Raw genomic sequence first — 72,089 nt, 5'->3', positions numbered from 1 at the left:
CAGGATTTCACATGACATCTTCGTATGATAAACCCTCACTTAACACAAATCTCAACTGACAGAACCTATCGTCAGAACCTAGAACCTATCATGACAGAACCTCACATGACAGATCTTCACATGACAGAACCTCACATGGTAGAACCTCAAGTAGTAGAACCTCACGTGACAGAACATCACCTGACAAAGTTTAACACGGCAAACATCACATGACACAATCTCACATGGCAGAACCTCATATCGCAAAACTTCGCATGATAATCTCACGTGACAGAACCTCGCATGACAGAACCCCACATGGCGGAACCTCTCATGACAATCTCACGTGACAAAACTCTACATGACAGAACTCACATGACAGAATTACCACTACCTCACATGACAAAATCTCACTTGATAGAAACTCACTTGATATAGCCTTGCATGGTAAAATCCCCAAACCTCACATGACAGAATTTCATATTAAAACCTCAGATGACAGAACTCAGAACTCATATGACAAAACTTCACAGGACGGAACCTCATATGCCAGAACCCAGGACCTCGTATGACAGAGCCTAGTGCAGTAGAACATCACGTGATAATTCAGTATTAGCGTGACGACTATAGTGTTCTGCCCCTTTCCTTTCCCCTTCCCACTTCACTTCCCGTTTCCTTTTCACACTCCCTTCTCTTCCCTCCCACTTTTTCTTCTTTCTTTTCTTGTACCTTCCTTCTTCCCCTCCATTTCCCATCTCTCGCTTTCTCCCTCCATCCTTTCCTACCGCCTGTTCCCCTTTCTGACTTTATTTCCCCCATTTAATCCCACATTTCCAACTACTTTCTGTCCTTGCCCTCACTCTCACTTTTTTCTTTTCCACTCCTTCCTCTCTTCTACCGTTCCCTTCCCTCGCTCCTTCCCTCTTCCTTTCACTCCACTTCTCTCTTCTATTCTCTTTTCCACCTCATCCTTTCCCCTTTTTCCCCTTTTTTTCATTTCCCCTTTCCCTTCGTGCCCCCAGTGGGTTTCAGGGTATGTGGGAGACGCCTGGCGTGACGTGGGAATATAGCCACTGGGATACGAGTTAGTGGTTATGCCAGTTTATGTCTCAGGGGCACCATGCCGGGGGAACAGATTTTTGCCGGGCCAGATTACTGGGGATATGTGAGGGAAAGGGGTAAGGGAGGAGAGAGAGAGGGAGAGAGAGAGAGAGAGAGATTGATTTAATACGTTAATGCTAGTAGTTTCATTTCTAAATTCATTAATCTTCTACCTATGTTATCATCTTATTGCGTCACAGATAGTATAAAAGATACAAATTGTATGTGCTACACAGTAATGTGCAACCTCCTCTTTCTCAGCTCTTTGAATCCGGTGATTATTTTTAGCTTATTATTGCTGCCTCCAGACGCTTTTATTCAGCCTACGGGAAGCCTCATTTAGTTAAGCCTCGTCTAAGCCAAATAAATCGGCTACAAAAAGGCAGGCATAATGTAAGAAAACACGTTGTCTGAATGGAATGGTTGGCAGCATCCTTTCTATTCACATCCTTCAAGGTTTTAAATAAGTTTGTTCTGTCACTATCCCTAAATCTTCGATTGTACTTAGTTCTTATTCATCTCCCCCTGCTCCCTTCCTCTGTCTAGATGCTTCCCACGTTTTTTTTTTTTCCTCCAAACGCGCCTTAGTTTCATCTTGTGTATTATAATCTCATGAGCAGATTCCGTATAATCTCATGAGCAGATTCCGTAGCACTGTTAACTCCCGGCTAACGTGTCAACAGCACGATCAAGCACCATTCTCTTTACAAGCATGTAATCATGGCAGCTTCTTTCAAAGACCACTAAAGTCTTTCACGTTATATATCTATAAATATGTCTGTCTATCCATAAATCGATAAAAAAAATAAATACATAAATAGACAAGTAAATGAAGAAATTAATAAAAAATAGAGAGATATTAGATGGGAAATATACATAGATATATAGATAGATAAACAGATGGACAGATAGATAGACTGATCTCTCTCTCTCTCTCTCTCTACATATATATATATACATATAGATAGATAGATAGATAGATAAATATATATGTATGTATATAGATAGATAGATAGATAGGTAGAAAGACAGATAGATAGATAGCTACATACATACATACATACGTACGTACATACATGCATACATACATACATAGATGAGGTCTGTTCAGAAAGTCTCCTACCTTAGGCTCTGAAAAAGTAAATAGCTGATCTTTAGAGCTAGGACACTAACCCCACCCTCGAAGTAGGCCCCTTCTGACTTGACACACACAGCCCCCCGTTCTCTCTATTGCCTCAAACATTTTTCAAATTGGTTTTCGGTATCTCCTTCAGGTGCTTCGTCGCATTCGTCGTAATTTCTTCCCTCGTCTCAAATCGGGAACCCTTCAGCGGAGTTTTGAGCATTGGGAATAACCAAACGTGGCACGGAAACATGTCTGCTGAGTAGGGAGCCTGTCGGGCCTGTGCGATGTTGTGCTTGGCCCAAAATTTCTAAGTCAGTTTAGAAGAATGATCAGGGGAGTTGTCATCGTGCAGCCTCCAACTTCCGCTTTCCAAAGGTCTGGTCTCTTCTGCCAAACTGCGTCACGAAGACGACGGATAACGTCGATGTACAGTACGAGTTTAATACTTGTTGAGGATTTGACCTATCGGTGCATATTCCTGATGCATGACACTAGTAGTCAAAAAAAATAAATGAATAAATAAAAATAAAAAGAAAAAGAGAAAATGTTAACATGCGAGTGCATTTCATCTTGTGGCGATCATGCTTTTTTTTTTTTTTTTAGCTTTGGCGACCCTGCATGCTTCCACACGGACAAATGTACTCTACTAAGGATTTCAGGGGCAGTGTCCAACTGTTTTTTTAAAATAACGTCTCAACAAAGCGTCGGACAAGGATTTAACTTTGGCAGTGCATGTTTGAGACCCCGACCTAATTTGTAAAATTATGCTTTTGTACCAAATGTGTATGATTAAGGCATTTATAAGAGTAAATGTAGGGTAAACTTAGCTAAAATCTTTGTAGCTTAGGCCTTTGAGTTGTGGCAAGTTATTCATCCACTCTCCTAGGATACACGGCCATTGTTTCACCCAGGTTTCCCTGTTTGGGAGAATAATAAAAAATTTAGAAGCAGGGGACCCAGACAGTATGCACCTATTAGCCTCGCAGCTACGGTATGAGCCCGTAGGCAAGGGACAGTAAGTTAAGTAACAGCTTTTGCAAAACACAGTGTGTAATAACTTCAGGCAGTAAGCAGAATAGTACGTTAGATTATGTCAGGTTAATTCAGACATAGTTTAGGTTAGGATAAATTAGGTTGGGTTAGGTTAAGTTTGGCTATGTTAAAAATTTGGTTGTGTTATTCAGGTATTAGGTTATGACAGGTTAGGTTAAATTAGATTAATTAGGTTATGTGTCCACATTGTTACTCGTACTCTTTCCTCTTGTGGTGGTGGTAGGTGAGTGGCCGAGGCAGTCTGAGGAATTCTTTGTTTAGACTTTTTTTTTGTCGAGCGGGCCCGCTCGTGCGTGCGTGCGTGCGTGTGTGCGTGTGTGTGTGTGTGTGTGTGTGTGTGTGTGTGTGTGTGTGTGTGTGTGTGTGTGTGTGTGTGTGTGTGTGTGTGCTTTGCGTCCTTTGTGGCTGTGGTTACTGGTAATGGAACATCAGGGTCTTTGTGTTGTGCTGTGGAAGGGGGCTTTCTGATAGGTCAGTGGTCAGTGCACGGGAGGGGAAGGGAAAGCGGATGGGGAGCAAAGATGAGGGTAATGGAAAATGCGAGAGAGGGTAGGGGATGAAAGTGAAGAGGAGTGAATGTATCGGGGTGAAATGTGACGGGAGGAGAAGATGAGGTTAGAGTTAAGGGAGAAAAGGAATGATAGTAGGGGAGGAGATGTGAAGGTAGGGGAGGCGAGGCTGGGATAACAGTGGAAAGGATGAGGGTATGAGAGGAGGGTTAAGGGTAGGGAAGTTGTGTGAATTTCGAGGACGAGGGGTGAGGGTAGGGGAAGAGAGGTGAAGGAAGGGGATCAAATGGGTGTCAAGGTAGGAGAGGAGAGGTGAGGGTAAGATATGAGTGGATAAGAATAGGGGGAAAGGAACGGTGGGGATAGGAGAAGAGAGCCTGTGGATAATATGTGAGGAAGGGAAAGAGAACCTCTGAATGGGAGAGGGTAGATGAGAAAGGTATAGAATGCTAAGGGATGATTAATTATATAAAGTAGCTTTCATTTTGTGTGTGTGTGTGTGTGTGTGTGTGTGTGTGTGTGTGTGTGTGTGTGTGTGTGTGTGTGTGTGTGTGTGAGAGAGAGAGAGAGAGAGAGAGAGAGAGAGAACTAAGAAAAGGAAAATGAGAATGAGAGGACTCTGGAAAAGGTAATGGGAGAGAATAAGGGAAGAGAAGAGTCAGTTGGTAGTGCTGACTGAGGGGAGGCGAAAAGGGTAGATAATGCTGAGGGAGAGAGAGGAGAGATAGTAGAGAATGCCTGGAGAAGGAAAGGGGAGAAGACAGGGGAGGAATCTGATACTAGGTTGAGAAATTGAGGAAAATGGGAGGAGGAAACGTTGGTGGAAGGTGGAGAGAATGAGGAGAGGGAAGAAAGATGATGGAGGGAAGGAAAGGAGGGAAAAGTTCGTTGGGATGAAGAAGAGAGAGAGAGAAAGGAAGCTGATGGAGAGAACGAGAACAAGAGGGAAACCATATGGGAAAGGCGAAGAGAGAAAGGGAAGATGATGGAGAGAACGAGAGGAGAAAATAGATGCAAAAAATACGAAGATGAAAGGTGTTGAAGAGAATGGTACGAGGAAAATTGATGGAATGAACGAGGAGAGAATGAGGAAATGATTCAGAAAGAAATGAGAGTAAAAAACTGATTGACACAGAAAAGAAGGAGTAGAAAACAAACGAGGAAGAAGGAAAATAAAATCAGAGAAAGCGGACTGAAAGAAAAGTATGAAGGGAAAACGGAGAGTACAGAACTGTAAAGGAAAGAGAGCCACAAGCGCAAATTAATGAACAGAACAGGGTGATGAGGGGGAAGTGACAGAGAGAAGAGGAAGGAGAAGTGGTGGATAAAAAGAGGAGGAACAGTATATGGAAAGATGAGAGAAGGGAAAGCATGAGAGAAGACAAAATCATGTAGAAAAAGGGAGAAAACTGACGGAGGAATGGGGGGAAGTGGATGGAAAGAAGGAGAAAATAATAGAATCAAGGGAAAAATTAGTCAGTAATAGAAACTGATGAATGTGAATGTGATTTCGGGAAGGTTACAATGACACTAAGGATACACACACACACACACACACACACACACACACACGTGCGACATCGGCGCTCCGTACCGAACCAACACGGCCAGTGGCATTACCTAAATTAGTATCTTTGTATGAGTCAAGCTTTGTACCAGGTTAGACCAAATGATTTTTCATTATTAAAAGGAAAAAATAATAAGTTTAAACAAGACTTGTTCAAACAGGAAAAAGAACCAAGATGAAAGAATGCGCTGAGTCATCTCTGAGGTTTATTTAGACTACAGCAACACAGGGATTGTAAGTACATAATCTGTACTTTTAGTATTGCAAAATGGATACATACTTTAGTAAAGCAAATTTGGAAAAGAAAAGGGATAAAGGTAAAAAGCAAAATGATGATTTCTACCAAGAACTGGTTGAAGTAGAGACTCACAATAGACTGGTTGAACGTGTAAACAAACTAGAAATGGCTTTCAAAAATGAAATTGATGAAATAAAGAAGCAGATGCACTTGCAAAAGGAAGAAATAGAAAAACTAGGAAGGGAGGCCAACAAGAAAGACACAACCATCAGTGAACTAACAATGGAACTGAGTACACTTAGGAAGAAAATGAGTGAAATGGCAAGTACAGTAGTCGATCACGAGAGTGTTATGGAAGAGTTCAAAAAAGACACAGAGACAATAAGGCAAGTAAGCAGTCTTATAGACCAGAGCAGTGATATTGAGGAGATGATAACACAGGTGAATGAAACAGTGCAAAGCTACAAAAATGATGTGGAAACCACGTATGCTGAAATGGTGAAAGTAAAGAAAGACTTAGAAACAAGGGTGGAAGAAAAAAGCATTAAAAAGGAAGTGAAAAGAATAATCCAAAACAATCCAAAGTTAGTCAGAGATTCAGTAGATACCAACAAATCAATAGTAATCACTGGTATAGAAGAGGAAGAAATAAAAAACAAGATCACAAGAGACAAAAAGGAGATGGCAAATGTAATGAGCTTACTGAAAGAAGTATCAGAGGAAATCTGTAGTAAAGACATAGAGGAACACAAAAAGTTAGGGAAATATGAGAAAAGCAAGACAAGACCTCTAAAGGTGACTTTCCAGAGTGTAAACACTGTGGAAGAGATACTAAAAAATGCAAAGAATCTTATGGAAAAAGAGGAGTTCAAAAATGTATGGATAAAAAGATGCCTAACACAAGAGGAACTGGAATTACTGAAAGAGAAAAGGGAGGAAGCAAAAACAAAAAATGAGGGAAGATCAGAAGAGGAGAAGAGGAAATTTTTTTTACAAAGTAATAGGATTGCAGGTACGAAAGTGGTACACAAACAGGATGGAATAAAAAGGAGGAAGGTAGTAGAACCGTGTCATGACAAGTATATAAACAAGATGATAAAGTTGATGTACTCAAATGTGGATGGAATGGTATCTAAATTACTGGAGATGAATGATTATGTCAGAGAAAATGAACCACAAACAATATTCCTAACTGAAACAAAATTAACACCAAGGATATCCAATGACATACTAAACTTAGAGGAATACAATATATGGAGAAGAGACAGAAATTTAAACAAAGGAGGAGGAATTATAATATTAACTAAGAAAAATCTAAAAGTCAATGAAATAAAACTAGATATACCATCACAAGTAGAACTGATTGCAGTAGAGATCGACACATCTGAAGGTAAAGTAAATGTAGCCAATTTGTACATGCCACCCAGATCAAACACATGGGAAAGAGATGAATATGAGGACCTGGCAGAGAGTACAATTCAGAGTTCAAGATCATTACCACATAAAATGGAAGAGAAATCGGAAAGAATTATACTAACTGAGGATTTTAATACAAATATAAATTGGAATACTCTAGATATAATTAGCTAAGAAAGCTGTTGGGACCAAAAGCTCCTGGATCTCGTGCAAGAGTTTTTCCTAACGCAACATGTGAGGGAAACCACCAGAAAAAGAGGACTTGATGTACCTTCAGTGCTAGATCTAATACTTACTAGGCAAGAAAATGATATTGACAGTTTAATATATCACCCTCCACTCGGCAAAAGCGATCATGCAGTACTAAATTATAACTTCAGGATAGCATTTGACATAGTAAACAGCAATGACAGTTACAAAAAGAGCCTAAACTATAAAAAGGGAAATTATCAAGACATAAAGAAGTATTTCTTAGAAGTTGATTGGGAAAATGAGCTTAGAGGACAAGATTTAAATGCTGTATATAAAAAATTCTGTGAATTTTATGAAATGGGAGTCCAGAAGTACATCCCACAGCACAAAGAAGCAGATAAGAAAATTCAGAAATGGTTCAATACAGAATGTAGAAAATCAAAAGAAAGAAGAGATTTGATGTGGAATAGATACAGAAGACACAATAGTGAAAGGGCGTATAATAATTACAAACAGGCAAGAAACGACAATACAAGAATAAGGAGGGAAGCCCAAAAACAGTTTGAGGAGGATATAATAAATAAAAGTAGTGATCAACCAAAGCTGTTTTACAGCTATATCAGAAGCAAAACCAAAGTAAAAGATATAATACAATCAATTACGGACGAGGGAATCACTTATACACAAGAGAAAGATATTTGTGAAGCACTAAATAAGAATTTCCAATTAGTTTTTACAGAAGAAAAAAATTTTGAGAGGGACTATGTGGAACATGCATGTCCACACATACTACCAGATATACAAATAGCAGAAAAGTAATACTGGAGGAGTTAAGTCGATTAGACAGAAAGCAAGTGGTCCTGATGAAATTTCATGTTGGGTACTACGAGAATGTGCAAAGGAGTTAAGTAAACCATTATTTTTAATTTTCAAGAAATCCTTGAGTCAAGGGAAACTACCTGATATTTGGAAAAAAGCAAATATTGTCCCCTTATTCAAGAAAGGAAATAGACAAAATCCACTCAACTACCGACCAGTATCACTGACCAGTGTTGTAAGCAAGGTATTAGAAAAACTTATAAGAAAAGCTTGAGTAAACCATCTAGAACACAGTATGATAACAGAAAGACAGTTTGGTTTCAGAAAAGGAAAATCATGTGTTACTAATCTGTTGAGCTACTATGACAGAGTAACAAACACAATACAGGAAAGGGAAGGATGGGTGGACAGTATCTATTTAGATTTCAAGAAAGCTTTTGACACAGTACCACACCAAAGACTTTTATGGAAACTGTACCATCAAGGAGGAATTCGAGGCAAACTGGTTTGTTAGATGCAAGACTTTCTCATAAAAAGAGAAATGAGGACAGTACTAAGAGGAAACTACTCATCATGGAAAGAAGTGACTAGTGGAGTACCACAGGGTTCAGTGCTGGCACCAATCATGTTTTTAGTGTATATAAATGATATAAACAGTAACACTGGAAATGAGAGCTATCTGAATATGTTTGCAGATGATGCAAAAATACAAAGGAGAATTACTAGCACAGACTCTTGTAAAGAGCTACAAGAAGAATTAAATAAACTTCATGAATGGAGTAGTACATGGCAAATGGAATTCAGTGTGGACAAGTGTCATGTAATCAAGTTTGGTAAAAGTGGAAAAAGACCTGATTGGGATTATATGTTAGGAAATAAAACCCTACACACATCAGAAAGAGAGAAAGACCTAGGTGTGATTATCAATAACAGACTATCTCCGGCTGACCACATCAGCGAGAAGGTACGGAACATGTATACACTGCTTGCAAATATGAGAATAGCATTCACATACATAAACGAAGACGTACTAAGAAGGATAATAACATCATTCATTAGTGTGGAGGATTAGTGCCCCTCCCTGTAAAACAATTAACTCTAAGCCGTTGGCCACCTCGTTTGGGATACATGGCGTCTGGCAATGAATGAATGAATGAATGAATTAGACCAACCCTGGAATATGCATCAGTAGTCTGGAGTCCTCATCTCAAAAAGCACATAGACAAGATTGAAAAAGTTCAAAGGGCAGCTACAAGATGGATACCAAGCTTAAGGGACCTAAGCTACGAAGAAAGACTAAATAAACTGAATCTACCAACACTACAGGAGAGAAGGAAAAGAGGTGACATGATAATGCTATATAAGTGCATATCAGGGAAGGAGAAAATAGACATAAATAATTACTTAACATATGGAGAAGCATCAGCAAGAGGACACTGCAAAAAACTGCATAAGAAGAGAGGTGATAAAGACGTAAGGAAATTGTTTCCGAAACAGAGCAATTGATCAATGGAATGCACTACCGAATGAAATAGTGTGTGCCAAAACAATTCACAAATTTAAGGATATGTACGATAAATATGGTTTAAGACACGGGACAGTACGAGCTTGACTCATTCCTGTAAAGATACAATTAGGTAAGAACAATTAGGTAAGAAAACATACGAGAGAGAGAGAGAGAGAGAGAGAGAGAGAGAGAGAGAGAGAGAGAGAGAATGTAGAAAAAATTAGAATGAAAGGAAATACGAGAAGGTTCGCTGGGGAAGGGCGAAATAAGGAAGATGGGGAAGAAAGTAGATTAATTAGCATTATGACAACAGTGCAAAACAACTCCTCCAGTACAATAGTTCTCTCAGAAGCTGTGTAAAAACGTCCGGCGGCAGCAACAGTATAATGAAAGAAAAATGTTATCGTTCGGAAGCCGCTTATGAAGGATGCTATTAACTACTTCACTGTAAGAGGCTTCCAGAAAGTACAAGTATGTGGGAAAGAAAGAATGATTTTTTTTTTTTCGTTGGCTGAAGAGGCTTTCTAATTTCTCTTTCTTAGTTAAATTTTCCCTATTTTGCCTTAACATTTTTTTCTATAGCTTTTGCATCTCCTAAATTTTCTACATGGTTGACATAAATATCATATTAATTTTTACCAACGTACCTTATAGTCAAATGAACTGGGTGGGAAGAGGCGTTACCGGCTATTCTCAGACAATCTTTAATTACGACGGGGTCTTTTTACTATGTTCTTGCTGCCACTAGACGAGGGTATCTGGTTTAGGAGAGACTTTGAATTGTAAAGGTTAAGTATGGTCATCATTACAATCTTCTATGGCTTTTGGAACACCTCCATCCCTACATCTTCATACACTATATCAAATGTATTTTACACGCGCATATTGTACTCTTTACATTTTGGAGTCGCCCATCTACTCCACACATTCTCTCATTTACGCTGTCATTAAGTGTCTTACAATTAATGTCCCTTACTTCACTGACAAGATAAGTTCCCTCATGACTGCTACACATTCACTGTTCCCGGTTCTCCCTGTACAAAGAAACTCTAATACCTGATTTTCAGTCTTTCGGCTACAGCTAGACTAATTCATTAAGCATAAAAGTGAACGGATTCTACAGTATACTGCCTCCATCACTTTCTCCAGTACTACAGCATGTTTTATATTTTTGTTATTGCTAAATAAAATTGAGCATAGAAGATGCTCCTCGTTGTGAAAAGGTGAATTTGCTGATGCTGCTCCTTTCTCCCGATTCCTCTAATTTCTGAAGTTTTGCCCTCTGCACTTCAAAAGGCTTGAGTCAGTATGTGTTCCCCTGGTCAAGAAGTCACCCCAGGGCAGAGTCAGTGTCTCAGCGGGAAGGTCCTCCACATCTTTGCTTCATCTGCGACATCATTCACTGGCACCACTTTTCCAAAAGCCAATCAGGTTCTGTCTGTGGGTTTGGCTGCAGAAGGAACACCCATCAGGGTGGTTGAGAAATCTGCCCTGATTTGTGAAATGATATAAAAGGAGGTTTATCCTTATAATGACCATCTCTGATTCCACATTGTAGAGTGGGACATCACATAAATTATGCTTGTCTTCTATGATATAATCTTATGATAAGACGGCCTTGTTTTTACTAGGCTCGAACCAAAATTATGCACACATATTCGAGCTAGTTAAAAGTACAAAAATCCACCTATTGAGTTTAGAAATTCTAGAGCACAGGTGACAATAGCATTTATCAATATACTTCCCTCTGTGTATAACCACACACCCTACACGATTAAAAAAAAAAAAAAATTGATGTGAAATTTTCAATAAACTTAATTCATATATGTGAATGGGACTTGTTGCAATAACTGATAATGATATAACGTCAAGCAATCCAGTACCACATAGCAATTGAAAGCGATGTATTACAGTAGGTACGAGGGGCATAACAGTTTCACACAAACACTCGTCTGTGCATACAGTATTGTATAGTTTTGAATCTGGCAAATGTTTATGCAAGTGATGGCGAAAGGGCTCATAACACACACACACACACACACACACACACACACACACACACACACACACACACACACACACACACACACACTTCATGTGGCTACATGTGGCTGTTTGGGCCAGTGATCGCAAACACTTGGTTCTTGTTCAATGAAACAGTGTTTTGTTGAGTCTACAGAACAATGTACCGTTTAAGTAAAGCTTTTACTGTGTACACTAACCTTATGGCATTGGCTTATAAAAACGTTTCAATCCAACAAAGGAACCTGATAAGTATGCAAGATAAACGTGTGGAGGTGCAGTTTACTATGCACCAGGTTATCCCCAGGAGCTGTCTACAGACCATATCACATGCTTATAGGTCATTCATAGATTAATTCCTTCAGTACAAATTGACGCTTTTTTTTCTTACCTTATTTCAGTCACCTCCAGACAAGCTAATAAAACTAACAAAGAACAACTGCGACAGAATAAAATATTAATAACATTACTCATTCTGTCTGCTAGGATGATGTGGCTTTCCGCCCTGCGATTTAGTACCTTCAAAAAATTTGACTCGTAGTGAAGAGATGAACAAGATTGACGATTTATAAATAAATTCATAAAATGCAGACTAAGGAATAATAAATTAATTCACACCGTTAACAACATGACAGAGAGAGAGAGAGAGAGAGAGAGAGAGAGAGAGAGAGAGAATATACTATGTAAGAAGGAAGGAAAGAAGGATAAGACAGTGGAAAGTAAGAACAGTAGGAACGGAGGAAGTGAAGGAAGGGTGGAAAGAAGTCAGAAGTAGTAAAGCTTGAGAATGACATAGAAAGAGTTACAATAGCAGAGAAGACAGGTAAGAAGAGAAAATGCACAAGAGGATAGACTGCAGATAGGTGAGAAAGTAGGAAGACTGACAGGGAGGACAGGGGAAAAGTAGGAAATATTATCTCTGGGTCGGGAGAGGGAGGAAGATGAGTGACGTTAGTACACTCAAAAGTTTTCGAGTCTATGCTTAACAGAAAAATTTTACTGCATCGTTCCTCTCAACTTTCTTTCTGATCGTCAGTATGGGTTCTGTCACGGAAGCTCCACTGTCGATCTTCTCACCTACCTCTCAAACTTCTGGTCATCCTCCTTTCGGGACTTTCGTGAAATCTTTGCCATTGCACTTGACATCTCAAAGGCTTTCGATCGAGTCTGGCATAAATCTTTAATTTCCAAACTACCCTCTTACGGTTTCAATCCTTCTATCTGTGCCTTCATCTATAGCTTCCTTTCTGGTCGTTCTGTAGATGCTGTTGTAGACGGCAATTGTTCTTCTAGGTCTATCAACAGTGATGTTCCTGAGGGCTCTGTCCTATCACCAACTCTCTTCATTTTACTCCTCAATTACCTTCTAAGCTGTACATATAACCCTATCCAGTCATACGCTGATGATTCTACCCATCACCTTTCCATTCGGTTCCAGCAACGTCCATCTCAGCAGTTACTTCAACAAACAGGGAATGAGACTTTGGCACACCTAATGTTTGACTTGGCTCTTATCTCTGACTGGGGTAAAAGTAATCTTGTTTTTAATGCATCAAAGACGCAGTTCTTACACTTATCAACCCATCAAGATCTTCCACATGAGTACTAATGCTTAATAATATCCAGCTTCATCCTGCATCATCCTTTTTATCTTGGAAAGATCATATTACATCTCTCACAAAATCTGCATCCAAGACATCAGGTGTGCTAAGCCGGCTCTGTACCTGCATTACCCCTGTACTGCTGTTGACTTTATACACGGGTTTTATTCGCCCCTGTTTAGAGTACAACTCTCATTTGTTGGGAAGCTCCACACATACAGCTCTTCTCAATAGGGTGGAGTCAAAGGCTTTTCGTCTCATTAACTCTCCTCCTCTTACTGGCTTCTTTCAACCTCTGTCTCTTTGCTGCGCTGCTGCATCTTTATCTCTTTTCTATCGCTTTTTCAACGGTCACTGCTCCTCTAAAGTGTCTGCTTGCATCCTTCCACCTGTGCGACGGGCGCGTAGCACCCGTCTAGCAACTAACTCTCATTCGTTTTGTGTCCAGTTTTCTAATGTTAGAGTTAACCATTACTCCCAGTCCTTCATTTATGCAACAGATCAGCTCTGGAACTGTCTCCGTCTGTCTGTATTTCCTACATCCTATGATCTTCAGTCTTTCAAACGCAGTGTGTCCAGGCATCTCGTAATGAACGGATCTTGAATTTGGCTGTCTGTTGTATTGTTTTTGCTTTTTTCTTCGAAGGAACGGTTTACGGGCTCCTGGTCTTTGGTTCCTTACTCCTTGCATAAAAAAAGTGGAATAAGAACAAGTTGATAGCAGAATACATATTTGGAGATTTGCCAGTAAAATATAGAAGTAAACAGAACATAATTTTGTTGTGCTTGCATGTGACATAAATACCTTAGTTATATGATCCAACTTTTCATAAAATTTTTGGACCTTTCTTGGCTGATCTACATTATCTTGAGAGTGGAACTGACATTGATACCAGTCGAACAAATGAAAAGTTAATGGCAGTGCTGGAAGTCACAATGGGAGATAATTTGTTATTCCATGCCATAGCTGGATTTCAAACTAACTTCAATTCAGGCTCAATATGCAGGTATTGCTCCAATGATTACTCAGCTTTCCAAAAAACCTAAACCATCTCTGACCTAACGAAAAGAAGTTATCATGTTTATACAAATTAGAAAAAATATATTGATGGTGATCCAGCAGATACATCCTTGTACGGCAATAAACATAAGTGTGCCTTTTCAGAGCTTAGTTACTTTAGGGTAACTGATGCTTTCCCATCTGATTATAATGCATGACTGCTTAGAAGGAGTACTGCCTGTCACTGTTTGTTGTTTGTCGTGTACTGAAAGTATTTCATTCACAGAAATTGACCACCAGAAATGGTCTCAATACATCTCCCTCTCTCTGAAGTCAAAACACCCACTTCTGACTAGCCTTACCTGTTTCAAGACACTTTCTTTAATGGATGTAAAATTGTGGGGGGTGCTGCTCAAAAATTATACCTTTTCTTCATTCTTCCTCAGATCGTAGATCTGGATTAAGTGAGTGACACATCAGCATGCAGTGTTTACTTAGGCTTGAGGACATACTGTACATGTACTTTGTTCTCATTCTATTTGTAGAAAACGATTCATTGTCATTTTTGAGTGGTGCTCTACAGTCCTACATCCACAAGTTTCAGGAAGCATTTGGTGAAGAATATTTGATTTTCACGCACCATTATATGATGTACATCCCATCACTGATGGAAAAATTTGGACCATCAAAAAATCTGTGGTGCATGAGTTTTCAGGCCAAACATCAGTATTATAAGCAGTTAATGGCAATTACAAAGTATTATATTACTGTCACTCTTACAATATCTTATAGACACCAAATGAAAGTTGCTTATGAGTTGGCATCAGCCAAGTTTCTCCCTGCAGGCAGTGAACCATAGTCACCGATTAATAACGTAAAGTTTGATGCCTTACCTCAGACATTGAAACTGACTCTTCAGGAGAAAATTGGCAAAGCAATAACTGGCGATGTGGTCATAGCCACCGTAAAATCTTTGAAAGTTGATGGCTTGCTTTGTAAGATCAATTCAAGTGCATGCTATATTTCAGATTTCATGAATAAATTCTCTGCTCTTGCACAAGTAAAGTATGCGGTGTTTGTGAAAGAATACTGGTATCTCTGCCTGAAAGTATACTTTTCTGTCAGATTTGTTGAAAATGCTCATGCATTTGAGGTAGAGTGCCAGCCATCATGGATTGTTGCATTTCTCCAAGAGCTTGTTGACAGTCACACTCACAAAATATATAGGTAAACAACAAAGACTTAGGCATATATGGTGTTTATGTCATTGAATATCACAAGGACAGTTAAAATCATTGCATGATCAAGTTAGAAATACAGCACTGGAAAGTAGAGCGATTGGGCCATTTTTTAAAATGGTTATGTAGTTTTGCAGCAAAGTAGTCTGTTATTTAGGATGCATTAACTCATGCTTTTAATGCTTATTGTTACCTTATTAATATGTAATATGTAGCTATTTATTGATTTTTGTCGATTATTCCATCTATTTAAACCATACATTCTCATTGTTCCACACCCCTGTAGAAACTAAGGTAGATGGCCATAGTTTATTAAAGCTGACGGAGAGAATATTGGAATATCTTGTCCACATAGTTGGGGACAGGATTGTGTTCCTCGAAGAAGTAGAAAAACGTAGTCAACCAGAACGAGAAGCTACCCCCCATGTCTCCAGCTTTATTACCATCTACGCCAGACAACAGCATTATCTTGCCACCATCCCAGACGCCACCTGAGGAACCTGTCAACAGGGTTACTTATGCCACATGAACAAACTGTGAATGAAGAGACAACTGATATTGCAACAGAGGAGCCAGGACCTAGCAACAGTGACCCACGCGTGTCCACCACCATTATCTGGAGTGATCTGCATGACTATAAGTTAGCTACATTTTATAATATCTTTATAGAATTATGCCTAAAAAAAACGTGATATTAAGAGGATTCCTGATATACTTTATTAATAACTCCATGAGGTTACATTAAAAAAAAAAAAAAAAAAACTGGATGTGTAACCATACTGTTAACAAGTAAGAGTATTAGTTGTGTGGTTCTGAGAGTTCCTGTTGATTCTCGCTTCTCGCATTTGAAGTTATGGGTCAGCGTTGCCAGATAGCCTGATCATGTGAGTGGAGGTATTTCGTTAAGTTATGCGTTAATTTTTATGCGTTTCCTTTATATAATGTTTTATTTGAATGATTATGTAATATTCACACTTAATTTCTGTTTGTATGTTAAAACATTTAGTGTGTTATGAAATGTAAGAAAACTCTGGCATTTTTGGATGTCTCTGATTTGGTGACCGTAAATGCTAGAGTAAACTAGAAGTTTTGAGTGTAATGCAAGGTTATATAAGGATGGAGGAGAGAAGAGAGCAGTGTCAGGCAATTTCAGTTGTACTTGTGTCCTTGTGAAGTTAAGTAGCTCTGGAGTTGTGAAGTTGACAGTGTAATTATTTGCTAAAAAAAAAAAGACAACGAACGTGAGAAGCTCGTGTTTACATAAAACGCCCTAGCTGATCTCCTGTTGTACACCTAAAGGCTGTCTCTAGGAAGAACAACTCACTGGGCAACCTCCTTCCTGTACTGAACTACTGCTGTTGGAGCTTGTGACGGTGTGGGACGAGGACGTAACAATATTTATGCATGATTTCAAACTATCAGGTTTTCCCGCATGTGTAAGGATCCTCTTACAAACCCTTAAGAGCCCTCTAGACTTTTTGCCTGAGAGTGCAAAGAGGAAAGAAGTCTTAGAGGTCATCACCAATGACGGTTGACATCATGCATCTATTTTTAGCAATCGTGTGATGTAACCACAGCTTTTTTTTTTCTTTGCATCCATGAAACATTAAATACATATGGATCGTTCTAAAATTTCAGCTCTGAAAACCCTGTGATGACGGCCAACCAAAATGCCGAGTTAAAGATTGCATGTTTTCATGACAGGATACACGATCAACGTGGTAATTTTTATCCATTCATGAATTTTCTTAATGAGTTCTCATGCAGTCTTTTATTCTGCGCAGCAATACTTTCCCATCTCTGTCTCCCTTAGCAACAAAGTTAAACTGAAGGAAAGTAGGCAGGGAAGGAGGGGGCAAGAGAAGTGAGATAATTAGGAAAGCAGGGAAGGAGGCAGGAAGAGAGAGAAGTGAGGTAAGTAGGAAAGCAGGAAGGTTAGCAAGAAGGAAGAGAAATTACAATTCGAAAAATAGGGAGGGAGGCAGGAAGGGGGAGAAGTGAAATAAGCAAGAAAGCAGAAAGGGAGCAAGGGGTGGAAGCAAGGTACAGTAAGTATGAAAGTAGGAAGAATAGTAAAAGGAAAGTGGGTGGGAAGGGAAGGGTAGAAAGAGGAATTAGGTAAGTTAGAAAACTGGAAACAGGGAAGTTAAACTACTGAAAAAGAAAGGAGGGAGATGAGACAGTAAGTACTAAGTAGGCAGGTAAATAAGGTGGTAGATGGAAGGCAAATAAAAAGGCAGGGAAGGAGGGAGGAAGGAAGAGTGGGAAGAGAGACGCTCTAGGGTGGTGGGTAAGAGTAGATGCAGGCTAGTACTGTAGTTAGGCAGGTAGGAAGATAAGTAGATAGGTGCACATGTAGGCAGGTAGGACGGTAATAAAATAGGCAGATCACCGGAATAAGGCAAGTAAGAATGTAGGACATTAGGTTACACCGTTGCGAGAAGGGGAAGGAAAATAAGCAGGTAGATAAATAGGTAAGCAGGCATATAGGTATATAGTGTAGATAGGTACCTATAGCCACATAGGCTAGTGAGCAAAGCAGAGAGACAGATAGGTAGCCTGATGTGAGGGGGTCAGGCAGTACGTGGAAAGAGAAGTTTAGCTCACCACGTTTATCTTCCTCAATCATCCTCACTTGCCTTCCATTGAATTCCCCCCCCCCTCCTCTCTCTCTCTCTCTCTCTCTCTCTCTCTCTCTCTTAGAGCAGGAATGATGATTTTATTAGGGTAAGCTGTGACGTTATTGGCTTATGAAGAGAGAGAGAGAGAGAGAGAGAGAGAGAGCACTACATGGATACACGGAGCACACAGGCTTTACGAACCATTAAAAGACAGTCTACCATTAACCTGGAAGAATAACTTATTTCTTATTTTCAATAGTTTGCAAAGATAATAACAAGAGAGAAGGCTCTCCCTCGCCCTCCATACTCTCTTTCAAACAATCCTTCCTTCTTCTATTTCTCCATCTTAATTAGATCTTGATTCTGGCCACCACCAAGTAGTGGTCAGAAAGTCCACTCCCCCAACCTCTATAAGCTCTTGCATCCATTACACATTTTCGCAACCTTTCATCCACACACACATAATCAATCATTGCCTTCCTTTCATTCAGTTCACCACCCACTCCTCATCACTCGCCATGTATACCCGTGGATCATTTTGTACCTGAAGGGGGTATTGGCTATCACCAACCCCCTCCCAGCACAAATGTCCATTAACGCAATGCCATTCTCATCTGTCTCAGTAGGCACACCCCACTCACCAACTATTCCATCCACCTTCACATTCCCTACTTTACCATTCATATCACCGATCAAAAACACTCTCTCATTTCTTCCAAACTTTTCCATGCACACTTCCACATTTGTCCAGAACTCTTCTCTCACTCTGCTTGCACGATCTTGCATTGGCGCATACACACACACAATCGCCCACATTTGTATTCCAACTTTCAATCTTACCCACACAATCCTTGACCCAACTGATCCATACTCTCTTATGCTCTTCTTTCATCTTTTACTCACAACTATACATACTCCTTCTTTTGCCCTCTCATTCTCACCTACTCCTGCACATATACCCCATCCATACTCCCATTCTCTCACACTCTCAGGTCTCCATTTAGTTTCAGTTATTCCGCGTACATCAACTTTCGCACCCTCTATCACCTGAACAATCTGTCTCTCTTTCACTTCATCATTCGCTCCCCTTACATTGCAAGTTCCAATTACCATGTCCTTTGCCCGGTCCTTGGTCGTCATCTTTTGGTCAGTCCTTGTCCGAGGCTTATTGTTTGTCTTTTTAGTTAGTTGTTTTCTGGGGAGGGGCACTAACCCTCCCCCAACCCTTTTAGTCTCCTTTTACGACAAGCAGGGATACTGGGGGAGTATTCTTGAAAAAAAACCCTACCCCCATATCACTTGTATTAAATAGGAGGTTCCCAGGTATATTATGTCTTTCCTCTATAGGCTATATGGCTGTTGTAATTCTACCAGTTGTGTTCTTTCTGCCATATATCCTGTGCAGTCTAATAAAAAATGTATCAAGTCTTCTGTCTCTGCATTACACATTGGACAATTTGCCTCAGTTCCCCTGAATCTATTTCTGTGTGCTAAATTTAGTGTATTAGATCTACATTCAAACAGAATTATGGAGGCTGGTGTATTATCATATATTTCTTCTACCCCACCTATTTCTTCCATTTTTTTATATACTTCTAAGTGGGAGAAGTGGAATTCCCCCGAGCTAAGCCCTGTATTGGACCATATAGCCCCGCTAGGGTTACAGGAGGGAGCTACCCCTCCCGGCACGGCAGCCCGGGCGAGGCTCGAACTTGCAATCCCCCGATTACAAGTCCAGCGCGCTACCACTGTGCTACCGCGCCCCCCTTATATACTTCTAAGCTTGATTTTTTTTTTTTTTTTCCAGGTCTTTTTTCCACTTTTTTGTGTCTTCATCATATATTTTCCTGATTAGTTCATCTTTTGTTATATTTTTTAAGCCTTCTGTATTTAGGTCAAGGTCTTTTAGTGCATTCTCACATTCACTCATCCACTTGCTCTTGCGTTCCCTCAGTTCTTCTATAATTTCAATTAATAGTGCATTATTTCTTCCCTTCAAAATTCCTTGGAGATATTGAAGCTTTGCCCTTTTTATTTTTGTTTCCATTAGTGAGGCTCCTACTTTGCCCCTCAGGCAGCCTACTGCAGTGCTCATATTATCTCCCAGCATTGTTCTATACACCCCATTTTCTATTTTCTGTAGTTTGCCTCTTTCTTCCTTATTAAAATCAATTACTCCTGCAGCATATAGATCTCCCGGGAGTGCTAGGCTCTTCCAGTATCACCAATTAAAATTTTACTGCAGCTCCTAGCCATAACACAGTAAGTTCAGTTCGCTAATCTTTGTGCTTACATAATGATGTTTTCTTTATGTCCTTTAAAGCAGTCTTTAGAATCCACTAGTGTTACTCCCAAATACTTAATTGAATTTACAACTTCTATACCCTGTGTTTCTGTTGGTTTCTCCTTCATATTGAATATAATGAATTTACTTTTTGCTTTATTTATTTCTAGTCCACAGGTTTTACTGATATGTATTAACCTTCCAATGTTAGCTTTGGCCTCAGTTATTGACTGAGAATTGTAGGCCATCATCAGCAAAAAACAAGGTGTTGATTTCAACTCTGTTCTCTCTCTAGCCAAGGCCTACACTTTCAAGGTGGTTTAATATCACGAAGGTTATTACAGGTAATTTGAAAAATGTTGTTCATCCTGTGCATCCTTGCCTGATTCCTATCTATCTATCTATCTATCTATAGCCCGACGCCCTAATCCCGCAAAGGGTGGCCGCAGACAAAACGCCTCCAAGTCACTCTGTCCCCCACCAATTGACTACCCTCCCCCCAACTCACTCCTCCCTCCCTCATGCCTGATTCCACTAGTGATTTTTTCTCATTTTTTATGACTTTGCTTAAATTTATCATTGTTTTGTCTCCTCGGTATATTTTGCTGATGCAGTCTATTATATTCTCATGGACCTTTAGTGTCTCTACAATTTTCTCTTTTAATGGAGTCGTATGCTTTCGAGAAATCCACTGCTGCAATGATTAAAGGTATTTTATTTACCCAGCTGGTGTTTATACAATATTTTAAGATTAGCAGATTGTCCTCCACCCTTCTCCCTGTTGTGAAGCCAGCCTGCATTTCACTATCTAGCCTAATGATTTTGAGCTACTGTTCCACTTTCTTCTTTATTAAATTCATGAAAATTTTATTTATGTTTCAACATCAGTAGTAAACACAAAATGTCGTATTCGTCTTCGTTCCCAGGGCTTTGCCTTGTTCGGTGCTTCCATGTAAATCGGCCCTGCCTGTCTCCGGATTCCGGCAACGGGCAAAATTCTCTGTATACCTAAACTGAATAGGAAATGTTGGACCCTTGTATATTAACAGCTATGATCGCTTCCCCAGATGGTAAGTATTTCACATTGTCACTCGTTTACTTGATTTTAAAAGATGCAGTGAAAGTTATCGTACATCTCCTGAATCGCGTTTCAATATATTTATATTTTTTCCATTAATACCGATCAATTGATGCCACATTAAAACATTAAACCACCATCACTTTGATAACTCGCACAACTCATGAGCTAGTATACTTGCCTAATAAATTGTCAGATTTGTGAAGGTGCTTCTACTGCCTCAAAGAAAGCGTATTACCAAGTTTTCTGAAGTGACGTAATTAAGAATTCGAATAACAATAATCTTTAAAGGGTTAATATACAATGCTTTTTTTTGTTTTAGGAGGTTATAGTACAGTATTTTGTTTTGATGTTTATGTCTGTGAGAGTTGCCAACTTAGTGTTTTTCATGCTAGATATAGAAACATTTCCCCTCTGCTTAGCGAAAATTTTCTACGTCTAGTAACAAGAAATCCACTTGTATCCTTAAGACTTCTGCATAGTTTTAATAAAGCTCAAGGGATTGAAACACTTTTTCAATAGATTTCTTGCCTTTTTTATGTAATGATACTCTAGCGTTTTCTGAGTGAGTTTAGCAGAATAGCAGCATTAACAATTTTAATTTGGCAACGCTGACAGGTACTCTGGAAGTGAATGGTAGAAATAGAGAGGAACAGGACAAGAACTGCAAATTTTGTGAGGGGATAAAAGAAACAATAGAGCACCTAATTGTTGAATGCAACAACTACAAAGAGCAAAGGGAGAAGTTAATAGCATCAGTAGTAGCGGTGATAGGAGTGGAGGAATGGCAGAGAAGACTTGAGGAAGAAGATGGGGGGGATACGTACAGTACTGGGACTATATGGGGATAAGGAAGAAACGGGGAGAATAATGAAGTTTGCTAAAATATTTCTAACAGTGTTGGAAGAAAAGGCAACAGCAAGAAGGACAGTAAATAAACATATAAAAAAGGTAACGAAAATTGAAGTGTGATCAAGAAAAGAGAAGAGGATGAGGAGCAAGAAGAGAAGGAGGACCTACGAAGCGATACAAAGCGACAGAGGTCACAAGAAGAAGAAGAAGGATTTTTGGTGTTTACGTGTGGTTTAGTGTAGTACATCTGGGCAAAGTTTATATTGTTACTAAATAGTATGAAGCTTTTGAGTACAAGAGAACACCCCGACGGCCTTAAGGTACTGTTGGCAGCTGCAATATCAGGAACCCAAGTCCAGATTGTTGAGCACAATGGTAGGTGACTTCGGTGTTGGTATGAGGTTTTCTTTTTGAGTCCCTGAAATTATTGTTAATTTCCAGTGTGGGCAGACAGTATTACTCAGGTTTTGTTCTAACAAATCAAACGTAACGAAGCAAGAGTACAGGACGTAAACTAACAGAATTGACCTAACCCAACCAATTGATAAAAGCACTTACTGACATAGCAGCTGACTGTGGACTGAGTATAAATAAGCAGAAAGATAACATACTGGCTATTCCTGTCCATCTATCTATTTGTTGCCAGACGCCTTAATCCCGTAAGGGGTGGCTACAAACAAATCACCTCCATGTCGCACTGTCCCCTGCCATTTCACTGCCCTGTTCCCAGCTCACACCCCCTTCTCGCACATACCTCTCCACTCCATCCCTTCATCTCATCCTTGGCCTCCCCCTCCCTCTCCCCAGCTCCACCTCACTCACATACACTCTCCACGTTCGTCTTTCACTCTCCATCCTCTCCACATGGCCAAACCACCTCAGTGTGTTTCTGCTAATGCTTCCTATCACATCCGCATCCACATCACAATGCTCTTTCACATCCTCACTTGTTAGTCTGTCTCTCCATGTGACTCCACATGCTCCTCTCAAATACCGTAACTCTTTTCCACAGCACTCACTCTTGATTTCAGTCTCTCCAACAAGGCCCAAGCTTCACTTCCATATGTTAGAGTTGGTATCACAGTGCAGTATATACTGTATGTTAGTAAGGATCATATAATTTATTCGTGACATCCAAGTTCCACGAAAATGTTACTCAAGAGCAAGAGGTTAGGTTTGTTGACATTGATGGTGACATCCTACAGAAGGCCATGGGTAGATTTGGACGCAAAACCCATATGTGCCCAAATCATTCAGGTTAGTTAAATTAGGTTAGGTTGATTTTGGTTAGATTAGGTTAAGTTGTGTTAGGTTAGGTTTGGTTGATTTAGGTTGTGTTAGGCTAGGCTAGGTCATACTAGGTTAGGTTAGGTTAGTGGGGTCGAATGATTAGTGACGGATTGACCTTGGAGTCGAGTTAACCTAAGAGTCCGATATAGTGGATGGCCGTTTGCTACTGTTTGCATGTAACTGGTAGTTTTATATTTGATATGTTCAAACTTATGCAATTCTGCAACTTTTTAAAGCTATCAGAATGATATAATTCCTTTGGTTTCTACTGCTGTTATATGTGGTTCTTACAGGTCTGCCATGCAGTGCGATCCTGGAGGTGACTGAACGTAAAACCAGGTATCACCTCAGAGCCAACAGTGCTGTGCTATACCTCCTGCACTGCTCATCACACAATCAGGCATTGGACATTGAGGCCTGGTTGGAATGGGAGGCCACTGAACTGCAGGTTTGTAATGAGTGGTAATAGTCTGATATGCTCCTACCCTAGTATGAAAATTTCCCAAGTTATTCCAGTTAGGTGTGAAAAGGTAAGTCTGGGTTAGGTTAGTGTTACGGTAAATTGGGTTAGGGTAAGTTAGGATTCAAATATCCACCATGCAAGATGGCTAATAAACATTTGAAGAGTCTGTGGGGCAGCATCTGTGTCACCAGTACATTCCAGTCCCATCCTAAAACCTAGCCCCCCCAGGTCTTGCAGTCAAGGATGCACTACACATCCACCTAATCATTTTCATTTCTGTACATGTGAGCCTGCGAATATCCTCTTCCTTTACTGCCCAGGTCTCACTACCATACAGCATTACATTCCTAACACATGCTGCATACAAAGATCCCTCAGCACGTAGGGAAAGCCCTCTCAGTGTCAGGAGAGGCAGTAGCTCTCTGAACTTTCCTTCAGTCTTTCCTTGTCCTTCTGCCTATGGGTGACTTTACGCTCCCTCTTCTACCTTTCTTCCCTTCTTTCTTTCCTCTTCCTTCTGCTTGTGGGTAACCCTACACGGAGTGACAAACCAAATGGTTTCCTGTACACCTGGAAACTATTTACTGTGCTGGGTGGTAACCATATAACCAAATTTTGGTGCCTGGTGGTTTTGTGGGTAATTAGAGCGCTCCAATCAGATTGAGCCATTGAAGGTTTATATGCAAGTGGTTGTGGTTTATTGCTCATGTAATGCCACTCAGGGATGAGTGAGGCTGGTCACTCTCATCTTAATGTCAGGACCAACTGCCTAGCCCCGTGCTCCTACGCTCCTCATGGGGCAACGTGGGATTGGATGATGGATGGATGGATAAATGCTAAGTATTTTGTGGGATTTATTTGCAAGCAAAAATCATAACGAATAAAAGTATGTTTTGGGACATATTAACTTACAAAAAGATGATCTCCTGAATTGAGTGATTAGAGTAAGTTAAGTTAGGCAAGATTAGTTAAGGTTAGAAGGGACGAAACAGCCAGAGAGATCAACCTTTTGGCTGGAATGACCAGAAAGCGTAATGGGCGTACAAGCAGATTAATTTTATTTTGTTTATAAAGGCTCCAGGATGCTGGTGGACTGCAAAAGGGCAGCTTCAGCCTGTAGTTCACCAGGTTCATGTTTCAGATGAGCCTAAAACCACAACAACAGCTTAACAATTTCATTTAGTAAAGTGGATGGGTTAAGAAGCCTTTCCTAAGTTGAGAAACATTATTTGGGGGCTGAAAGAATAAGTGTTTAGGACATTGTGTGAATGAAATTGGTTTAAAATTGAGAGTGCAGTGTGGGGGGAAGCTCCCCCCCTCCTTTTTTTTTTTTTTTCTGAAGCAGGTAATACTTTGAGATGTGGCCCTGTGGTGAAGATGGAGAATGAGAAGCTGACTGGAAGAGTGTATATGAATGAGGAGGAGAAGGAGATCAAGGATGAGACGGAGAGATATATTAGAGAGAGGTGTTTGAGTTGGAGGGAGCGAGCCAAATGGCAGAGGACAGGACACTGTGGAGGCTGTTTGTGTGTAACCAGCTCTTACAGAATTAATGCATCCGGGAATAGATAGACAAGTAAATAGATGTCACTTCTTTCTCGTAGCCGGTACTTGTGCCTTACCTGATGTCCATGGCTGGGGGACATAAGGACAAGATACTTCAGAATGAGTTAAGTTCCCTCCTCAACACCCTCAGCTCGTCCACTCTACCCATCTTGAAGGTAAGGCTAAAGTTTAGCACTGATAGTAATAGTAGTGTTGGTGGTTGCAATCCCATGATCATCAGAACTTGAACCCAGTGGCCTCCAGGCTGAAGCTGCCCTTCATCCACAGTCCACCATCCTCCTCTTGGAAAATAGGAACAGGATTAAGGGACATTTATATAGCTAATTGGGGACCTCTGATGTCCATTCATGTCCACCACATGAAGACATCCCTTTCCAGCACTTAGACTCAGATTTATGTTACTGTATGCATACTGTACAATTTTTCTCTTTGTGTCATCTTCTTGAATCCAGTGATGTCTGCTTCTGTTTTTATTCCTGCTATTAATAGATGATTATTTCAGTATAGAAGATTTCTTATTTTCAGGGCTGCTGTAGTCACCTTGTAGGTTATGCTTAAATGTATATTATACCGTATATGTGCGGTATAGTATAGGTGTTTCTTTTGTGTAATAAAGCAGTGGTGTGAGACATCTGGAGAGAATGGAGGGTGAGAGATTCGCTAAGTGTACGTGAGTTGGAGGGAGACACCAAGAATGAGATGGGGGATGGGATAGAGACATACCGTACTGTACTGTACTGTATATGAGTAGGGTGGTGTGAAATGAAGGGAAAGCAGCATGATGGCAGAGGACAAGTGACAGTGTTGACTGAAATGTGGAGCAGTATTCATGTCTACAGATATGTTTATGCACGTGTGCTTTAGGTCCATTATTTACATTGTTTCATTTTTTAAGGCTCCATCCTTCTTTCCTTCCATCCTCTTCTGTCTTTCTATCCTTCATTCTTTCCTTGTCCTTCTGCCTATGGGTGACTTTACACTCCCTCTTCTGTCTTTCTTTCCTTCATTCTTTCCTTTTCCTTCTGCCTGTGGGTGACTCTACACTGAGTGACAAGCCAAATGGTTTCCTGTACACCAGGAAACCATTTACTACACTGGGTGGTAACCATATAACCAAATTTTGGCACCTGGTGGTTTAGTGGGTAATTATTGTGCTCCAGTCGAATTGAGTCGGTGAAGGTTTATATCCAAGGGGTGGTTGGGGTTGATTGCTCATGTAATGCCACTCAGGGATGAGTGAGGCTGGTCACTCTCATCTTAAATGTCAAGACCAACTTCCTAGCCCCAGGCTCCTACGCTTCTCTTGTGTCAGTGAAGGATTGGATGATGGATGGATGGATGGATATAGATGGAGTGATAAGAGAGGTAAAAACATGAGTAGTGGAGAGAGGGATGGCATTGGTAATGAATGGTGATGGATGGAACATCTCAAATTTGTTTATGCTGATGATGCAGTGCTACTTGCACTCAGCTTGGGGATGGCCGGAGTAGTGACGCGCTGAGAGGAGTCCGCATCATCCTCATTGTCCTCATCGGAATCTTCCAGCTGGATACTGTACTTGTACATGTAGTTGAAGATACGATCTCAATATCAGACATGATCTGATACCCAGGATCGCCCTCGTCATCATCCAACCACTCACGCACTTCGTCCACATCCACCTCATCGCCAGCTGCACAAAGACGTTCATGGAAGTCATCCACGTCAAATCCTAGAAAGTCGTGCACTATATTGGCTCCGAGAAGCAGACGAGACCAACCACTTTCCAAAGTCTTGACAGGGACTTTCCTCCATGCACTGGCCCAGTTGTAGATGGCTGACTTGAGGTTGTAGTGGCGAAGGTTTTCCACAGTCCGCTGACCTCACGTGTCCTGTCCCTCGCTGCGCTTGTCCTCGTCCTCGAGAACAACCATCACCTCATCCAGGAACTTCCAACAATACAGCCTCTTTGTAGCCACGATCACTCCTTGGTCAGTTGGTTGGATGAGAGCAGTAGTATTAGGTGGCAAAAACAAGCACCTAATGCGGCCATTATCAGCCACCAACTCCTTGTCGGACGGATGCGCAGGTGCATTGTCCAGAAGAAGGAGAGCCTTTACCTGGTTGCGTGGGATTCCCATTGTGTTCGTCTGATAATGGATGACCTTGACGAAGTGCCGGTGAAACCAGTCTTTGAAGATCATGGCTGTGAACCAAGCCTTCAAAGAATGGTACCAAATGACAGGAAGGACATCCATCAACCCATGAAGGCACCGAGGCTGCTTTACACGGCCAACAATAACGGGCCTGAGCTGGTGCATGCTGTTACCAGTGGCACAGCACAAAGCAGATTTTCGCTGCTTGGAGAGCTTGCGTCCAGGTACACGCTTCTCCGTCTCCTCTGCTAGGGTGCTCGTGGGCAGCGAGTGGTAGAAAAGACCAGTTTCGTCAGCGTTGTAGACTTGGCTGAGAGTGAGGCCCTCCCTGTTGATCAAGCCCTTCACCTTCTGCCGAAACTCTTCAATTCGATCCTCGTTGGGATCCAAAGCTTCGCCATGGGCCTTACAGTTGGTAAGCCCATGTCACAGCTTGAAAGTGAAGAGCCATCCTTCGGATGCCTTGAAGTCTTGGGTGTTGTGACACCTTGTGAACTTCTCAGCAGCACCCTTCAGCTCTGTACCATACACCAGCACACCAGCAGCACATTGCTGACTATACCAACTCAGCGTGGAGCAGTCAACTTCTACAAATCTGGGAGGGTACATAATCTTCCTCTGCACGTTGCATTTGGTCTTCGATGCGAAGTCTGCCGTTTACTGGGTGAGTTTGTCCCAGGATTTCTTGATATCGAACAAGGTAGAGTGGGCCAGGTTGAATTCTCGGAGGATGCAGGAAGTCGACCGACCCGCATCCACCTTCTCCAATATCTCCCTCTTCTTCTCCAGAGTCAGAACCACTTGTTTCCTCTTGTCGGGTGGCGAGGCCATCATCACACACATGAGTAAGAGGCAGCAGAGGAACAGCAGGGCCTGCAGCAGGTAGGGCACCACCACAAAAGCGAGCATGTGGGCAGCCACAGCAACAAGCATGCAGTCACAATGGTAGGTAGGCAGGAAATGAGGAGGATCCAGGGATGTCGTAGCGGACGTCGGAGGAAGTACGCGCCAAAACACAGCTGTTCATTACCGTGAGGCCAATTCAAAGTAGGGTTGAAAACATGTCTTTTTTGTGTGTTCTTACCTAATTGTTCTTACCTAATTGTATCTTTACAGGAATGAGTCAAGCTCGTACTGTCCCTTGTCTTAAACCATATTTATCGTACATATCCTTAAATTTGTGTGTGTGTGTGTGTGTGTGTGTGTGTGTGTGTGTGTGTGGTGTCCGAGGACCCAAGCCCAAAATGTCTGGGACTTGAGTGTCCGGGTCTTACAGGGATTACTGTATTATAATCTATATTAGTACAGTAACAGTTGTATTTTAGAGAGCATGTGCCCAGGTGCTTCCGTTCCAAATCTGCAGCTGACTTTTAAAAAGTAAATGTAACGTTTGATTTCTTTTGCAGGAGGTTAATGCAGCCAGTGTGGTCCTTTTCTCATCTCTGCTTCCACTGATGACTGAGGATGCAAGCAGCACTTTCTTGAAGGAACACCACCCAGATGAATGGGCTTTCATCACCTCCTTCAGAGAGAATTCACTGTTTAAGGTAGTGTGGCAGTTGATGGCAAATTACAGTTTGAAGATATGTAAATTCTTTATCATCATTATCAGAGCTATTCCCACCCAAGGTTGAGGTGATAATGACAGTTCTGCTCACTTATAACAAGCAAAACTCTAGACCTGCATCTTGGGGATAACAAGAAAGAGAAATACTGTACATTATATACATTGTTGTTGTTGTTGTTGTTGTTATTATTATTATTTGGTGGTAGGTAGAGGTACCCACCATCCGCTCACTCGATGTAGTGCGCTATCAGGTGACTGCCCTTTCCATTCTTCCATTTTTCCATCCATCCTCTTCTGTCTTTCTTTCATTCTTTCTTCTTCTTTCTGTCTGTGGGTGACTCTACGCTGAGTTACAGGCCAAATGGTTTCCTGTATACCAGGAAACCATTTACTATGCTGGGTGGTAACCATATGACCAAATTATGGCACCTGGTGGTTTAGTGGGTAATTAAGGCACTTCAGTCAGAATGAACCTGTGTAGGTTTATATCTGAGGGACAGTTGGGGTTTATTGATCATGTAATGCCACTTGGGGATGAGTGAGGCTGGTAACTCTCATCTTAAATGTCAGAACCAGTTTCCTTAGCCCCGGGCTCGTACACTTTTCATGGGGCAGCACGGGATTAGATGATGATGATGATGGGAGTGGACTGCGAGATGGTGCTGGTTTTGTGTGTGCGGCGTGTTGGGGGGAGAAGGTTGAGATTGTTGGGCATGGGGGGATTGAGCTTGCTGGTGGGTCTCTTGTGTGTGGAAGAGTTTTGTTGTTTTGGAGACATGTTGTGTGCTAGATACGTGGTTGAGGTGGGGATGGTTGGGGGGGGGTTCGGGGGACTGTTGCCTCTCCTGACGTTGGGGGGGCTCCCCCTGCGTACTGGGGGGTCTTTGTGCGCAGCATGTGTTGGGGGTGTGTTGCCGTGTGGTGGTGGGACCTGGGCGGTGGGGGAGGGGGGTGGTTGTGGGCTTGAGCATACAGAAATGACAATGATTGGGTGGATGTGCGGTGTGTCCCTACGTGCGGTGCCTGGGAGGGCTGGGTTTGCAGTGTGGGGGTTGGGGGTGGGGTGGGGCTGGAGTGTGTTGATGGTGTGGTGGGGGGGTTGGGGGGGGTTGGTTTGGGTATGTGCGGGGGGTGGGGGGGTGATGGTTGGGTGCAGGGGATGAGGGGTGTTGATTTTGGGGGTGGGTTTGTGGGGGGTAGGCCAGGGGGGACGTGGGACGGGGTCATTGGGTGTGGCCTCAGAGCTGGGGCCTTGAGCGGGGAGGCTGCCATAGATCGAGCAGCGTGGAGAGTCACCATTAGGTGACCAAGTCCAACGCATGCCAGCATGTTGGAGCATTCAAAAATGAAATGATAATGAAATTATTATTATTATTACTATTATTATTATTATTATTATTAGAGTGTGTAAGAAACTGAATCCAAAGGTGATTGTAGGGAAGAGTAAAATTATGGTCTTCAGGAGAAATGAAGTCACTGGATGGACAGTGAGATTGGATGATGAGGAAATGGAGAATGTGAATGCATTTTAGTAGTTGGATAGTGTGATCAGTAAGGATGGGGGTGAAGTGCTTGAAAGGGTATGGCATGGTATGGCATGAAAATGAAAAGTCAAGAGTAAGAGCAGAGGAGATGGGACTGCTGAGGGATGTATGTGGAGTGCAGAGAGTGGATAGGATATGAAATAATGTGATTTGTGAAAGATGTGGAGTGAGGAAGTCTGTGGACACCAGAATCAAGGAAAGTGTACTGAGATAGTATGGTCATGTGGAGAGAATGGATAACAATAGAGTGGTGAAAAACGTATATCTGAGCAAATTTGAAGAGGGAGGAAGCGAGGTAGGCCAAGGAGAAGGTGGAGGGATATGGTGGATGAGAGTGTGAGGAAGAGAGGTATCGAAGTCGTTGAGGTTAAGGGTCTGACAAGAGATCGAACTGGCTGGATGAATGTTGCGAGAAGACTTGCACGATCATGGATTTGGCACCCTTTTTTTAATGTGACAACGGTCGGATTGATTCTGTCGGATAAGTTTATGCGAAGCTACAGAATGTGGTGCAAGTTTTTGGCATATCAGATAAGAGCCAGGATTCCAGGGGCTTGGATGATGAGTGAATGGAAGTGTGGCCCATTGGATTGGGCAGACTTGGACTGTCTGGACGTTGCTACTCCTCACCTTCCCCTAGGGTGGGAAGGGAAGTCCAGATGATGATGATGATGATGATGATGATGGCATTGGTAGATGTATGTGCTCTCTTAATGCTTTCTAGTTACTATTAAAACTTCCCACGTCCCTGTGGGGTTTTATTATTCATGTCAGCATTATTATTATAGTTTATGTACTTATTTTAAACTTGCAGTAATTCAAAGACTATTTGACGGTTGACCTAGAGCCTTCAGACTTGCTTAATTTAATCGGACAGCTGTCTGCCTCATTTGGCCAAATGTGGTGGCAATCTGTCAGCCTGATCTCCGGATATTATCCAGAACACAGAAGAATGAGTCAGCCACGCAGTCTTAAGTTAGGAAACTGAAATATTACAACAGTATAGCATTAAGGTGAATGCAGTGTGAAAAGGAGTGTGGTTGTAATCAGTTGATTATTCTCGGATTATCATGGGTCAAAGATTGGAACTTTGCTGGATATTTCAGATGTCACCTGATTTTCCATGAAAAAATAAAGCTAGAGCCACCATACTTTATGCATTTATAGACTTTGGTGACCTGAGGTGACATGCACAAGATGGCTGACCTTGACCTTGAGGCCAAGGGCACATATCCACAGTTTCAAAAACAGTAAATTTAGTAACTCGGCTCCTGTTGGGCCTTCAGAGAAAATAAAAGTAGTTTCAGAATACTAAAAGACTTCTCAGTAAGCTCAGAACATCTGTTTATATCTAAATTGAATGCCATTCAACAGACATTGACATTTTCCAGAAAGGTTATGTTGCACACACACACACACACACACACACACAAAGCCAATTTCATATATTTTAAGGCTTAAAAACCACGAATGCCTTGATATAGAAGTTTGAGATTTTACATGTTTACATACATTTACAAATCTTACAAACACACCAAGTATCTGGCATAATGCAAGGCTGTGGTTGTAGGAAGTTTTTCTACAGTTGCAGTTACTAAAAGCAATTGCAGACTGCTATCTAGATATTATTACCTGTATTATTATTATTATTATTTATTCTCTCTATTTATCTATCATCCAATCCTACATTGCTCCATGAGGAGTGTAGGAGCCCGGGGCTAGGCAGTTGGTCCCGATATTTTAAGATGAGAGTGACCAGCCTCACTCATCCCTGAGTGGCATTACACGAGCAATCAACCCTAACCATCCCTTGGATATAAACCTTCACCAGCTCAATCCGATTGGAGCGCAATAATTACGCACTAAACCACCAGGTGCCAAAATTTGGCTATATGGTTGCCACCCAGCATAGTAAATGGTTTCCTGGTGTACAGGAAACCATTTGGCTTGTTACTCAGTGTAGAGTCATCCACAGACAGAAGGAAGAGAAAAGAATGAAGGAAAGAAAGACAAAAAAGGGGTGTAAAGTTGCCCATAGGCAGAAGGACGAGGAAAAAATGAACGAAAGGAAGACAGAAGAGGATGGAAGGAAAGAGGGATGGAGGAGAGGAAAAGGCAGACACCCAAGAGCAGCACTACATCGAGTGAGTGGATGGTGAGCACCCCCACCTATCACAAATTATTATTTATTATTATTATAATTATCATTATTAATTGACAGGAATGTATAGCATCATGGTGTAGTACTAGTGGCTCTATCAGAAGGTGGCTTGGCCAGGCTTCACACCTGTGCAGCCCCCTCCACTCAACACTGGCTCTCCTTAAGGTCTCCTCCACTGCTCCTGTCACTATGGCCTCACCTCATATCCCCTCCCCAGACCAGGTAAGCAAAACAGTTACAGGTTACTGGAAACGGTTGGAGAAAAGAAAGAATCTCAGATGTGTAATAAGAGTTATAACTTCGGATGTCAGCTTGGACTTTGAGTGTACTGTATGTACTTGTGGCTGAGTTACATGCCTGAGCAATGATGACTGATGATTATCGTTTTGTTTTGTTTAATTTTTAAAGGCTCCAACATATTTGCATGCATCAGCCTTTTTCACCTAATAGCAGCTCTCCATGCTGCATGATCTCTGGCAACTTCCCTATTCAGTCACTTATCCCTGAGGTCACCCTCAGTGACTTTGTCCCAGGTCTTCTTCAGTCTGCCTCTCTCAACCCTATCCCTAACGTTAACACTCCTCACTTTCTGCACCCAGTTATCATGCCCCATCCTCTCCACATGCCCAAACCATCTCAGTCTACCTCTCCCCATCAAATCACCAATACTGTCCAGTACCATCCTATCTCTCAACTCCTCCTTCGTAAACCCAGCCCACCCAGGCCTCGCAGTCAGGGACACACTGCGCATCCACCTGATCATTGTCATTTCTGCATATTTAAGCCCATGAACATCCTCTTCCAATACTGCCTAGGTCTCACAGCCATACACCATTACATTTGTAACACATGCCGCATACAAAGATCCCTTTGCATTGAGGGAGAGCCCTCTGAGTGTCAAGAGAGGCAACAGCTCAGTGAACTTCTTCCAACCACTCCTCACTGTAGCCACAGAGCTAGCTCCAGCCCCACCTCCAGTACATAACATGTCTCCCAAATAACAAAACTCTTCAACACACTCAAGAGACTCGCAAGCAAGATCAGTCCTTTCATGCCTGACAATCTCCACATCCTCACCCCAACACACCGCACACATGAAATCAGCATTATCTCACAGTCTACCTCTAATACTACTACATTTCTTATGCACCCACTTACCACAAACACTGCACAAGATGGAATTGCTTCCCACGCCCTTTCTGCAAATCGCACTTGGCCTCTCTCCCTCTTCTTTGACAGTACCGGCACCAGCCTTAGATACCAACATTTTTGCGTATCTGCAATTACTCTGAAGTCCTTGTGCCCCATACCATCTCTCCACTTGCCTAAATCTTTTTCTCTGCTTCCCTTTCATTCTCTGCAGTCATCACCAAATCATCGGTATACAACAACTCCCATGGAAGTCCATTTCTGAAGACTTATGAGAGGGTTTCAAGTACCATGATAAACAACAATGGACCCAAGACTGACCCGTGATGCACACCAGTATTCATGGAAAGCTCAAATCTCCATTCACCCTTACCTGGGTGCAAGCTCCCACTTACGTAGCCATAACCACCCTACCCAGCCACTCCTTGATCCCAAGCTCTCTTATTGCCCACTTCACAACCTCCCTAGGGACTCTGTCAGAGGCCTTCTCCAAATCAACAAAATACAGATACCTTTCCTTTCCTGTATATTTTTCCTGAAGCTGTCGAACAATGAATATGGCACGTTTCATTGGTCCCTCTTCCTGGCGTAAACCCAAACTGCATCTCATCAATATTTACTGTTTCTCTTATCATACCGTCTAGAACTCTCTCCACTACCTTCATTATCTGGTCCAAAAGCTTTATGCCTCTATAATTTCCTCTTTCCAGGCCGTCACTCTTCCCCATGTATATATTTACAATTACATTCTTCAGCCAATCATCTAGGACAACACACTCATATATAATTGGATTTATCAAATCAGTGACCAAACCCACTCCTATGTCACCTGAGGCATTCAACATTTCAGCAGTCAGCCCAGACACATCTGCCTTCCCCACCTGTATCATGCCTATTGCCTTGCTCACAGTAGCAGCTTCAGTCAAAGGTCAAGAGCCATACACTGGATCTGCCAGCTTCAAACCTTCCCTGTCCCAGTCAAACTCCTCATCCAGTAACTGGCTTTAATGGTCTTTCCAGGCATCTTTAATATACCCGCTGTTCACCACTACCTTTCCTTCATCATTCTTCAACCACTGCTCACTATGAGATCCCTATTTCCTTTTTAATCTGATTTGCCACGTTAAATATCATTTTCTTCCTTTCCACACTATTTTGGTTGTCAAGTAACAGTCTCTGAGACTCAGACTTTGCCTTGTGAACCTCTTTTCTAGCCCTACATTTGGCAGACAGGTATTCATCTTTGTTGCCACCCTGTTTCCATTCATGGAAAACAATTCTGTTCTTCTTAACTGCAGCTTCTACACCCTCATCCCACTACCAAGTTACACTATGTCATGGTGGGCCCTTTGTCCATCCACACAGTGAATCAGTAACTCTCAGGAGGTTGTTGAGAGCTCTATACTGTTCATTATCACTTCTGTCAACGGCTCCATGTTCAGCCACCACTCTACTAATCATGCTGTAGAAAGCATCCTTCACAGCTTGTTTTTTTCAGCTTCCATATTTTTCTACTTGGTGCATATGTCCTCTTTTCCATTTTCTGCTTCGTAAGCACCATGTCACATATCAACAACTTGTGTTGCTGCACACGCTGTTCACCCACAACAACTTTAACATCCCTCGCTAACTCCTTTTCAGTCCTCCTGATCAGGAAATAGTCAATCTGGCTGCTATTTCCTCTAGATTCGTATGTAATCAACATACTCCCCCTTTTCCTAAGATGTGTGTTTCACACAATCATGTTCATTGTCTCCCCAAACTTGAGTATCCATTTCCCTTCCTCATTTCTTGTGCTATATGCACATCTCCCATGTACTCCTTCATATCCTTGAGATGCTTCACTTACATGACCATTTAAGGCGATCGTCTTCATTTTTGATGAAAAACTGAAATTTTTTAATATTCTGACAAAATTCCACAAAGTTCTGGCATGCTTCCTCTGTCTCTGGACGAAGTGATATCTTCAGAAATGTATAAATGTTTTGAATTTGCATTTTTGTAAACCCATTTCAAGCACTCAAGTACAGCTTTGGTGCTCCTACATGCATCATGATATAGCTTTATGCAAAATTTACATTGAAAAATCATTTGTTTTGTAGGTAAATCTTTGACTAAATACATCTTCTTTCGACGTCTGGTATCTTTTTTAGTCTGCGGCCAGAGGCACAAGAGAGTCAGGGTGTGTTGGCCAGTGTCCCACAACCTGACAACTTTGACAGTCGTTTCCAACGAACACATGTTTTTAACCTTTGGACTCTGAAAGCTCCTAAACTAATAAAACTATTGAAAAAATAAAGGTACCACTGGAAAGACAATAAAATATACTATTCATTTTCTAATTGGAATGTTTGTATAATGATATGTTTGGTGTACAGAGCTTGCCAAACATCCAGGATATTGGTACAATAGGAAACTTAGATTTTCTTTGAAATAAAAATAATAACTGATATCCTTGTAATGCAAATATCGTAAAGCGTATTAGAGAATCTGTAAAGCAACTCTTTATGATTAGTTTGCCACATAGCAAGCCAAATTTTATGCATTACTTTAGAACCCCATTAATATCTTATAGATAATCTAGAAATTTTTGACAAAATTCTCTGATCAAAATTCTAGCAAGCTGATTTTGATGAAACTTATCCACAAACAATCCACCATATAGGTCTGTAACTGGTGTAAATTGCAGCCTCCTAACCTAAGTAGTAAGAGCAACATGTCAAAAGAGATGATGGGCTTAAGTTCCCTCCCAAAACTACAGTCTCATCATCCCCCATACCACTCACTACACATATTAAGTCATCTCAGAATCTATCTGTCTCTACCTCATCCAAGCCTGCCTGTGGAGCATAGGTCGCTATAAAGAAAACATTATCCCACCAAACAAAATTTTCACTACTATTATGATTATTATTATTATTTTCAGTGTTATTATGATGAAGATGGTAAGTATTAGCCTCACTTAAGAGCCTAGAAAAGTGTAGTGTTGTACCCCGGTGGATCACACTGATGGACAAAAATAGCCAAGAATTAAGTACTGACCAGCCAAAAATGTATTAATCCCAGTTCTAAATGCCTGGACACTCTCAGTCATTAAAAGAGTACATCAACATTAGTGAAAGGGTTAAATGATGGATTGCAGTCATCATCCGAATAATCGCTTTAGAGGTAGCCAAAGCAAAATCTTAGGTGTCATAGTATCTCTTACAGATTATTAGAATAATTTTGGTAAAGAAAGTTATGCTGCTTGAAACTAAGGAATTGACAGGTGATTGAAATGATAGGATGAACTATTCACAGAGAAGCATCCTCAGAAGATACCGGTGGGTGTTAATGAGATTTAACATTCAAATGCATAAGTTTATTGTGACCCAGAACAGGTTAAATATAACGATTTGGGGTTAGCAGGAATAAAAAACATATGTCTCTGTGGATGTTGTAGTGAACTTCAAAACACAAATGCATTAGGTTTAGCATAGACCAGCATGAGGTTAGTACTGTATAATCATATGAGGATAGCAAAAAAAAAAAAAAAAAAAAAAAAAAAAAATTATGATTGGTTAGATGTAAGATAAGTCAAGATAAAATACATCATCAGATTGAACGTTTTAATAAAGGTATAGCGCAAAAGTCTTTAACAGTAACTTTAGGTAAGGTTAGATATAAGGTAAGGTAAGGTATATCATCTGATCAAAGGTTTTAATAAGAATAAGCACTCATATGCTAAAGCGGTGTGTGGTGCGGCAAGAGTAACAACAAAGAAGAAAGGTATGGCATGGTGGGATGAGGAGGTAAAGAGAGCAGTGGAGGAAAAAAGGAAGAAGTGGCTAAAGTGGTTACAGGATAGGGGTTCAGTTGAAATAAGAACTAAATATGTTGAGAGCAAGAAGCACGTAAAGAGACTAGTCAAGAGGAAAAAGGAGGTAAATGAGAATCTAAGAAGAAAAATGAAAGGCCTCCCTAAGTTGCATTAAATCATGTGGAAACAGAAAGAATAAACTAAATAGGACATGACCTAGATTCAGGCAATTAACACAGAGATCCTTAACTTTCAGAGTAAGCCGACTAGAGCAGCAATGCCGGTGAAAGACACCCAGTTTAAGGAAGCCCGATTATCGTGGGAAAACCCAACAGCCTCAGCTGCTAAGCCCAGAGCCCGGCCTGTGCCTGTACTTCCAGCTGAAGGGGAGACTAACATCCTTATCACCTCAGCCTTACCCTACGTCAACAATGTTCCTCATTTGGGTAATATAATTGGGTGTGTTCTCTCGGCTGATTGTTTCTCAAGATTTTGCCGACTACGAGGGGACAACATTCTGTACATCTGTGGCACGGATGAGTATGGAACAGCCACTGAAACCAAAGCTATTACTGAAGGTCTAACACCAGCACAGATCTGTGATAAGTATCATGCCATCCATTCTAACATTTATAAGTGGTTTAACATTGATTTTGACTATTTTGGACGAACCACAACTAAACAGCAGACAGAAATTGCTCAGGGTATCTTTAGAGACTTAGATGAAAATGGAAGAATATTTCAGGAACCAGTTGAGCAGCTGTACTGCGGTAAGTGTGAGCGTTTCCTTGCTGACCGATTTGTGGAAGGAGGGTGCCCCCACCCAGGATGTGGATACCAGGATGCAAGAGGCGACCAGTGTGATGGTTGTGGTAAACTGGTTAATGCAATGGAGCTCATGGCACCACGCTGCAAACTGTGCTCAAATTCACCTTCTGTGAAGTCCTCTACTCATCTCTTTATTGACCTCCCCAGCATTGAACAAGAGCTGTGTTCCTGGCTGGCCACTTCATCCCCAAACTGGTCAAACAATGCCAGGGTCATTTGTGAAACATGGCTGCGCGATGGTCTCAAAACCAGGTGCATCACCCGTGACCTGAAATGGGGTACCCCAGTACCTAAAGATGGATTCACGGACAAAGTGTTCTATGTATGGTTTGATGCTCCCATTGGCTATGTAAGCATGACTGCATGCTACACAGATCAGTGGGAGCAGTGGTGGCATAGTAGCCCAGGCAAAGTTCAGTACTATGAGTTTATGGCCAAGGACAATGTACCCTTCCACAGTGTTGTGTTCCCAGCCACCCAGCTGGGTACTGGCAGAACTTGGACTAAAGTTACTCACCTGGTGGCCACAGAGTACCTTAATTATGAAGATGGAAAGTTTTCAAAAAGTAGAGGTGTTGGCATATTTGGAGACCATGCAATGGACACAGGCATCCCCAGTGATGTGTGGCGTTTCTACCTACTTTACCTGCGTCCTGAGACCCAGGACACTGTTTTTTCATGGGTTGACTTGCAAGCCAAAACAAATACTGAGCTTCTTAACAACCTCGGTAATTTTGTTCACCGTGCACTGTCCTTTGTATACAAGTTCTTTAATGGTGCTGTACCTGATGACCGACCAGAAGAGGCAGATTACCAGGTGATGGCAGCAGTTACCCAAGAACTGGGCCAGTACATTTCTGCCTTGGCCTCCAACCGGCAGCGTGATGGTCTCAGAACAGTCTTGGCCATCACCAAGCTTGGCAACCAGTACATACAAGACAATGAGCCATACAAATTGATCAAGCCCAACAGGTCAGCAGAAGATCATGAACGCGGGGCCACGGTGATTGCAGTGGCCGCCAACATGGTAGCTCTGGTGGCAGTCATTCTGGAGCCATACATGCCAGACACAGCAGCCAAAATCAGATCCTTTCTGGGTGATCTACCTTGTCTACGTTGCCTTCCCACTAAATTCAGCCGCCTCCTGCCTCCTGGCCACCTCATCAAGGAACCCACGCCTCTTATTACTGCCCTGGATAATGATACAATTCACAACTTGAGTAGAAAGTTCAGTGGGCAGCCGTCACCTCTGAAGGCACCCTCGGACCCAGGCCAGGTGGCACAACTCCAGGGACTGGTGGATGAACAGGTATTGAACATTAAAGTTTTAACCTTGTTGTTGTGACCTAAAGCTCATTTGAATGTGTACCCAGGGGACTGCAAGATGTATTTGTGCTTTCCCTGCAATCCACCATCCTCTTTCCAGGGTACAGGGAGGGACTTGAAGGAAGTTTGCATAACTTAGCCGCCCAGTTTTATCAGTGCAACTATGCTCAGGTGTTCCTCTTCAGCACCAAAGTTTTTGTCGTAACAGGAATATTCATGCTGTACAGTTAGGTGACCATGGCCAATGTATGCAAGGATGTTGGAGCCTGTGAAAATGAAGCGAAAATTGAAACGAACCCATCTCTCTCTCTCTCTCTCTCTCTCTCTCTCTCTCTCTCTCTCTCTCTCTCTCTCTCTCTCTCTCTCTCCCCCTTTTTTTTTTTTAAATGGAGATTAGAGACTTTCACAACCAGGAGGGTCACATATGGTCTTCATTAATCCATTCAGTGTGAAATACATTCTGAAGAAGAAATATATCACTGGAGTGACGAGATTAAGTTCCTATTGCTTAGTGTTTGATATTACTCATTGGTCCTGGAATTTTGAAGTTGCTTTCCTTTTTGCTGGAAGTTTGCTCCCATTCAGCCTGCCCCCAAAGAAGGATGACCATTCCCATCCCTCTAACTATCACCCAGGTGCTTTAACATCCTGTGTTTCAAAAGTGTTTTAGTCCTTCAAATATACACCAGGTCAGCTCTGGAACTGTCTCCCTCTGTCTTTGTTTCCTATTGCCTGTGATCTCCAGTGTTTCAAATGCAGAATGTCCAGGCATCTTGAAATGAACAGATCTTGAATTTGGTTCACTTTTATTTATTTGTTATTAGTTTATTTATTTATTTATTTATTTTTTTTGGGGGGGGCATTTTGCTAACTCTGGCCTTTGGTTTCTTCTCCCTTGCATAAGGGGAAAAAAAAAAAAAAAGACAGTTAATGAGGGTTGAATGAATCATTGGTGAATGTTTCATGTACCCTCAGTTTGAGGTCTGGTATCTCAGTCTAAGTAGCAAGAATATCCATCCATCTATCATCCAATCCTCTTTTGTCCCATTCAGGGGTGTAGGGGCCTAGGGCTTAGTTATTCACTCATCATATTTAATGTGAGGAGGAAGTAGGAAGAATATACAGTGATCCCCTTGTTATAGCAGTTTTCATTTTCTAGAAAAATGTTAAAGAAACCTTGGCTTTACACTTTACAGGCCAGCAAGGTGCGGAAGTTGAAGGAGGGAGGAAGTTCAGGCAAGGATGAAATTGCTGCAGAGGTGGCAGTACTGCTTAAATTGAAAGGAGAGTTGGCAACTGCTCAAGGTGTGGACCCCAGCACTGCAGGCAAGGACAAGAAAAAGGGAAAGAAAGGAGGAGAAAAGGGAGGAGGAGGAAAAGTAGTGGAGGAAGAAAAGGCACCTGAAGGCACTAGGAATAATACAAATTCTCCACCTAGACTACCAGTGAATGAAGAGGATGCTAATAAACTGCAGGTCCTTGTCACACAACAGGTAATAATTTTTTTTCCCTCAAAAGTGCCACTTCTATAGAATTCAGTATTCCCTTTTTTACTCAGACTTGGCCAAAAATTACCACATCTTCATTTGAATACTGACTTGTAGCAAGAACTTAACACTAGAATGATGCAGGTCACGTAGAAGTGATATGGAAAGAATGTAAAGCCATAGCATTGCTCTGTTCTTCCACTGAGTTACATGAAATAAGATGCAAAAGAGTAAAAATCTGGGCCTAGTGTAAAAGAACTATAGGGCTCAGAACTTTAAAGTAACAATGCAACTGCCATTTCAGAAGTAGTCTTGCATCAGAACAGTGGCTCTGTCCAAGCCGTTTAATCCTTCATCACAGTACAATCAGTAAGTTCATAAGATTTTGGGAAAAGAGAAGCCTAGGTTTGACAAGTTCTGTTGGCTTTAAAAATCTTGGTTATGAAATAAAAGTGGGTGGAGAGGTATAAGATGAGTATGGAGTGAATTGAGGGTGAGAGCAACGTGATGGTGAAGGACAGGGGTGACCTTGTAGTGATTTGTTTGTGGCCATCCCCTCCGAGATCAAAACTGTGGTTGTAGATACATAAACAGATAGATAGACAAATCTGATAAATTTCAGTCATACAGAAAGGTAAGGAATTAAAAAGACTTCAAAATAACTGGATGAAATATGTGTGAGGAAGCACGTGATAAAGGTTTGGCACTTTTTTATAACTGTACTTGATAGTTGATGGAATCCAGCATGTGTACCCTAAGTACACGCATGAAGAAAGATACAGTGGAAATACGAACAGGATAGGGTGTTTCAAACTCAAAATTTTGTGCTCGTTGAATGCACACATGCTAATTGAGTTGCATTTCACAAGCATTGACCATGCACAGTATGAGCACAACTGACTTGCTATCCATCCTGCGAGGCATGCATGTTTTGCCCGAATAAGAAATTATTCTTTTTCTGGCTAACATCAAAGGCTATTCCAAAACTGAGTTCTGGGATGGCAGAGGTGATGGGAAGATCAGTGCTGGACATCCTGAAGCAGTGGTCACAGGTAGAAGACTGGTTGGCCAGCCTCTGCTTTGATATTACCGCAAGCAATATGGGCGTCCAAATGTCCATAGTGGGGCTTGCACCTTCATCCAGAACACCACTGGGAAACCGCTTCTCTTCATGGCATGACACAACCACATCCACAAGCTCTTCATGGGATCTTTGATGTGTTCTTCTCCTCCGGCTCGGAAATCTCTCGATTCAGCCAGTTCAAGGATCACTGAGGTATCATCGATCGGCAGGTTTCTAACCGTATGAAGCTGAGGCCAATCATTCTGATCCACAACCCTTAGATCAATGGATCTTGAAGCACCGAGATGAGCTGGCTTCCTTCATTATTGCCAAACTCCAGGACGACCATACTGTGATGCAAGCAATATGGGCGTCCATATGTCCATAGTGGGGCTTGCACCTTCATCCAGAACACCACTGGGAAACCGCTTCTCTTCATGGCATGACACAACCACATCCACAAGCTTTTCACTGGGATCTTTGATGTGTTCTTCTCCTCCGGCTCGGAAATCTCTCTATTCAGCCAGTTCAAGGATCACTGAGGTATCATCGATCGGCAGGTTTCTAACCGTATGAAGCTCAGGCCAATCATTCTAATCCACAACCCTTAGATCAATGGATCTTGAAGCACCGAGACGAGCTGGCTTCCTTCATTATTGCCAAACTCCAGGACGACCATACCTTGATGCCTACAGGGAATACCTTGAACTTGCACTCTGCTTCCTGGTTATCATTTCCCTGAAACAAGGAAGTGCTCTGACAGCAGATTCCACCATCCATGAGCATACAGCAGGGCCAGATGGATGGGATGGGGGATCTACTTGCTGATGATTTACCTGTTCCGGACCAGTTTCCTCTCACACCTCACAAGAAACGAACCGTGAAGTGGATAAACGTCTTCTCGGTCATGGTGTACCGTCGAGCTTGGTACTCATCGCCAGTTGGAATCAATGCACCCACAAAAGATCTGGCACTCTTGAAGACGCTACAGATCTACAAGAACCAGGTCGACGAGGAAGTGGGCGGCACAGCATTCAAAAAAACTTCAGAACCATGGCTGGTATCTGAATGAGGCTCCCGTAGCCTTTGGCTTTTTCTCAAACCTTTTGCATGAGGATGAAAAAGCTCAGCTGCCCCTCTTCCTTCACCAGAACCCTCCCTCGAATGGTGAAGACGAGGAAGGTGGATCCCCAACTGTTGCAATACCCCACGGACTTGAAAATTGCTGATTTTGTCGTGATCCAAACACAAAACTTCTTCAAGTGTTTAGAGAAGGAAGTTCCCAGGGAACTCGAGGACGTTGAGGAGCAGCGCAGCTGGCTCATGGCAGTCAATGTAGTCAACGACTGCAAAGTATGTGGAGTCAAGCTGCCACCTGACTTTAATGAGAAGCTCGTGAGGAGTGAGGACGAGAGACAGCTGGCCCTCCAAACCATCGCCAACCACAGGAAGGAAGTTCCTCAACTGCGAAAGGTCGTATATGTTTAATCATTATGTGTCCTGCTGTGAGTTTTGGGGTATCAGGACAGTATTCCCTGGAGGACAGTATCCCCCCATGCACAATATCCTCCGAGAACAAAATCTCCCTGGACAATATACCTCATACACAATTTCCCCCAAGGACAAAATCCCCCTGAACAATATCTCCCCTGCAGCATTTCCCCCAAGGACAAATTTCACCCCATTTTTATGTACAGTACTGTAGCTCTGTGTTCCTACTGGTTACAAATTACAGCTCATTTAGATAGGTTTGGTTAGGTATATAAATATGTATCCATCCATCCATCCATCATCCAGTCTTATGTTGCCCCATGAGGAGCGGAGGTGCCTGGGGCTAGGAAAGTTGGTCCTGACATTCAAGATGAGAGTGACCAGCCTCACTCATCCCTGAGTGGGATTACGTGTTAAATGTCAGGACCAACTTGCCTAGCCCCGGGCTCCTACGCTTCTTACTGGGCAATGTAGGATTGCATGATGGATGATGGATGGAGTAAATGAGAAGCTGTTGAATGCTCTGAAGAATATGTTGAGGGTGCTAAGGCTGCAGTGCCTGTGGATGGCAAACTGAATGAATTTTTCAATCTGAATGTTGGATTAAAACAGGGATGTGTCATGTGTCCATGGTTGTTCAATTGGTATATGGATGGGGTTATAAAAGAGAGAGAAGGTAGGGCAGTGGATGTTGGAGCAGCCCTAATTAGAGAGGGCAGTATTTGGAAACATCCTGTCCTGATGTTTGCAGATGATACTGTGTTGTTAAGTGAAGATGAAGGGGAACTACAAGGCTTGGTGAATGAGTCTGGAAGAGTGTGTAAGAAATGGAATCTAAAGGTGAATGTAGGGAAGAGTTAAGTCTTGGTCTTTGAGAGGAATGGAGTCACTGAATGTACAGTAAGGTTGGATTATGAGGAAAAGGAGAATGTGAGTGCATTTAAGTACTTGGGTAGTATGATGAATAAGGATGGTGAGTGCATTTAAGTACTTGGGTAGTACATTGAGTAAGGATGGTAGTTTGGAAGATGAAGTGCTTGAAAGGATACAACAAGGAAGAAAGGTTGCTGGTTCTTTGAAAGCAATGATAAGGAATAGTGAAATGAGCGTGGAAGTAAAAAAGTCGCTGCATGACAGTATTGTGATACCAATTCCAACGTATGGAAGTGAAGCTTGGACCATGTTGGAAGGACACAAGTCAGCAGTGAGAGCCATGGAAATGGATTATTTGAGAGGAGCATGTGGAGTTACATGGAGTGACAGACTGACAAATGAGGAAATAAAGGAGCATTGTGGTGTGGATGTGGATGTCATATGATAGAAAGTGATAGGAGGAATACATTGAAGTGGTTTAGCCATATGGAGAGGATGGAGAGCGAGAGACTAACTAGGAGAGTGTATGTGCGTGAAGTGGAAGGGGGTAGAGGGAGGGGTAGGCCAAGGACGAGATGGAGGTTGGAGTGGAGATGTATGTGAGAGAGGGGGGTGTGAACTAGGAGGAGGACAGTAAAATGGCAGGGGACAGGGTAACATGGAGATGATTTGTTTGTGGTCACCCCTTATGGGATTAAGTTGTCAAGCAATAGATAGATGGATAGAGCCAGAATTCTGAAGGTTTGAATGGTATGTGAATGATCACGTGTCCTTTCGTCAGTTTTCGTTTCATGTTTTTGGATACTACCTCACCCCAGTCGGAGGTGAAAATAAAGGTTAGGATGATGATTATGATGATGGTGATGGTGGTGATAATGGAGATGAAAAAATCAAGTGAGATGTATAAAGGCGTGTGGTGATGCCAGCAAAGAGAAAGTGAGTGCAGATTTGGGTGATAATGGTGCTGATGGTAATATACAGTAGATAATGAGGATGAGAATTATGACATCACCTCATCTCTTTCAGGGTGACCAAATTAGATACATAAAGGCACGAGGTAATTCCAGAAAGGATGATATGATTGCAGAGATTGATGATGATGACTACCACATCTCTTTCAGGGTGATAAAGTGAGAACCATAAAGGCCCGAGGTGATGCCAGTAAGGAGGAATTGAATGCAGAGGTTGCCATCCTAAAGGACCTTAAAAGACAGCTGGCCATGGCTCAGGGGATTGACCCAGATACCCTCAATGCCAAGGACAAGAAAAAGAAGAAAAAATAAGGAAGAAGAAAATAAGAGAAGAGAGTATGGTAAAAAGTAGAAAATTAGGGAAGAAACTGTGGTGTAAAGAAGTAGGAAAGAAAAGAAGAGTAGTAGGTACAGAGACACAAGGAAATTAAGTGCAGTAAGAAAATGAAGAATAGGGTTTTTCCTGAAGCCGTTGGACAACGACAGTATATAAAGTGGTATATAGATGTGGAAATTTTTCACCTGCTGATTCTGCACAGCTTCAGTGGGCATTTACACTCTAAAATCTCTATAATGCCCTAATGAATTCAACATTTCTATATATATTATATACTGAACCTTATATCCTCTACTGACTGTCATGTGTTAGTGTTACATGATTCATTCACTTTTAATTAAAATCAAAGTTTTAACCCTTTTGTTGTTGTTGTTGTTGTGACGACCTAAGGCTTATTTGAACGTGAACCCAGTGGACTGTAGGATGAGGTTGCTCTTACCCTGCCATCCACCGTCGTCCTTTCAAGGTACAGGGTGGGACTTGAGGGAAGTTTGCACAACTTAGCTGCCGTTTTATCAGTGAAATTACATGCGAGTGTTCCTCTCCAGCACCAAAGTTTTCATCATAACAGAAATTTTCATGCTGTACATCTAGGTGACCATGGCCGACGCATGCAAGCATGTTGGAGTCTTTAAAAATGAAAAATGAAGTGAACCCATCTGCCTGCGCTCTCTCTCTCTCTCTCTCTCTCTCTCTCTCTCTCTCTCTCTCTCCTTTTTTAACAAAATTAATACCAAAATTTTTATGATAGTCATGAAGAAGTGCAGTGGAAAGGATGTAAAGCCACGGCAAAAGGACGAAAATCTGGTTCAAGTTAAGGTGAAAGGAAGTTGATTTTCTTAGGATTAGTCATGAAGAAATGCTATGGAAAGGATAAAAAGCTGTATAGTTGTGAGGTAGCAGTGTGTCTCCTTGATTACCGTTTTAAGTGAGGCTTGATAATAAAGTTGCAATGAATCTCCTTCATTTCTAGTCCATTGATTCTCAGTAGGCAGAGATTTGTAACCCCTTTCAGCATAGTTGATGACCAAGTTTTTTTTTTTTTTTTTTTTAAATAACAACGGAGGAAGGAAAAACAAATGGGGAAAAAAAAATAATCCATACACCAGACTACTGGTGTCTTCCATTCATAAAATATCTGTAACAGTTAGACTTGAACAGTTGTGGGTTGAAATTTGGAGGAAAACAACTCTGGGGAAGCGAGTTCCAGAGAGATGCAGTTCGGGGAATGAAAGAATTCTGATAGGCAGAAGTTCTGCAATATGGTTGAGTGACATTCCAGTCATGAGCGCTACCAGATGCCTGTGTAGCACGAGGGAAGGCATGGAGAGGCGGCACCATGGACGCAACCTCGTCTGAGCACTTGCCAAAAAAATATCTGTAAAATAATGCAAGGGAGGCAACATTTCCTTCTTACTTGCAGGAGAGGTAGTTTATATGTAATGGCAGGGTTGTTAATGATTCTAACAGCTTTATTCTGAATTTTGCCCAGTTGTCTCAATGCAACCTCTCCACAACCATTCCACAAGGGTGAGCAATATTCAAGCTGAGAGCGCACATGACTCTTATAAATTATAGCTAACTGCTCATCGGCGAAGAAGTTACGGACTCTGTACAATAATCCAAGTTTCTTTGAGGCGGTTTTAGCAAGTGATCTGACATGAGAGGTCTAGCTGAGGACACTGTTAAGTGAGACGCCAAGAATTTCAATACTTTTGGAGATGGGATTATTAGTAGCACTGAAGGTAATGTATGAATCTGGCAATATCTGTCTATTAGTAAACTGTCTATATTTAGTTTTAATAGCATTAAAAGAGACTACCTGAATTGAGTTGGCTTTTTCTGTAGGTATTGTAGTTTGTGATGGAACCTTGACTGTGCTGACTGGAGGCGTCAGGGTGATAAGGGTAGGTGAGGCAGGTAAGCAGGGGAATGTGAGGCAGAGAAAGGTTAAGGAGAGTCAGGGGTGCTTGTGGTAGCAGGTAGGCAGGGCAGGACTGAGGAAAGGTAGGCTGGCATGAGTGGAAGAGACAGAGGTACAGGCAGCAAGGGTGGCAGTAATCAGTGTCTTGGAGGTAAACAAGAGGGAGGGCTGTGTTTGATTTCAGGTTGGGTTGAGTAAGGTAGGACTGGATCAGGTAGGGGTGAGAGTGGCAGGACGGGGAGAGTTTATGTAAGTAAAGTGGCGGGGGGGAGGCCGAGGATGAGATGGAGGGATGTAGTGGAGAGGTATATGAGACAGGGGTATGTAGGCTGCGGGAAGGGCAGTGAAATGGTGGGTGACAGGGCGACATACAGGCGATTTGTTTGTGGCCACCCATTACGGGATTAAGGCGTCTGGCAAAAGATAGATAGTTAGTCTTCCCTTCAAAACATGTACTCGTGCCTTTGTATAAGTGTAGTTGGGGTGGGGATATTCGTTTTACCATTGTTTTCTTCGTGTCGAAACAGATATCATTAACAGTATAATCGGGGAGGGAGGGGACTGCTATTACACCATCATCATCGTCTCAAAACAGATGCCTTTTTAATGTGCGGTTGTGGTGGATAGGGGAGGGGGAGCCTTTCCCTTGTCCATTATTATTGATAAAAGTTTGTACTATAGTCTCACCATTCTAAAACCTAGGTTTGGGTGGAGTCTAGCCGGGGATTTCCCGGCGCACAGCGTTGCCTTGTTTCCTATACTCTCATTGGCTAGTGGCTGACCTGACACCGTTAGAGTTCGTCCGCTCCCATCTCGCCACCTGGCCTGACATGACTTCACCCACTTCTGTGTGTGTGTGTGTGTGTGTGTGTGTGTTTGTGTATGTGTGTGTGTGTAAAGACAAACTAGTTTAAGTTATAAATATAATCAAAATAATGAATTTAAAAGTCGCATTCTCTCTCTCTCATATAATTTATGATTTTTTACCTGGTTACAGCCTTTAAATTACACTCTACATATTAAAACTTAGACTTTCTTTCCACACCACCCAAGAGGTAAAAGTCACGGCGCGTTTTTTTTTTTTTTTTTTTTTAAGAGGTTTCCCCGATAGGCCTATTCCTCTTCTCTTACAGCATGTAAGAAATTATCATGAATCCTCCTCATCAGAAGAGGTGAGAGTGATTTTCTTGGGAGACGTAAACTCTGGAGAGTTGTTTTCTTCATTATCTCTTGCTTCTCTGCGTATTGCTTCAATCCTGCTCTTGCTAAGTCCTGTTGCTGCAGCTGTTCGATGAATTGCCCTTGACACATCATCGAAAATTCCTCCGTACTGCTTCTCCTGCAGAAAATACTGGCTTACGTTGAAGGCCATTTCTTTGGCTTGACTATGTAGATGCGAGCGAGTTGGCGTAGCTGCCATTGTGTCTGCATCAACATAGAAAGTGAATAGTGGAAGCACCTGACAGAAGCTTAACTCTCCCTCCAATGGATTAACTCCCAGTATGGGCCTGGTGTTGCCGCTCGTGAGTGTTTTAACTTATTTATTTCTATTAAGAAAATAGCGTATGTTCTACTGATTCCTTCAAATTATATTATAAACGTAATTGTTACATTACTTACCCAACTTAGAACTACCGTGAAAGTCGGTAAAAGTAACTACATATTTTTCAGCACCACTGTAAAATATGTATGCCACGTTTCTTTATTGATGTACAAGAGCCATATGCATTACACGTTTACCTTCCTTTTATATGCTAGAATACTTACGTTTATATTGTATTAGTATGTGTGTACCTATCTGTGATGCCTATTACATATATAACAGAATCTACTCATCGCTCGTTTAGGAAGTATGGCATGGCTGCACCCAGCGCCAGACTCCACCCAAACCTGGGTTTAAGATTGGTGAGACTATAGTGTGTCGAGGGATTAAAGGGGATTGTGGTGGTGCGTGAGTGTGGGGGAGTGTTTACTGAGGGATGGCAACAATGGGTGGTGTGGCGGGGTAGGGTAGGGGGTGGAGGCGAAGTTTAGCGCGGCCGAGATAGAGGGGAGGGGCAAGTGTACACAGTGGACGGTGGTCACTGGTATTCCATTGCTTGACTCACCCCCTCCCACCCCTTCTCTTTCTTTTCCTTCCTTCCTTTCCTCCCTCCCTCTCATTTCTGTCTCTCTACTTCATTTCTTCTTCCTCTCTTCCTGCTCTCCCTTCCTCCTTCCTCCCATTGTCCTTCTCACCTTCCATCCTCCTCATATCTTCCTTTTTTTACCTCCCCTCCCTCTAGACAGCCGCAGTGGTCACCAAACTCCCCCTCCCCTCTCTCTCTCATGATTTTCCATGTCACAGTTTTTCCTTCTCGCCATTCCACATCCCTACTACTCTCCTGACACCTAAGAATACTCCCCAACACAACCATCCAACAGTGCTGTATACTTCCAATACACTCTAACTCCAAAAATACACTCACAACACCCCAGATGACCTATTAACTCCCTGCACTAACTCCCCAACACTCCCTAACATACTCTCCCCAATACTGTTATAATTCTCTGAGTGCTAAATCTACTCCCCACCTCATTCAGTCACTTCCCATGTACACCCTACCTTGCTCCCTCACTTCCCAACCCTCCATCTGTCCTCCTAGCTCCCAAAATCTATTCCTCCACTCCCACAATACAGTTATATATTCCCCTGACCCCCAAACTACACATTCCAACATTACACAAACCTCGTACTCAGATGACTTTGTTTCATTCTATCTCCACTTCCCTCCCCATTTCGCAAATTCACTCCCACTTCACCCTTCTGTCTCGCTACTTCATCCCCCACTTCACTCCCTGTTCCTCCAATTCGCTCCCACTTCACACCCCATTGTAAGTCCACTCTCCACCCCACTCCCCAGATTCACTCATCAGTTGTAAATCCTCCCTAATCCCTACTTCATTATCCACTTCCCTCCCCATTCCCAGGTTCACTCCCCACTCCATTCCCCAGCTTGAGCTCCCTCTACCTGTCTATTGCCAGACGCCTCAGTCCCGTAAAGGATGGCCACAAACAAATCGCCTCCACGTCACCCTGTCCCCCGCCATTTCTCTGCCCTGCTCCCAGCTCACACACCCATAATTACTGCACGAATAATGAGACTCGGCCCAGGACAGGGATGGAGGGCGGAGAGGATGAGTATGGTGGTTGGATTGGGGTTGGATGGTGGTGGGGGGGGGGGATTGGGCGGCGTGAGTGGAAAGGGTGGGAAAGGTGGAGGTGGATGCGCATGGGTGGGGTGGTGAGAGGGTGTGTGGGTGGCAAAAGTGGATGGGTTGTAGTCGCGATAGTAGCCATGTTTGTTTATGAGGCTGAGTGAGTTGTTGGAGGGGCTGTGTAGGTTGATTGGGTGGACAGGTGGAGGAGGGCGGGCTGTGGGTCGTAGGTCGGATGTGGGGGGGTGAGAGGATATAAAGGAATATGTGGGTCGGTGGATAGCACGGACAGAAAGAGGCTGGGCAGCGTGTGGCTCTGTAGTTAATGACTGGAAGGTGTGTAGAACTGGAGTGTGTTTGGGTAGGGCAGGAGTGTAGACTGGTGAAGAGTGTGTGGGTTGGATGGATGGGAAACAGACTAACGATGAGAGTGTATGCGAATGAAGTGGAGGGGAGGAGAGGGAGGGGGAGGCCGAGGATGAGATGGATGGATGGAGTGGACAGGTATATGAGAGGGAGGGTGTGTGAGCTAAGCGTAGGGCAGTGAAATGGCGGGGGGACAGGGCGACGGGGAGGCCATTTGTCTGCGCTCACCTTTTGCGAGATTAAGGCGTCTGGCAATAGATAAACAGATAGGGTCCTGCCACGGCCAGTCATTTTCATACGGGTTAGACTGCAGAGCCTAGTAAAGATAGGAATGTTTAGTAACGCCTTCCGTACAGTCTTAGATCAGAGAAGCAGCTCCAGTGAGTTCCATATTTAAGGAAATGAGCCAAACCCTCTGACACACACAGTATAACATCCTTAATAAATACCAAGAATAATTTTCGCACGTGTCTCACAAACTTTCGTCCACGTTTGAAAATCATTTAAACGGTCCGATATTTTTTGAGAGAACAAAACAAAAATGCATAATCAGAGCGAGGACACCCATACAATTTTACCGAACATCCGTGTGAAATATGCTTGCGTGAACCAGAAATATTACGCCACCCGTATTTAAGACAACTGGGGAGTATTTTAAACAACAGGGGCGTATTTAAGACTATTGGGGTGATGTGAGGAATAGAAAATATTCTGGACTTCCCGCGAGTTGGGGACAAACTTGGGATGAGAGAAGTATACACATTCCCCCCTCCCCCGTGCTTCTCCTACCACCCCCGCCCCCTGCCTTTCCCCCCTCCTCCCTTGGCTTGCTTACTACATCTGTCTTCCCTCAGTGTTACTAAACACTTCATTATGAAGTAATTTAGTTGGAATATGAAAGTAACAGAAACTAAACCGTTTTTGTTAATAGTAAACTTATGGAGGCTTGTTCATGCTGTTATTTGGGCAGGGACCATTATTAATGCTTGCTAGTTTATCACCTCAGACATTACAACAATTGGAACAAGATTAAGATATCAAGTATCCTGGATTATCGTAACATGTTAGGAATAGTTTTCTCTGAACTGGTGGGTTAATCATGGACATAAATTACTAGCCATGTGGGGAGGATGAAGAACGAGAGACTGGCTAGGAAAGTGTGTGCATGAGATGAAGGGGGAGACCCGGGGATTAGATGGGAGGATTTCCTGGACAGTTAAATGAGAAAGGAGGACATAAGCTGGATGGAGGGCAGCCAAAGGACAGGGCAATGTGGAAGCAGTTTGTTTCTCGTCACCCCACACAGGATTAAGGCTTCTGTCATTAAGATAAATTGTTCCTATGTATTGCCAGCAGCCTTAACCCTTTAAGGGTTACTTCACTCGTGTTTATAATTGTTGTATATATGTAATCAGTAGCCAGAGTCAGGAGTTTGAGAATGTGGTTTCAATTCCAATAGCTTTTCTTGGGATCTTTATGCATCCATTACAATAGATAAGCATTATTATAGGTCATATGTTAATTTTGTTTTAGATATAACTGACCTTTACTTTTGTTTAAAACTGCCTTCTCTCTCTCTCTCTCTCTCTCTCTCTCTCTCTCTCTCTCTCTCTCTCTCTCTCTCTCTCTCTCTCTCTCTCTCTATATATATATATATATATATATATATATATATATATATATATCATTATAGGTGTAAGTTGGTGGTGGTTAAACACCCAGTCCCCATTTTTGCCCATGGGTTATGTACTCTTTCATATAAACAGATTTCCATAAACGTAACTACTCGTAACATCAGGAGACCTTTTGTATTTGGGCTTTGTATGAGCAACCACATTGTCATTTTGAGTAGTACATGTGTGGATAGCAAAGAAAAAGTTGAGTGGTAGGCTACCTTTGATACATTATAAGTGTAGGTGTTACAGGAGTTAAGAAGTGCTTAGGGGAATATGATTAGTTAGGTTGTACTTGTAAGGTGGAACCATTATTCCAGATTGTTAGGTGATGTGTTAATGACTCTGGCATATGTCACTGGGTATGCTGTTTGATTGTTATACTCTCTCTCTCTGGTGGGGAGGAAGCGGAATCCTACCTCGTCCCTTTTCTTCGGTAGGAACTGGGGGAGAAATATTGGGATGCTATGTATGAATAGGCAGTTCTAGTGGTGTGTCTGACCTCTCCAATTTGTTATATTTACTCAAGCAGAACACAGTCGTTTGTATATGGCAGGATTATACAGTACTGAAAATCAGCGTGATTGCACAGTAAAGTGACTCGTTATCCCACAGGGCATTCGGCAAGTATCAGATCTGAGTCAGTGAGCAGGATTGTTAGTGTGGCAGGCGAAAATGATCAGCCGAGCCACCCACTTCCTCCACCCTGTCACTCTTCATCCCCTGGCCTTCCCATCATCCACTGTGGAGGGGAAACAGGAACACACAAGGCCTCTAGTGTTGCCCAAACAAGCACTGTCTCTCTGTAAATGCCTCCAGTCACTCACCAATACCTGGATGATGCAAGGTTAGTCATATCTGCCTGTGTTTGCTGTCACTGTATGTAATTACCTTTGTAGGCCTATGTGTCCAGCTGTGCACTTATCACGAGGTAATGAAACTCCACTGATATGTGGATGATTCATAGTTTGTCAGGTGGATTTATATTACTGACAAATTAATCTGGCATGTAATTTTTGGCATAGTTTTTATTATTAGTGGTTGATGGGGGCGCTTACCATCCACCCACTCAATGTAGTGCATTCTCGGGTGCCTGCCCTTTCCTCTCTTTCTTATTTCCATCCTTCCTCTTGTACAGGGGGTACACTACCATGTATTTTGTTGGAAACTTTTTGGTTTCCATGGAAACAAAGCAAATTTTGGCAAATTTTACGTAAAGGTAGAAAATTCTCATTGCGATTTTCCCCAGTTTCTTGTATGGTCTTATTTTTGTATTTTTGGTTGCTATAGAAACCATCTTTTTCTTTTTTAAGGGGGACTATATTTTTGAGGGGTCTAGTAATTTATCTTTGCCTTCCTCTGTCGTTTGTTCTGATTGGTAGTTTTTTTTTTTTTTCGTTTTTTTACTTTAGGTTTCTGTACTTGTTTGTGTGTGTGTGTGTGTGTGTGTGTGTGTGTGTGTGTGTGTGTGATTAGACAATTCTTTTTTTACGGTATAGAAAGTTTTCATTGTCATTATCAAAGTTCTGTTTTTGAGTTCCCTGGAAAATTGTCTTACTTTTGACGTGCGTTATGTTTGCTGAGGAAGGTCTCATTGTCCTCTTTAAGTACATTTTTGTGTTGCCGCAGAAATTCATACCTTACTGAAAATTATATTATTTTTGAGTTAATAAGACAGTCCATCGTATTGTAACATTTATTTTTTCGTGAAGCAGATTCCTTTACTTCCTTTACGTTCGTTTATATTGAATTTTAGAAGAAAGCTTGTAATTTTCTTCACATTATCCAGTTGCCACACCCAACTCCTTCTTCCTCCCCCCCCCCCTTCTGTATTTTGGGTGTAGGAAAAAACTTATAAATTTTAGCTGTTTTGGTGTTGTCATCAAAACATCCTCTCCCTCCCTTTTTTCTTGTGTGTGTGTGTGTGTGTGTGTGTGTGTGTGTGTGTGTGTGTGTGTGTGTGTGTGTAGAAATGTTAAAACAGAGCATAATATTTTCAGCATTTCTTTCATTTGCCATAAAGCACGCCCTCTCCCTTCTTCGTATTTTTGTTAGGCCATTTTAATTTGGGAAGAAGTCTCATAATTTGTCAGTTTTTTGAGTTGCCATGGTAACCTTTCGTCATCGGCCAACACCCGATACTACCCGACTTTTTTTTACTGAATAGGGGAAAGATTTTTTTCAACTTGTCCTCCTGTTACTTTCATTTTTGAGTTGGGAAGGAAGCATGTTTTTCACTGTTTCATTGTCGTTGCCATGGAAACATCCTCTCCTCTTTTGCTGTCATTTTTTAATGTGAAAATCTGAACAAATTTCTCCATAACAAAATATAAATAAAATTAATCTTTTTCTTGACTTGAGAACATGAGTTAACTTCGCTTCAGTTTTTTTTTTTTTTTTTTCCTGCATCCAGGATCGTACTGTAAGCTGCTTTGGAAATTCTTTACATCTCTTCCTTAGCGATTTAATCAGCACATTACACCACAACACCCTCTTTTATGAGAGAGATGTAAACTCTGCCGATATGAAGCTGATTTTAATAGCTTACAAGAAAATGTTAAGACGTGCTATGCAAAACTAAATAGCTAAGGAAGGGGCACTGAGAAGACTCCAGTGCTTCCTAAGATAGTGCCCTGTTTCCAAAAGGCGTATGACACAGAAATTTGACTTAGCTTTTAACATCAGGGGGAGCTGGATGGATGGATGGATGGATGGAGAATCGTGGATCTTTGACTGCTGACCAAGTTCTTGCAGTTCCGTCCGTCCGTCCACCTACCGACAAAAATCAGCATCAATATCTTCATTATCATTATTATAATTATCATTATTATTGTTATCACCATTATTATCATTATTATAACTACAGTCATCATCATCATCATCATTAAAATTGTTATCATGACTGTAATCATCATCATCATTAAAATTGTTATCATGACTGTAATCATCATCATCATCATTAAAATTGTTATCATGACTGTAATCATCATCATCATCATTAAAATTGTTATCATGACTGTAATCATCATCATCATCATCACCATCATCATCATCATCATCATCACCGTTATCCAAACTCTGTTACCTCGTACTGAAGTTAAATCATCATTATCATCAGCATCAACATCATTTTCAGCATCATCAATATCATCCCTCGTGGCTCACTGTGGCAGAGGGTACTAGCCCCTCGTGGCTCACCAAAGGTGTGGCAGAGGGTGGTGTTCCCTCGTGGCTCACTGTGGCAGAGGTGGGGACACCTCGTGGCTCACCAAAGGGCCTCCTGCCCTTGAGGGGTGTAACTATGGCCGTCGCCAAAAAGCTACTAGGGACTGATTTTTTATCAGTCCCACCCCACTGCTGTCGATGTTTTTTTTTTTTCCGGGCTATCAACCATTGGGGCCGAAGCCCCTGGTTATTAAGGTCATATATATATATCTATATATATATATATATATATATATATATATATATATTTATATATATATATATATATATACACACACACAAACACACACACACAAACACACACACACACACACACACACACACACACACACACACTTCCATGCATACATACAGACACACTTTCATGCAAACGTACATATATATATAATAATTTTAATTTTATTTATTTTTTTGTATTTTTATTTTTTTAAATTTTTTCTTGGTTTTATATTTTTTATACCTTATATTATAAAGAAAAACTAATCTAAAGACCCTAAAACTAATCACCTAACAGACAAATCGCTAACCTATACTAAATCCTACAGAGACAAATAGCTAGACCTACACTAATGGTAAAAATACCTCGACTAACAGAACATCATCGACTGCAGATATGTAATGCCTTTCTACATTACATACCTGCACTCATCACCTGGTGACTGTCAGTCAAGGCACAACCTAATATAGGGGACATCAATATATGAAAGGGAACCAGACGAGTCAGGAACATTTCCATATACGTCAGCTGTCGGCCCTAATTAGAATAACTTAGGCAAGGTGGTATACTGTATTTACATAATTTGTACAAAAAATGAAGAACCTCGGCCAACAGACCACCATCGACTGCAAGTGCCCAATACCTTCCTATATTGCACACTTGCACTCATCAGCTGGTGACTGTCAGGCGAGGAACGGGGTTTAATGTAAGGGACATCTATATTAGAAATAGATCAGAGGATGGAGGAACTATTTAAAATATGTCAACTGTCAACCCTAATTAATATTACAATATATACATATTTACCGTTGATAAAAACCATAACCACACAGTAAAAAAGTCACATCACTCTGATCAGTCCGGTCTCTCTCAAGAAAGCCATCAGTTTATCAGTCATAACAATGTCCCCATCACCCAGGTTGGTGGAAAGGGTGAAGGGGACGTCTGCTGCGCCGCAGTAATTTATAAGTGAAGCACGTTCACGAATAAATCGCCGACAGCGCAGGATGATATGAGTGATAGATAACACCGCATCACAGATGTCACAGTGCGGTGGGAAGCGTCTTTCCATATAAGGTTTCATATGTGTTAAAACGGTGGCATTAAGCCGTAACCGTGCCAGCACTTTTTCTTCCAGGCGACTGGGGCGGTTGGCGGTGTCCCAGTCGCCCAGGTATGGCTTACAGGTTGGAATATTTAGTCTGGTCCACTGACCTTGCCACAGAAGATTTATTGATTTCCTTCCGAGAGAGAGACTCGACCGTAGATCACGAGGAACGTCCCAAGTCCTCGAGCTCTACAGCCGACTTTGCAAGTAAGTCAGCCTGCTCATTACCGTAGATACGACAATGACCAGGCACCCAGATCAGCGTGAATAACTTGTTGCATGAATGCAACTTATTAACGATGCGGCCCTGGATCTCGTGAGAGTCCGTAGTACAAGATGCAATTGCCTGAAGGGCTGATTTTGAATCTGAAAATATGACAAATGAGTCATGCCTAGAATTGAGAGCATAGTCTATGGCTTTGTCAATAGCAAAAAGTTCTGAGGTAAACACAGATGTATGAGTCGGCAACCGATACCTGAGGGCACATTCAGTCGACCACACACTTGCACCCACACATTCACTCGACTTGGAGCCGTCGGTGTACAATTGATGGGACCCCAAGTGACGAATGATGATGTTACGAAACAAGTGGTGGACCTCCGCCTCCGGCGCCTTGGCCTTTGGTGCTGTCGATGGTTAGCCCGCCGGTGAGGTTGTCTCCGATCCAGGCTCACCTGGTGTCGGGGCAGTTGCGGGGAGAAGGGGCACAGGTCAGTGGTGGTTGGGTGACCCTCTTGCCCTGGGTCATTAGCTCCCCCGTTGTCCCTTCCTGGGGTGTTGGGGTGGTGGTGGCCCGGTGGTGGGGTGGGGGGTGGCGGGGTGGATGGTCCGTCGGCGGGCATTTTATATATATTAATATCTTGAGACTCGGTGGCAGATATAATTAAAAAGGCGCATCTTACGTAGAGGTTAATGGATGATGATGCTATAAGCGATCATTTTTGACAGGTTTTACTCTAGATAATTAAAATCGTCTGACAGTAATATGAACAGAGGCAAAGAGACGTTCTCAGAGTGAAGTGGTTAATGCAAAGATAATGATAATGTTTAAGTATATAACACATAAGTGAAAAGAGTATAGTTAAAATGAAATATACAGTAAAGCAAATGTTACCGAGCATGATTGAAATGAGTCTTCTGTCTCGAACTGGAACTCTGTGAACCCTTGAAGCTCCGAATCCCATCAGTCACCCTCTAACCGAGAAAGGGGGAGGACGCAGGTGCTGTGTGTATATTAACTCGGTGATAGAATTATAGTGTGTAAACAGCTTCCCCGTCTTCTTGAGGTACAGAAGGGTAAGCGAGGATACTGTTCATTCGTTCTTTGATAGCTACGAGTTCTCGCCGCTGCGCCAAATCTTTCTGTATTAATCTGAAAAAGTAAAGATGCGCTGTGGTGTTGATGTGGATGCGCTGGAGGGTGTTGGGAGAGGTACCTTGAGATGGTTTGGCCATGTGGAATGAAGACTGAGAGATTACCTATAGTTCTTCCACCTTAACTTGGCCCAGGTTTTCGTCCCTTTGTAGCTTATTTCATGTAGCTCAGTGACAGGAAAATATAATACAGTACTACGGTTCTACGTACGTTCTTACCATGATGCTTGTTATTTATTTATTTATTTTACGCGTCGTATTCTGGTATTCGTATTGCTACAGCTCAGAACTGAAGACAGAGACAGTAATATTAGGACAAGTTATAGTGAAAGGAGTATGAGAGAGTGTATGTGAGTTAGGTGGAGAGACGAGTAGTGGGAGACCGAGAATAATGAGATGGAGGGATGCGGTGGAGAGGTATATGAACGATGCTGGTGTGAGTTGAAGGAGAGGCAGCCTGATGATGCATGACAGGGTAACATGGAGGCAGTTTGTTTGTGGTCACCCCTCCAGAGATTAGTTTTAGATATAAGAAAGAGCACCGAGATATAAATACATCCATAGTAGCGAGTCAATTGATTTTTCTTTTCTGTTGCTCTGTAAGGTCTTCTCTCAGCTTAACATAATCCTGGAGTTTTTGCTTGAATATATATCTTTATTAATCTATGCTACGTTCAGTGTAGGGTCGGACCTTACAGTCGGAGGGAGAGTGATAGCCATAATTAACTACCATGCTGACGAGGTGCCAGTGGGAGATGGATGTCCGAAGGAGGGATGATGCATATGAAAGTGGAGAAATATGAGGGAGAGTGAAAGGCAGAATTAACTACCACATGCTGGCAAAGTGCATCTGGGAATGGGATGGGTGTGTAGGGAGTGTGATGTTTTTGAAAGTGGAAATATTGTAAAGTATTGGTTATGTTTATGTGTCAAAGTGTGTGTATGTCATTGGTAGAAGTAATATGGTGTGAATATATGTAAGTATATATTATCTTTATTGATAGACAGTGGGTGATTCTGTACTTAGAAAATAAGAGGCTTTACGAAATGTTGATATACATATTTAGACACCACGTTATGGAGATGGTTTGTGTAATATCCTACAGAGACACACAGCCACACCTCCATACACAGGCACACCTTCATACACAGCCACACCTCCACACACACACACACACACACACACACACACACACACACACACACACACACACACACACACACACACACACACACACACACACACACACACACACACACACACACACACACACACACACACACACACACACACACACACACACACACACACACACACACACACACACACACACACACACACACACACACACACACACACACACACACACACACACACACACACACACACACACACACACACACACACACACACACACACACACACACACACACACACACACACACACACACACACACACACACACACACACACACACACACACACACACACACACACACACACACACACACACACACACACACACACACACACACACACACACACACACACACACACACACACACACACACACACACACACACACACACACACACACACACACACACACACACACACACACACACACACACACACACACACACACACACACACACACACACACACACACACACACACACACACACACACACACAGCCTCTTCCCTTCAGTAGAGCTTCACCCATCTTAGGGGAAATCTCTAGATGCTGGCAGGAGTAGAGGAGACTGTTGACAACCCAGTTACCTGCATAGTTCACACCTGACCCAATTATAATCATCAGGTTGTACCAGTTAAATAATAATAATAATAATAATAATGATAAGAAGGTGTCATGATGTTGAATAAGTAAAGATTTTTCACATAAAACCATCACTGATATTATGCACCTGTACTGATGTGTTGATTTTACCTGTATGATATCTTAATTAGGAACTCAAAATGTGGCATGCAGGCTAATAAATCTGATCCCTGCTAGTCTTACATTAGTGACCGTCCAAAACTGAGGTCTTTAATTCTCCTTTGGTCTCATAGTTTTAAGATTAAGGACTAAATTAAGACGAAGTATTGAAGGAGTCTGTATTATTTCTGTGTATTTTTTTTTATGCAAGGAAGAATGAACCCAAGGCCATTTTTCCTGGATACCTCTATGACAGGTTTTCCTCATTTATTTATACAGTTTTCTTATCTTTTTTATTTTCATTACCATTTTCCTGATGTTCTCTGCGTGTTCCTCTCCGCCAAATTCCTAACAGTAAGTGCTAGCAATACAATATACTAACACTATTTCATTTTTCAGAGAGAAGGAACCAAAGGCTGAACACCAACACAAGATAGTCAAACAAGCAAGCCAACGTCAAGACCATGCTGTACCTGGACACACAGCGTTAGAAAAATGGAGGTCGAAGACAGGGGGAGATGCACACCAAGTAAGAATGCTCAAGAGATAGAATTTTGGCAATGCAGGTGGGTGATTACAAGACACGTAGTATTTTTCCACATCATTTCATCAACTCCCCCACCTCTCTCTCTCTCTCTCTCCCACACACACACACACACACACACACACACACACACACACACACACACACACACACACACACACACACACACACACACACACACACACACACACACACACACACACACACACACACACACACACACACACACACACACACACACACACACACACACACACACACACACACACACACACACACACACACACACACACACACACACACACACACACACACACACACACACACACACACACACACACACACACACACACACACACACACACACACACACACACACACACACACACACACACACACACACACACACACACACACACACACACACACACACACACACACACACATTACATTAACCCTTCCACTACAGTGAGGAGATGGAAGGAGCACTTTGAGGATTTGTTGAATGTAGAGGGTGACAACAGTGCGAGTATAAGTGACTGGGGAATGGCTGGGAGAAGGAGAGATGAGAGGAGGGAGGAAGAGATTAGTAGGGCGGAAGTAGTGGAAGCATTGAAGAAGATCAAGATGGGAAAGGCCCCAGGGATTGATGAAGTGTGTGGTGAAATGCTGAGGTATGGGGGTGAGATTGTTGTGGAATGGATATGCAAGTTGTGTAGATTGGCTTGGGAAGAGGGAAGGGTTCCAGAGGACTGGAAATCAGGTATAATTGTTCCTCTGTACAAAGGAAAAGGGGAGAGAGAAGTATGTGGTAACCATAGGGGTATTTGCCTTCTTAGTGTGACTGGTAAAATATATGGTAGAATACTCATTGATAGGGTTAGGCATATGACAGAGGAGCTAGTTGGAGAAGAACAAGGGGGATTTAGGAAGGGAAAAGGGTGTGTAGATCAGATAATTGTTCTAAGATGTTTAGTGGAGAAGTATCTAGAGAAGGGAAAGAAAGTGTATGCTGCCTTCATGGACTTGGAGATAGCTTATGACAGAATAGATTGGCAATGTCTACTTAAGTATGTGTTTGATGTTTTTACAGTTCAGTATACTTCCTATTTTATCGTTATTAAACATCCAAACGACTTGTTCGGTCACTGAGTCTACAGCAGGATTTCTAAACTGCGCTAATTTTGAGCAGTGAAGTACAAGGTGTTGCAGGGTGTGGGCTCTGGGTTCATTACACAGTCTGCAGCACGTTTTATGATCTGGCGTATCCACTCCAAGCTGCCACAGATATTTATAGCCTATAACCTCAGTCTAGTGCATACAGAATCTTTCCACTTATTTCTATATTTTCCATATGTGAAGTGGGTTCTCAGAGCAACGTTAGTATAGTGATACATAGTTTCACTACTAGAATGTTGCTGCTCCATTCTCTGATTTTCCTCTTGACCTTGTTGTGTTCTTATTATAGTTTTAATCTGTTTCAAGGTTAGTTGGCATACTACATCTATGTCTTCTTTTTCTGCTGCACTCTTGGCTAGTTCATCAGCTCTTTCGTTCCCTGGTATTCCAACATGGGATGGTATCCATGTGAGTGATATGAATCTACCCGATTGCTTGAGCTGATGCAGGACAGCTCTACACTGGAAGACTACGTCTGCCAGTGCAGGTGCTGTGCTCTTAAGGGACTCCAGTGCTCCTCGGCTGTCTACGAAGAAGCACACGTCTCCTTCACCTCCTGTGATCTCCCTGAGGCCGTATAATATTGCATATAGCTCTGCCTGAGTGGAAGACACGTTGTTGCTTAATCTAAAATTTATTTCGCTCTGTACACATGCACTGTCTGCCTTATCTAATATTACGATCCCACACCCTGCTCTGCCATCCTCTCTGACCGAACCATCGCAGTAGACGTGAGCAATGTTTTCATTTTAGAGTTTATTTATTTGGTTTTGTGCATGTGTCCTTAAAACACCTACAGCATAACATTCTTGCATTGTGGTTTCCACCACAGTTACAGCACCGAGGTTCGACACGTGTCCCCATCTTGATTTTTTCTCCGCATTCGCTGGACTCGTGCTTCCAAGCGCAGAATCTGCAGCGTGTGTCCTCTTGCCAGCGCCAGGCCCTGTGTCCCCACCTGCTGCAGCGAAGGCAAACTGCTGGTTCCTCAATGTAGGGCCGTAAGCTTCTGTATCCAGCACCCGGAATAAAAACTTGCCTTGGGATGTCCCCTTTCATTAGGACAATCACTTGGTTCTTCTCCTGTCCCTTGTTCATGTGTCGCTTGGCCCAGAGAAACCTAGGGTCGTTCAGGAGGAATTCTGGGTCTAGAACATAAGAACATAAGAAGAGTAGAACAACTGCAGTAGGCCAGTTAACTCATGCTAGGCAGCTCCAAGAAGAGTAACTGAACTACTAGAATGAGATAAGGATAGCAAAGAAGAAGGCTCTCCCCCGCCCTCCAAACCCTCCAGCCGAAGCCGGCAGGAAAAAGTCGGAAAGAACACCACGCCGTATAGAAAAACTGGATTGGACATTTTACAGGAAAGTGTGAAAGGAGAATAAAGACTATCACAGTGTAACCTGAAAAGGAAAAATTATGAATTAGTATTGGTTATAAGACTTTCTTTTTACTATATCCACCCCTTATTAGTCATATGCTTATCTAGCCTATGCTTGAAACTCTCAATGGAAGAGGCAGCAACTACTTTACTAGGTACCTTATTTCATTCGTCTACTACTCTATTACCAAACCAATTTCTACCTATTTCCTTACTGAAACGGAATTTTTCTAGTTTGAAATCATTATTTCTAGTTCTATCCTGTATGCTCACTTTAAGTACCTTGCTGATATCTCCCTTATTTATACCCTTCATCCACTTAAACACCTCAATTAAGTCTCCCCTTACTCTACGCCTCTCTAGCGAATGCAGACTTAGTCTTTTCAGTCTGTCTTCATATGACAGGTTCCGGACGTCATGTATCATTTTTGTCATTCTTCTCTGTACATTTTCTAACGAATTAATATCCATTCTATAGTAAGGACACCAAAATTGTACTGCGTAGTCTAAATGTGGCCTTACTAATGCTAGATAAAGTTTCAGTATTACTTTAGATGATCTATTGCTCACGCAATAGTATTATGGGATATCTAAACACGATAACCTTGGTGCATCCTCCCTCTTCTCCGAAACCGCAGTGTCACACCCTCAAAACCAGTCGTGGTCAGCATCTCCACTGCCTCCTGACTTCCTACTGTGACGTAAGGTCTCTGCCTACCTTCCTTAAACAGGACCTCGAACCGTCGATATGCAAGTCCAAGCTTCACCGTCCAGAGTAGTTTTTGGTGATAATTTAGGTCAGTGTTGGTGGGGAAGAGAAGCCTCACTCTATTCCTTGGGGTGGCCTCGTCACGGTCCTGGCTAGGCATTGCTCCTGACCCACGTGGTGTAGTCGGCTGCACTCCAGCTGCCTTCCCCGTATCACATGGTATAGTAACACCTCCATCTACCCCACACGACTTATTCTTTACCTTTTTGTTGTCTCTGTCCTCTTCTTCATCACTCGCTTCCCTCTCGCTGCCGCGTATCATCCTCTTTCTCTTCTCTCTTGTACTGATGACCTCCGTAAACCCGGTATCCATATCTATTTCTTCCTCGTTGTCACCCAAGGGGGCCTCCCTTCCCTCGTTCATGGCCATGGCACTAGCCATTTCAGGGGACGTTGGTTTTGTAGTGCATCCGATCAGTTTCAACTCAGTTGTTAAATTACTGTGTGATGAAGCGCTCTGGGAAGCACGTCTGTCTGCCGCGGAGGTCAAGGACAGAATGAAGAGGGTGTATGTAGGTGAAGTGGAGGGAGGAAGAGGGAGGGGTAGACCGAGGATGAGGTGGAGGGATGGAGTTGAGAGGTATATGAGGGTGGGGTGAGTTGGGGGGAGGGTAGTCAAATGGTGGGTGACAGAGCGACTTGGAGGCGTTTTGTCTGCGGCCACTCTTTGCGGGATTAGGGCGTCGGGCTATAGATAGATAGATAGATCTATCGGTGGATAAATCAATAATTATATGGTGTCACGGTAGGGTCAGGCTCCATATTACCTCACCCTTACCAGCTTACTTCGGCATTTGTCAGGTTAATATACATAATACATTCACTGTTATGTCCATCCATCTCTCTCATTCTCCTCATCTCACCCTGTTTACTCCCCTCATCATCATCATCATCATCATCATCATCATCATATTTCCCAGTTCTGTATTATATAACCATCTTTTTTTTTTTTTTTACATACTACATAAATGTAAGATGTGTTGTACTTCATGAATATAGGATATGGCTGTATGATAGGCCAGCCAGTTGCAAGTAATGGTGTGTGTGTGTGTGTGTGTGTGTGTGTGTGTGTGTGTGTGTGTGTGTGTGTGTGATTCACCGGGTCGGTCAGGATCACTTGATGGTCGTGATCGTCAGCTTTTACCCTCCCGGAAGGGAGCTGAGAGCTCATATAGTCCGATCTAAGGGCAAGGCTGTGACCACACACGCACACACCAGTCCCCTTGCTCCAGGGGGACAGTAACCACCCACTTCGTCAGTGAAACTTTTCGCAACGTGTGTGTGTGTATGTGTGTGTGTGTGTGTGTGTGTGTAAACTTAACCCATTAGCTGTGAAGGCTTCTCTTCAGTTAACATAAAATCGCTTACTGTATGCTGAAGTATATATACATATATATTTATTTTCCGGTCACAGCGTTCATCTAGCACGTCATATACTGTTCAGTTCTGCCGAGTTGCTCTTAGCTGAACGTATCGATGTAACTTTAGCCAAAACAAAATACCGTCTTTGTAACTAATTCGCATCTTACAGTTTCGATATCTAATCTCATTGTTCATACATCACGATTCTTTAGGCAGACAAGAAAATAATCTACCGAAATAGAAAACGCTAGTTACATGGATAACTGATATATTTTTCGTTCCTGGACTAGGCACATTTTACCCCTCTCCTATTGTGTTCTACTTTAGCCTAAACCAACCCATCCTAACCTACTTTTCTCTGCCCTACCCTGCCCTACCCCAGCCTACCCTGCCCTAGCGTTCCCTACCCTATCCTACCGCTGAGGTCTCCTGTAGGGATACTCGTTCTTCGGTTTTTGCCAGGCTTAGGGAGGTGGAGGAGATTAAGGTGTTGGACATCCGTTCTGGGGGCGGAGAGACTTACAACATTCCTTTGTCTTGGTGTAAACTTTGGTCTACCCTTTCCCTGTCATGACACTTCTCCGGAGTCGATAATATTCCCCATGCAGTGCTGATGTACCTGGATGATGAAGCAGTGTCCTTCCTCCTGAGTCTTATAAATAGAATTTGGAGAGATTCGTCCACTCCTGCTTCTTGGCGGGGGGCTGTTGTCCTACCGTTTCACAAGCCAGGTATTGCAGGTCACCATCTTGGTTTGCGTGGTAGGTTGCCTTTACTGATTATGGAATTTTTCCGTATTGGTGCCACCTTGTTTCCCTCATATCCTCAAGAGGAGGGAGTGCCTCAAACTAGTGTCCTTAGTGTCACCGTCTTTGCTAAAGTTCAGGAAGATTTTGTTGGCTCTGTTCCGGAGGGAGTGTCTGCCTCACCGTATCCTCGCTATCCACATCCGTTTGGGTACAGGGTGAAGGCTGCCATGGGGGATGTGGATGTTCCAACCTTTCTTGTTTGTCCTGTGCGTGTACCAAGGATGGCTCCCTGGCTCCTCTCAGGGGTGCAACCGTGTGTTTACTTTCCTGAGAGAGGGGCCTTTCTTTCCTCACAGGCGGCTCTTTGCTATTTTTTTTAGAACATGCTTCCTCTCACAGTGTCTCGATTCTCGTATGTACTGATTGATTGAAATCCCGTGAGGGGACAGGCTTGGGTGTTATATTTCCCGATTTCATTCGTGGTAGTAGTCTTCCCCCCATCGTATCTACTTTTATCGCAGAACTTACTGCTATTTTACTCGCAGTCAAATTGATATTTAGCTTCCCTCCTGTTTGTTATACGGTTTTTAGCGACTCTGCCGATCTCCATTTTGTGTTTTCCCGTCCAATCCTCTTTTGTTGTCTACAGTGTTTTAGAATGGCTGTGCTTGCCAGGGACTGCTTTGTGGTTTTGTACCATTGTGGGCAATGAGCATGCTGACGCTCTGGCAAAGGCTGCTGCCTCTCGCCCATCCTCACCTCTCCCCTGCCTCGCTCAGTGATATTCATCTAACCACTCACTGTTTGCTCCCACTGGCAGAGTAGGTGGGATGCGGTGGGGGCCAACAAAATGTGTGATATTTGTGGGTAAACGGGCCCCTTCATTTGCCGAGGTCTGAATGCAGGTGGGAGACGGCTTTATGCTGGCTCCGAATGGGCCATTCCTGGTTCTCTCACTGATTTTTAATGGAGGACTCTCCCCCTACTTTCTGTGTGGAATGCTTCGTCCCCCTGACTCTTCGGCTTTTGCTGATGGTGTCCACTGTTGGGGAATTGCGCCATCGTTACCTCTCTGAGCACCGGGCAGGAGAGGGATTGTAGTCTTCTGTTGGTACTTGGAGAGGATGCTTGTTGTGGTGGAGGGGGAAACCTTTGCTTGGTGTAGGCAGCTGCACTACCGTGTAAAATTTAGTATACAGTGGTTTTAGTGTTCTTAGTGTTTTTCTTGTTTTAATTATGAATTGTATTTTGTTTGTTTGTGTGTGTGTGTGTGTGTGTGTGTGTGTGTGTGTGTGTGTGTGTGTGTGTGTGTGTATTTCATCTTTTCGAGTGCTTTTATTCTCGTTGTCGTCCGGCGGCATATGACCCTGGTTGTTGTATCGCCAGATTTTATTGTATATACTTATTCAGTTCAATTTACCCTACCCTACTCTTCTCAATCCTACACTAGCCTACCTCAGCCTACCCTACCCTACCCTGCCATTGCCGACCCAACTCTACCCTACTTTAACCTACCCTCCCCTGTACAGCCCTTTCACCACTACATTACTTTTCCTGTTTTCTTCTCTCTACCTTCGGATGATTTTCTTCACCTCTACAGTAGAGAGAAATTTCGAACTGGAAGGGTTAAATACTGCCATCATCAACCCCATCTCTATCAGGGGATCTCCTAAGCTGAATAAAATCATGCGGTCAGCTAGGACAATGTAAATAAGTTGTTCTCGGCTTGAAAGATTAAATGATTCTGTCCCGTCATCCTAAGAGGGTTTTCTGAAGCTGTAGGATATCGTCAGAAGCTACCAAAGAGTAAAAGTGACATCCGCAAACCGAGAGCTCTGCGTCCAGCGCTCCGCGGTTCAAGTCCCAGAGGTGGACAGATGTTTTGACATGTAGACGTTACCAGGGCGTAGCTTGGTGGCCTACCCTTTAATATTCTGGACTAATGGTGGTCTAGCCTCGTGCCCCTGCGCTCCACCTCATAAAAAAAATTAAATAAAAAGGAAAGGCAAGGGTCATGAATGAACTAAAGGACTGAACTAAGCGGGGAAGAACAAAAATCGTAGAGAAGATCGCCCCAAATATGATGAGACAGTGTAGTATAACTGAGTGAAATAGGCGTTGGATATGACGGAACTAAACGGCAGTTATACCCACCTCTCTTCTGTACCCTACACTACCCTGATTCAGCCTACCCTACCCTACCCAGCCCTACACTACCCTACCCAGCCCAACCCATCACCACCCAGCCCTATCCTACCCTGCCATAACCTATCCTACCCTCCCCAACGCAACCATAACCTACCCATGCTTACCCTCGCCTGCCCTAATCGACCCAACTCTATTCAACCCTGCCATAACCGACCCATCCCTACCCAACCTCGGCATAATCAGCCCAATCTAACCTCACTCTGTCAAAACCGACCCGATCCTACCCCACCCTGCCAAAACCAACCCTGTCCTACTCCACCCTGCCAAACACGACCAACCCTTCCCCATCCTGCCAAAACTGACCCAATCCTACCCCACCCTGCCAAAACCGGCCCAATCCTACGCCGTCCTGCCAAAACTAACCCAACCTTACCCCACCTGGCCATAACCGACCCAACGCTACCCCACCCTGCCACAACAATCCCATCCCTACCGTACCTTAACCAAACCAGTCTTATCTAACACAGATCGAGTCCCGGAGGTGAACAAAGGTTTTTATATCATATAGACGTTTTATATTTTATATTTTGCAACTTTCAGAGGCATTTACTCAGTTTTAGGAGTCTTATGGATAGGCTCAATCAAACGTATCGAACCTCCCATTTTAGAAAAAATAGCTTAGAGAAATGCGTCTCGTACTAAAGGGGCGGAATGGACAGATCGAGTGGCTAAGATATTGAATTATGTATAAGACTGGTTTTGTTGTTATTTCTATTATTATTATTATTATTATTATTTCAGGCAAATGTCCCAGGCTTCTAGACTGGCTGACTAGCGAATGTTATTAAGTCTCCCGTGGCTCCGTGCTTCTTCCACTCAAGAGCCTGCACTTCACTCATTCCACGCACAAGATGGCGCACCGCTGCATTCCTGCGAAGACGAGAGGTCAAGAGGACGACACTTGCTTTTTGTTTGTTTGTTTACTGTAATTGCTTAAAGTTGTGATCCCTCCAACTTGAATGCTCAGTTGTAACTATTGATAACTAGAATACGATGCTAGTCACGAAGAAGGGCTATAAAAAGATACAGAGCTCGTAGTATTGGCTGGATGAATCACTCTTGCGTGATAATCAAAGACGGTGAATAAAACCCACACTTGTAGACGAAGAATATAATTACCAAACAGTTTCGGTGGACACTGCCACCATCTTCAGTGGTCAAGATAGTGAGAGGAAGTGACATACTGACTATACAAGGGTTCCTTTTTATGCCTGTGTGTGTGTGAAAGGATGGGGTAAAGGTGAGGTGGGGTGGGGTAGATTGTAAGCGGGGATTAACCCAAGGGGGATTTTGGGGGGACATTACCGGACAGATCAGGTGTAATTCCTATCTGACCTTACCTGTGTCGTAGCAGGAAGAGACATGTCCCTTCCTGCTACGACACAGGTAAGGTCAGATAGGAATTACACCTGATCTGTCCGGTAATGTCCCCCCCAAAATCCCCCTTGGGTTAATCCCCGCTTACAATCTACCCCACCCCACCTCACCTTTACCCCACCCTTCCACACACACACACACACACAGGCATAAAAAGGAACCCTTGTAGTGTCAGTATGTCACTCCCTCTCACTATCTTGACCACTGAAGATGGTGGCAGTGTCCACCGAAACTGTTTGGTAATTATAGTCTTCGTCTACACCTGTTGGTTTTATTCACCGGCTTGTAGTTTTTTTTTCTTTTAACTAAGATACATGAAATAAGCTGCAAAAATACGAAAATACGAGCTTACTTAATGTAAATGAATTATAGTACGTTCAAGATGGAGGGAAGGCATTTTGTATTTTGTTTGTGATGTTATAGTGCAGTGGTTCCCAACCTTTTTGGTCCTGTGGCCCCCCGAGAAAATTATGAGAAGCTCCATGGCCCCTATATAACTCAGATCGTATATTTATATATTTTTAATATTTGATATTGTGCAGAAAACGTTAATTACCCCAATATACTTAAGGCTAAACTATCACAGTAAGGTATATTTCATACTTGATTTCTGTCAGGTTTTACCCAGACCAAATAACTTATAATATCTTATATTACCAATAAGGCCCATGGCCCCCCAGTCAATGTCCCATGGCCCCCTTGGGGGCCATGGCTCCCAGGTTGGGAACCGCTGTTATAGTGTCTCTCAGGATCCTAGGATCCTGTTTCGGCTGAACCAAATTGTCTGGCGTCAGCTGGAACATGATGCTAGAGTTATGTCGGTCGTGAGGGGGTTAATGGTGACGGTATTGACACTGTCAGGCTCCTATGACTCACTCAGTCGAATAAAATCGTCTGAGTCAGCTGAAATGGGGTACTAGAGTTGTCCCAAGCACCAGAGGGTTAAGACTCTTAACCTCCTGAGTGATGCTTGTCCGGAGCATCACTCAGGGGGTTAATCTTAACCCCCTGAGGGATGCTTGTCCGGAGCATCACTCAGGGGGTTAAGATTCTTAATCCTCTGGTGCTTGGGACAACTCTAGTATTCCGTTCCAGCTGACAGACGATTTTATTCGGCTGAGTGAGTCATAGGAGCCTGACAGTTATACTACACTCACCATTAACCCCCGCATGACCGGCATAACTCTGGTATATCATGTTCCAGCTGACGCCAGACAATTTGGTTCAGCCGAGTGGGTCTG

The 72,089-nt window shown here is 42.5% G+C and overlaps 1 protein-coding gene across 1 annotated transcript; it reads left to right on the top strand.

Annotated features, from left to right (window-relative positions):
• Positions 1-22,481: 22,481 nt before the first annotated feature.
• LOC145407891 (methionine--tRNA ligase, cytoplasmic-like) lies at positions 22,482-46,442 on the top strand. Its single transcript, XM_080278752.1, has 8 exons — positions 22,482-22,578; positions 23,787-23,941; positions 25,561-25,677; positions 29,065-29,205; positions 32,991-33,152; positions 38,135-40,015; positions 41,229-41,525; positions 46,068-46,442. Exons 1-8 carry the CDS (start codon positions 22,482-22,484, stop codon positions 46,227-46,229), a joined length of 3,012 nt encoding a protein of 1,003 aa, XP_080134878.1. The 3' UTR covers positions 46,230-46,442.
• The last annotated feature ends 25,647 nt before the right edge of the window (positions 46,443-72,089 follow it).

This window comes from Coenobita brevimanus, chromosome 74, assembly GCF_032717465.1.
Source record: "Coenobita brevimanus isolate Jiangsu-jjx chromosome 74, ASM3271746v2, whole genome shotgun sequence".
NCBI classification, from domain to species: domain Eukaryota; kingdom Metazoa; phylum Arthropoda; class Malacostraca; order Decapoda; family Coenobitidae; genus Coenobita; species Coenobita brevimanus.
Note: the sequence above shows the minus strand (reverse complement) of the source record. Positions and strands in the feature narration are given on the sequence as shown.

Bases quoted from the DNA above. Each gene is read 5' to 3' on its own strand.
- LOC145407891 (XM_080278752.1), top strand. From the start codon at position 22,482: ATGAAGCTTTTGAGTACAAGAGAACACCCCGACGGCCTTAAGGTACTG. The intron at 33,153-38,134 runs GTAAGCAAAACA...CTTAACTTTCAG, and splicing joins ATATCCCCTCCCCAGACCAG to AGTAAGCCGACTAGAGCAGC. The intron at 40,016-41,228 runs GTATTGAACATT...TACACTTTACAG, and splicing joins AGGGACTGGTGGATGAACAG to GCCAGCAAGGTGCGGAAGTT.